Here is a 61,210-nt window from a genome sequence, read left to right as displayed (position 1 = left end):
TATATATATATATATATATATATATATATATATATATATATATATTACGATGCATTATTTGGACCCCTCCTTACCATCTATAGAGCATACATTTTAAATTTCAAGTCTCTTACTTCAAAACATAGGACTTTGATACAAACTTCCAACCCCCGTTTTATCCCTTTAAGGGTCGAGTTTTGTAAAATACGTACTTAGCGGATGTCTACGCCCTATAAAGAACCTACCTGCCAAAGTTCAATTTTGTAGCTATTATAATTTCGGAGATTTCCTGATGAGTGAGTCAACCTACTATCCCCCGTTTTAACCCCAAAAGGGAGTTGATTTCTTAAGATGCATCATTTGGACACCTTCTCACCATCTATAGAGCATACATTTTAAATATCAAGCATCTTACTTCAAAAACATAGAACTTTCATACAAACTTCCAACCCCGTTTTACCCCCTTAGGGGTCGAGTTTCGTAAAATCCGCTCTTAGCGGATGTCTACGCTCTATAAGAAAACTACCTGCCAAATTTCAAGTTTGTAGGTGTTATAGTTTCGGAGATTTCGTGATGAGTGACCTTTCGCGTTTATATATATTATAGATTTTATATATTATAGATAGATAGATTATAGATCTATAATATAAAAAGGAGTCGCTGAATGTGTTGCTAAGCGCAAAACTCGAGAATGGTTGGACCGATTTCGCTAATTCTTTTTTTAAAATATTCCTTGAAGTACGAGGATGGTTCTTACGGAGAGAAAAATTCTAAAAAAAAAAAAAAAATTTAAATTTTCTGAAAAAGTCTAAAAACAACACTTTTCTATACTCCCATACAAAAGATTTGTGATAATGTTGTGATAAGACTTAAAAGTCACTGTTAGGCGATACGAAGTTCGCCGGGTCAGCTAGTTATAGATAAAGATAGATATAGATATATATTTTCTAATTTTTCTGTTTTTGTCTATATATTATGATGCTAGGTGTAATAAATAAGACTGATTGACTGGATACGTACGACTTTATTATTTTAGACCTTAGACTCAAAGACATGACTCGACATTACATTATTACACACGAACAAGACAAAGAGAAGACATAGACAATAGATATAATCATAGAGTACTTAACATAGACATAATATAACAGATAATAAATTAAGGATATACAACATCTCCCTTTTTATAAAGTAAAGTTTACATTTAAACTTTTAACTTATACTGAAAACAATAGTTACTACATAACATATTAACACCATTACAAATTTACAAATTCAACTTAACTGGTTTCTTAATTACTCTACCTGATCTACTTTTATTACAGTTCTCCTGGAAATTAATATTCTTATCTAATTCTTTATTATTAGTATCCATCTGCCTGTTCCTCTGCTGACTATCCCTTTCCTCAGAATTGTTGGATTGCATCTCATCAAACTTATGACAACTATCATTACAATTAAATTTAATTAAAAATCTATTCCTTCTATATCTTTTACCTTCAGCGTCTTCTATTATATATGAACGTTGACAATCTAATCTTTTAATGACTTTTCCAGGAAGCCAATCTGAGTTAGGCATTTTTTTAAAAGTTATATAATCTCCTGGCTGTAATAATGGTAATTGTTTCTTATTTCTATCATAGTAAATTTTACTCCGAGCACGATTTTTCTCAAAATTATTTTTATATTCATTGAAAGTAACAATTTTTGGTTTAAGTTTCTTATTAGTAATTGGTATATGCATTCTTAAATTTCTAGACATTAATAATTGAGCTGGCGATGGAAAATTAGCTTTAGGTGTGTTCCTATATTGTAACAATGCCATGTAAGGATCTGTATTTGACTCTAAACATTTTTTTAATAAATTTTTCATAATTTTAACAGAACTTTCAGCTTGACCATTAGACTTCGGGTGATATGGACTAGTCATAATATGTTCAATATCCCAAGAATATAGAAAAGATTTAAATTCAGCAGAATTAAACGGAGGTCCACCGTCAGACACTAATTTCATGGGTATACCGTGACGAGCAAAGATAGACTTTAATTGTATTATTATATTAGATGCTGTGTATTGACTGTTTAAAATTGCTAACTCTATAAATTTGGAATAATAATCAGTAACTACTAAGTAATTTTTGTTATTAAAATACATTAAATCAATACCGACTTGCTGCCATGGGAATTTTGTAATATCATAGCTTTGAAGAGGTTCTTGTTGATTATTTGGTTTGAATTTAGCACAAATAAGACATTGATCAACTAAATTTTTTATATCTGCGTTCATATTTGGCCAAAAAATAATACTTCTAGCTAAATTTAAAGATTTGTTAATACCCTGATGACCTTCATGCACTTTTCTTAACATTTCACTTTGCATTGACTTTGGAATAATTAACTTATCACCCTTAAACAATAAATCATTAATAATGTGTATTTCACCTTGAATATTCCAATAATACTTTAATAAAGGATCCATTTTATTTTTACTGACAGGCCATCCCTCTAGACAATATTTTTTTAATTTTTGCAAGTCTTTATCTGAATTAGTAGCTATTAAAATTTTATTTTTATATTCCTGACTAATAGCTAAATTAGAATATAAAGAATTAACATGAAAAGATAAATCTGACTCATATTTAGGAATAAAATTTTCTTTTAAAGCTGCTCTAGAAAGTGTGTCTGAAATATACATCTCTTTACCAGGTACATAAATAACATTTAAATCATAAGCTTGCAATGAAAGCATCATTCTTTGTAACCTTGCTGGTACATCATTTAATGGTTTTTTAAACAAATAGACTAGCGGTTTATGATCAGTATGTACGGTTACCTTATTACCATATACATATTGATGAAATTTTTCACAACCAAATTGAATAGCCAATAACTCTTTTTCAATTTGAGCATATCTTTCTTGTGTAGCTGTTAAAGTTTTAGAACTATAAGCAATAGGTTGTTTATTTTGCATGAGAACTGCGCCTAATGCTGACTTTGATGAATCTACTGACAAAATAAGTGGTATATTCGGATTGTAATGTACTAAGATAGGAGATTTCGTTATTTCCTCCTTTAATGACTGAAGACATTGACTACAATTTTCATCCCATAACCATATAGTATTCTTTTTTAACAGATTTCTGAGAATTTTTGTTTTATCTGACAAATTTTCAATAAAAGGTCCTAAGTAATTAATCATTCCTAATATTCTCTGTAATTCTTTGACATTAGTTGGATCTGGCATATCAAGAATAGCTTTAACTTTATTTTGATCAACTTTTGCACCTTCTTTACTAAATATATAACCTAAAAAACATATTTCATTGACTGAAAATTTGCATTTATTTTTATTGAACTTTAAATTAACCTCTCTAGCCCTTTGCATGACTTTTAATAATCTTTGATTATGAATTTGTTCTGTTTCACCAAATACTAAAATATCATCTACAAAAATCAAAACACCTTCTATATCAGAAAAAATATCTGACATAACTCTTTGAAAAATTTCTGAGGAAGCATTAATACCATAAGGTAATCTTAAGTATCGATAACGACCAAAAGGAGTTTGAAAAGTGCAAAGATCTGAACTAGCATCATCAAGTTTTAACATCCAAAACCCTGAATAAGCATCAAGATGAGAAAAATATGAAGCACCATTTAATATTGACCTAATTTCATCTATGCTTTTAAGAGGATAGCGTTCTCTGACTATATATCTATTAAGATTTCTCGGATCTAGACAAATTCTTAACTGACCTGATTTCTTGACAGTGATGACTACAGAATTTACTCATTCGGTTGGATATGTGACTTTTTCTATAACTTTTAATTTTGACATGCGATCCAATTCTTCTTTTAATTTATTTTTTAAACCAAATGGAACTTTTCTGGGATGATCAATGCATGGAATTGCATTTTGTTGCAACTTGAGGTGACAGACAGGTGGTAGACATCCTAATCCATGAAAAACATCATTAAAATATTCTAAAATTTGATTACTAGACAGATATTTATCATTACTGTTGACTGCAAAAACTTTTTTTAATATTCCTATATCCACACATGTCGGAAGACCTAATACAGTAGCACAATCAATATTTACTATTAAAAATAATATGTATCTTTGACAATTATTGAAAAAACATTTTAAATTACACTGACCAAATACTTGTATAGACGAACCATCAAAACCTTTGACATTTGCACTACAACTTTTGATAATAGACTGTGATAAATTTAATTTGTTAAAAGTATTAAGAGACATTATATTGGTATCAGCACCTGAATCAAGTATACATTTTACTTCAACATTACTAATTAGAACTGATAAATACCATGACTTGTCGTTGTTGACACTCTTCACCATACCGATGAAAAATTGTTCTGAATCATTGTTTGATTTCTCGTTGACATCTCGGACTGGATAAGACGATTCTACAGATCTAATGTTAGATCGATTGGAAAAACAATATTTTGCAAAATGTCCAATCTTGTGACATATTTTACACCTTACTCCTGATGCAGGACATTTGAAACGATGATAACATTGACCACAATGAGTACATTTATTGTTGTTACTTGTCTTTGGTACTGGACTTTGACTGCGTCGACTAGCAAAATTTTGATTGTGAAGATTTTTATTATTTGACTTATTTCTGTTATTACTCGTAGACTGTTTCTTTGACTGTGACTTTGTATACGACTGTGATAAATGTAAAACATTATCTGAATATTGAGAATTTTCCATTGTTTGAGCATTTTGTTGTGCCATGATGACATTATTAGCAATAGATATAGCCTTTTCGAGTGTTAGGTCCGTTTCTTGCAACAATCTTTGACGAACATGTGTTAATCTCGAACTCATGTTAGCTATAAAAATATCTTTAATTAAGGAGTGTTTCAATGTACCAAATTCACATTTATTTCCAATATTTTGTAAGTCCGTAAGAAATGTGTCAATTCCCTCTTCAGGTTTCTGCATTCTCGTGAAAAAAGAATGTCTGACAATAGTTAAGTTTTTCTGTGGCTCAAAATAATTGTCGAATTTAATTTTAATATCTTTTAAAGTTGTTCTGGTTATGTCTATATTGAAAGAATTGTAAATCTCAATACCTTTTTCTCCGATTGTATGTAACATGATGGCTATTTTCCTTTTCTCGGATGCATCTTCCAGATCCGAAGCAAGTAGAAAAAGCTCAAAACATTGCCACCATTTCTTCCAATTAGAATTGTTATTTTGATTTGTTGCAATTATTAATTTTGGTACATTGTTGAAGTTGTGACTTTGTGAACATGCTTCCACGTTTTGTATTGTAGACGTCGACATTTTGAATTTTCAATTTTATTACCATTGACTTTCAGATGACGTAAAATATATATATTCTTCACTTTGTTGCGAATTCTGACACCATATATTATGATGCTAGGTGTAATAAATAAGACTGATTGACTGGATACGTACGACTTTATTATTTTAGACCTTAGACTCAAAGACATGACTCGACATTACATTATTACACACGAACAAGACAAAGAGAAGACATAGACAATAGATATAATCATAGAGTACTTAACATAGACATAATATAACAGATAATAAATTAAGGATATACAACAGTCTACTAACACCATTTATTTTTTTGTTGTTTTTTTTATTTTTGATTTTATTTTTACCGTATTTCTTTTTATTTTTACTTATTGATATTTTAATTTTGTTTTGTTGTACTAACCCAATATGGACTTAAAATTCGTCTGAAACAAAGAATTATTATTATCGATTTTTTAAAGATTGCTCATATTCCATATTTTGAAAATAACATTATTATATTTAAACAGGTTTTTTCAGGCCCAAAAACTTAAATGGAAATGGGCTGGCCACTTCGCCAGACTGCAGGACGAGAGGTGGTCATCCCAAGTAACCACATGGAAAGGTCCAGAGGGCAAAAGGAGGAGAGGTCGGCCACTAGCACGCTGGGCAGATGACGTCGTGGAGCAGGGCCTAACTGGGGATGGCTCAAGATATAATTAAATGGCAATCTCTGGAAGAGGCCTCATAGAGGGTTCTGGTGTACAAACACCTACTTCTTAATTGTTATAATTTTTTACGAATAGCAAATTTGTTTATCTTTATCGATTTTTTATAATCAATTTTTGTACAAAAATCAGAAATAAAAGGCTTTTTATTTATTTATTTAAACAGGTCAAAAAACCGATTTTTTTTTATGTGAATAGGCACGCATTTGACCACAATCTCACCTGATGTTAAGTGACGATGCGGTCGAAGGTGGAGCATGCCTGCCTAATAACAGCCTATTCACTCTGGCCTTGAAGGCACCCAGATTGTATCGTTCGGGAAACACAGACGCGGGCAATGAGTTCCATTCCTTAGCTGTGCGCATCAGAAAAGTAGTCCCAAAGCGTTTTGTGCGCGTAGGTGGCATATCAATGACATAAGGATGGAACGATCGACCGCGCCTAGTGTCCCGATGGCGGAAGGTTGTTGGGGGAATTAGATCGTGTAATTCCTTCGCACACTCACCGAAATATATTTTGTAGAACACCGACAGACGAGCTACCCTACGCCGATGATCGAGACTCTGCAACTTGGTGTCTGTCAGAGTAGGGTCACCTATGAGTCTCTTAGCTCGTTTTTCCACCGAGTCCAAAGTTGCCAGTTGGTATTTGGCGGATCCATCCCAAAGATGGCAGCAATACTCCATACAAGACCGAACTTGTGCTCGATATAGTTGAAGCAGCTGTTCTGGAGTGAAGTATCGCCTGACCTTAGAGAGAATACCTAGTTTTTTTGCTGCAGTTTTTTCTTTGGACTCGATGTGTTGCCCAAAATTCAGATTGGACGATAGCTCTACACCGAGGAGCTGTAGGGAGTCGGTAATTTCCACAGAAACATCCCGGAAAGTCGGAGCCAGGTGTAAAGGGCTCCGTTTAGAGGAGAACACACACGCCTGTGTTTTTGTAGCGTTGAACGTGACCAGATTGGCATCACTCCATTCGGAGACTGCCTGGAGTGCGACGTTCAAGCGGCTGACAATATCCTCTCGACAAGACTGGATAACATCCTTACTAGCCCTTGCACTCGAAAAGTATCTGTCCGTCACTGTGCAGTCGTCAGCATACCCAAAGGTACCGGGGACGAGCAGATCGTTAAGATGCAGCAGGAAGAGGGTAGCGGACAAGACTGATCTCTGAGGAACACCGGCGTCGATAGCCTTTTGGTCCGTCGAGTACCCGTCAAGGACAGCTTGTATTGAACGTTCGCTCAGGAAGTCAGAAATCCAAGTGCAAAGGCCAGGAGGAATACCATATGAAGGAAGCTTGCTTATAAGGCTCGCGTGCCAAACCCTGTCAAAGGCCTTCGAGATATCGAGAGACACGGCAAGTGCTCTGTTTGTGCCGTGTTTGTCAATGGCCTCACTCCATATATGTGTGGCATACACTAGAAGGTCCCCAGTAGAACGGTGCTGGCGGAAACCGTACTGCCGGTCGCTGAGGAGATCGTTACCTTCCAAGTGGGCGAAGAGTTTGTTGTTTAGTGCACGTTCCATAGTCTTACAGAGTATGGACGTGAGAGAGATGGGACGGTAATTGACAGGGTCCGCACGACTACCTTTTTTGGGCACAGGCTGCACGTTGGCAAGCTTCCAAGACTTCGGCACTTTGCCAGTCTTAAGTGACAGGCAATACAGGCGTGTAAGAGGTGGAGACAACTCAGGGGCACAGGTACGCAGGACTATCGCTGGTATACCGTCCGGTCCGCTGGCCTTGTTCACGTCTAGAGTTTGCAGGATTTTAAGGATCTCTTTTTGGCGTATGCGTACTTCTGCCATAATGCAGTCAGCACGAGTTGAGATTGGTGGAGCTTTTCCTGCAACAAAAAGATGACAAAAGAGATGCAAACAAATCCGCTTTCTCTTTTGCAGAATGGGCCAGTGATCCATCAGTCCTCAGCAAGGGTGGAAGTGACGGCCGACAAAAGTTAGATTCAACGGCTTTTGCCAGGGACCAAAACGCTTTGCTCCCAGAAGGGTAAGAAGCTAGTTTGGCCCCAATGCGGCTGATATGGTTGAATCTAGCCCTGCGTAACGTCCTTTTACATGCCTTGGCGGCTTGGTTAAAAGCTTTCTTCAAATTCCGAGAATTTGGAGACTTGCGCGCTCGAGCTTCAGCCCATGCAATATATGCCGACCGCTTTTTGGCTTCTGCACGATAGCATTCCGCATCAAACCATGGGCGAGCTTTTCCATTCGTCGCTACGTCAGAGTATGGTATAAAATATTCCATACCCTGGCGTATAACCGCGGTAATGGCTTCAGCGCAGCTCGACGGAACGACCGATCTATGAATGACATTATATATTTTTTTTTAAATCGAAATATTTCAAATCCATGGCATCAGATACATATGTCTTGTTCTTGGCCACGTGCGAGTGATTTGAAATCTTTATTAAAAAAGAAATTTTAATTAACAAATAGGTAGTTACTCAAATAAATTATCAGTACCTTAAGAGTACATCATTCATTCATTCATTTCAGTCTATTGCAGTACACTGCTGGACATAGGCCTCCACAAATTCGCGCCAAAAATGGCGGGAACTCATTTGTGTTGCCCATAGTCACCACGCTGATCGGCAGGCGGGTTGGTGACCGCAGGGCTGGCTTCGTCGCACCGAAGACGCTGCTGTCGCTGCCCGTCTTCGGCCTGTCTATTTCAAAACCAGCAGTTGCATGGTTATCCCGCCATTAGTCGGGTTTTTAAGTTCCAAGGTGGTAGTGGAACTTTGTTATCCCTTAGTCGCCTTTTACGACACCCACGGGAAGAGAGGGGGTGGCTATATTCTTTACTGCCGTAGCCACAGCCAAGGCTTACACATATAGGTTTTAAGAAAGATAAAAATGTGTACTTTAAGTTATATTCCTATCAGTACTATGAATACATATAGAAAAAAAATCTTTAGTACGAGGACTGAGGACAAAAGAAATTGATAATTTATTTCTTTATAGAAAGAGAAAATGTTTGAACTTAATATCTTTTTATTGCTTAAACATATTATTATAAAATAATATGAGAAAAAATTATATATTACAAGTCAATTTTATACTGTGTTATACTTGACTTTTCTGGAAATTTTGTTCTTAATATAAATATATTGTTAGCTTCAGGAGTTGAGTCCAATGTTTCCAAGTATCCAAACCAATATATGACTAGTCCAGGACCAAATCTATTCCAATAACACATAAGTTGGTCCTTCATGTAACCCAAATGATTCTCCTCATCGCCAAATAGTGCTTTGCTTTCAATCCAGTTTACAATAAATCCATCAATTGCAATCGGAACATCCAGTTTAAAATCAGGTGTCTTATCGTAACCACGCAATCGTAGAACATTCTCATCAGAAAAAGATATATTCATCATTCTTAATTCACTTTCCAGCCGCAATTCATACTCCAATCCTATAGACCTGCAAATTGATAATCAACCAAATTAATAAACCATAAAATTACATGAATATTACTTAATTTAAGGTCAGTTTATAATAGCCAATGAACAATTTTAATGCCAAATAAACTTTATCAGTAGCTCACTTATAGTATATTTATGGCAATATAAATAAATAAATAAATAAAATAAAACTTACTGTTTGATTATATCTGCATAGGGACCATACTGGTTGTCGTTCATGATGCCCTGTAGAAAAGTTATAAATATTAAAACACTCATTACAATATATCTGTACTGTCTTAAATAATAAATTATTTGCTATACCAAAAAGACTTGATAAGCCAAATCCTTGTTTTCAATTAAAGTTGTGTCTTTTAGATATTTCTTTACAATGGTGGAATCTGACGATACATTTTGAAGCAGAGACCTTACAAACAGAGCTGGACTGATACCTTGACTTTCTGCTAATCTGTAAAAACATTAATAAATCAATAAAAATATTTTAGTTTATATGAATTTTATATTAAAATGAATCTAATTTTTTTCTATGAGACCTGTACTGAAATTACATTGAATTTTAAAAAAAGTAAATAAAACAAACAATCAATTTCATACTTTCTTGACAATATGATACTGTTTATATATTTGACAAAGCCACTTATATACAGATGCCATATATTACATATTCATGAGTAACTAATACTCACTGGTTAAAATATTAAATATACTATTCGTAAATGTAGGTTATCTTACTTTAAGATGACATCTCCTTTCTGTTTGTCCCTCATTAACTCTTCATATAGTTCATAATATCTACTTGATATAACAGGTGACTTCCGATAACTTTGCTTCATGGATCTCTGCACAAGCGATGATATAATACTACCGATTGTAAAAGGTGGTATGCTGAAAGTTTTAACAATAATTATTGATATTATAATCAATAATATTAGGCTTTTAATTTTTATAAATGCTTAAATAACTGAAAGTTACTTGATGAAATTAAGATGAATTTTAATACAACTTAATACATAAAACATTTTTATTTAATTTGATAATGATCACAATTCAGCCTATATCATGCCACTGCTGAACATAGGCCTCTTTCTCCATGTAGAAGTAGGAAAATATAACAGGTTGTATAGTTTTTTTTTTTTTTATTATTTGTTCAAATCCAATATTTTGCACAAAAGTAATATTTAGTATTAGAATGGACAAAGATAGTTTAAGGTGTAATTATCTTTGAATGGTTTATGGTTATTGATTTTACTGAAAACAAAGGAACTAAGATAATTATTGTAAATAATAAATAAACTTAGTTTTATTAAAACGATAAAATTAATAATATATTTAATCAGAACAGTAATAAAACAGCATGGTGTAGATACTTGTAACTACAAATATACTCACTCTTTATGTTTCTTTTTCAATTCATTTTCAGTTCTTCTGGTGAAGGATGTCATTTTATTGAAATCTTTTACAATTGCATTGTAAACTTTTAACTGCATTGGTTTAATTTCAGTCATGGTTATTTACTACCTTATCTTAAAATATAGTATTAAAAACGAAAACGTTACGTTGCAAATTTTCTTTTATTCATTAAACCATAATCAAAGAGTATTTGTGAGTTGGCCGACTATTGAACAAAGAGTTATATAAGGTACAAACACTTTATTATTATACTCTTTGTACGAACAACTATAATTTACAATATGCTCCATGTTTACAATTTAGTTGATCAACTTTATTTTACCATTTATTGGTTACCAGCCGCCACAGAGCACATTGTAATCAAATTGTAATAGTAGAGAATAGGGCTTGGAATACCGTTAAAAATTCGGTATCGTTAATTTGTCAAGGTCGGTATAACCTCCATGCTCCATGGGTATAACGTTATTTTTGGAGTAACGATACTTTAGATAACGTTATTTTTCACACATTTTACCGTTATATTTTTTACCGGTAAAAACTCATTTAACGTTATTTTTAACGTTACTTATCTATACCGTTACTGTTAATTGCTACTGTTAACGGTAACGGTTACTCGGTAACGAAATTATTACGCTCCTATAATGTATGAAAGAGACAGATTAGATTTGTAATTTTCTTTATTGGTTTTTGAATTATTACAGAATACGTCATATAATGTTTGTTTAGTGTGCACATATTATATGATCTATTTTTAAAACAATGATCAAAACAATGATGGAATATGAAATAAGCTGTTGGTTGTGTATTATTATTTTTAACAAACTTGAGAAAAATAATATATTCTCAATTCGATTGAATTTTTTGTAATGTGTGCTACTTCATAAATTATTTTTATTGGGTAGACCGATTTCGATAATTCTTTTTATAATCAAAAGGTGGTGCTTGTTACACAGTCCCATTTAGGTTTGATCAAGTACTTTTCGAGTTATATCTAATAATGCGCATTTACATGACAATTTTTTCGTTTATAATCGTTATTTTACTTGTCAATGTAATTGAAGTTGATTTTTTCTTTCGTTAGCGAGTAAACACAATTTTATTTATTATATTTCAATATCTCTGAATAAGTTGTTTTTATTAGCAACTGAATTCCAGTACAATAATAATAATCTATTGATGAAAAAATTATACAGGTATTTTTTCATTGATGGTCGTGCCTACTTTTATTTATATTTGTTCTGCACGGAGCGGCAACGTCGTAGAGGTATCGATAAAAATTTCGTTAATTCGTGATATTAGAGGTAACGTTATCAGTATCGTTAAAATCCTATTTAACGGTAAAATTTAACGTTAAAAAACGTTTTCGTTACCAAATTACCGTTAAAAGTTTAACGGTAAAAAAGGTATCTGTTAAAATTAACGCTATTTACCGGTACTTTATAATGGTAATTTAAAGAGCAACACGGAGGGGAGTAGCCATGTACAGGCGTTCCCCTCTGTCAAGGTATAAGGCCAAATGGCCATATGCAAACAATAAAACTAGTTGCCGCCGCACTGATCACTAGACTAAATCTAGTTGCGCGATTGAATCAACGTCCTTCAAAAAATGCCAAATTGTTCTGTTTTTTACTGCAAAAAAAGATCTGCCACGTCAAATTTACTAAAACATGGCGTTACCTTTCATACGTAAGTATTTTTTAATCACATTATTACTTGTGTACTTCTTTTAAACCTTTTTTAAACTTAAAAATTACAAATATTATCGTTCGTGTTGACTCGATTTGCTTACCAACACAGGCCGCTCGTCCGCATACAATATGCGGATCAGTCGAGCGACTGATCGGAGTCTATTTCCGAGAAGTCACTGTCGCCGAGCGTTAGTGTTGTTACCGGTTTGTTTGTAGATGGTTATCGATAAAAATGGCAAAGCTTCCAGGCTATTTCAACTTATAAAATTATTGTTCAATTCGATTTGCTTTGGGAAAAAAAAAAAAAAACATTACTGTAAAAAAAAAAAAAAATATGATATTAGTCCCGCTGAGTTTCTTCCGCCAGTTCTTCTCAGGTCAGAGGCTTCTTCTTTCCGAACTGGTAGTAGACTCATGACGTTCAGTAAGAAATTGTAATAATTTTATGCTGAATAAAATATTTTGAATTTTGAATTTTGAAAGGCAAAAAAGGAGACAGACATTTTTGAGATTTTGATTTATTTAAAATATTATATTGCTAGCTTTTTTAAATAAACATAGTTATATAATAAAATTGCATTAAATTAAATATAATACACGTATTATGAGTATTAATACATTTTACTACAATTACTTAATGTGAACTTCCACCATAATGTTTTATATAAAAATTTGGCAGGTTTTCAAAAAACCCAAATTTAAGGGATACATGGAAAAAAATGGTAATAACAGATTAACCTGGACGCCCACAAAAAAAAGTGTAATTTGTTCAGATCATATCAATACTACTAACTTTTAAGTGTTGGCGAACAATAGCAGGATTAGTCGAGGGCACCAAACCAACACTAACGCCACACTGTTTTTGTCCCGTAAGTTTTTTTTTGTCTCATGTACAAGGTAATCAAGATATGGTTCACCTTAGTCATAGTAGTGAAATGAAGCTTAGATTTATCATCTTTGAAAATGAACAATGTCCATCCTTTCAGAGTCATCAACAAATCATTAAATCTAGCAGATGACAAGCTATCATCTTATGATGCCATTAGTGTTACGCTCCCTACTCCCGATTCGTTGACATCACCGTGTACATCATCAACTCCTCAAAATGTACGTTAACTTTAAATCATTTATTGTAGACTAGCATTGTTTGGCACAACAACGTTGCACCAAACGTATTGTGACATAATTATAATAGTTAGACATAGGCTGTCGCGACACTTTTTAACCGACTTCCAAAAAGGTTAGGTTCTCAATTCGACTGTATTTTTTTATGTACGTTACTTCAGAACTTTTGACTGGGTGAACCGATTTTGATGATTTTTAATTGAATAGAAAGCTGATGTTTATCATGTGGGCGAGTTTAAATTTCATCGAGATCTGATAACAACTTTTTGAGTAACCTTTGATAACGCGTATATATTATGTATATTGTATTACTTGTCGATGTAATTGAAGTCAGTTTTGTTTTCGTTTGCGAGCAAATACAATTATTGTAGATAATGATGTGTTGTACAAAGTCTTACTACATTATATATTTCTATTATCATTAGTTTTTGCAGCGTACGCAATGTAAGGAATTTTTTAGGTTATTTTTTATCCCTTGGGTTACATTATTGGAGTTTTAGTAAGGATCGCCTGTTTCTCTAGTTACCGTTACCAATTAGCACATAGAGCAACACGGAGGGGAGTAGCCATTGCGTCTGCTACCGATACAAAATTGTCTGTCATTTTTTACGGGGGGAAATTACACACATGCACACTTTATCTAATTCCCACACAAAAATAATCGTCTGTCACTACGAAACTCACACATACTAAATTAAAGTCACACTTACATTTTTCACACACAAATAGATACATTCTGTGTCATTACAGTATAATGACACGCCGCAACTACACTGACAAGTTGCTTACAGCCGTGGTTGTAACAACTGTCGATATGCATTATCGATAAATTCAAGTACTGGGTTCGGTAAATAAGGTTTTTAAAGTGATACAAAGGTAAGATGTTATTATAAAAATAGGCTTAATTTATTATACACTACAAATCAAACATCTTCATCTAAAATAAACGTATATCCTCCTGCGGCCCAGTTTAATAGAGGAGACTTCCGAGGATGACCCAATGTCCTAATATTAGAACTAATTAATAAAGTACTGAACGCCCAGACCAAAAATTGTTTGTATCTGGTTAATCCCAATATTTACAGGTGTCATGTTTTAGGGCTATTATAGTATTGATTTAAGCTTGTCAGACAAAAAGAAAAAATACCAAAATCTTTTGTTCTTTATTTATCACCTTGGGTTGTTACATTAACTTTAAAGCCAACTGAACAGTCTTAGAAATCTTATGAAAACTTAGTATTTAAACACTTAAAACTAGTACAGATCAACAAAATAAACCTTTAGCTGCATAGAAGTTGCAATAATTATTTTTCTTTCACAAAAATAAGTCAATAATCACATTTAAAAAAGAAAAAAAAATGAAATTTAAATTAACTTAACAATGTTATTTAGACCATTTATGTTTCATTATTAGCCTTCTTTTGCAAGAAAAAATATCAAAAACCCCACAGCAAATAAGAATCTAAACAAAAAATAAAAAAAAATGCACAATAACAATACTAAACATAATTAGTCTATTTTTATAATAGGAACTCAAAAATCACATAAAAACCTATTTGTCTAAAATAATATTTGTAACTATAATTTTCCCCCCAGACTTGTCTGGAAAGGTCTCCCTCAAGGCTCCGTCCTTAATCCTTTACTTTATAGCATCTACACCTCTGATCTCGAATTATCTGTCAACAGTTTTTGCAACATTTTACAATACGCTGATGACATTGCCATATATTATCGATCAAATTCAGTCGATGATATCACATTTAGGGTTAACTCTGCTTTGCATTATCTAGGCTAGTGGCTGTCTGAGCATGGCTTATCTTTAACGATAACCAAAAGCCAGGCAGTTGCTTTCTCTAGAAAAAGAATCGTCCCTATCTTCGATTTTCATTATGGAGGTCAGCGCATTGACCTCGTAGATAAGGCTAAATTGAGAGTTATTCTCGATAACCGACTAAATGGACTTTCTCATACAGAGCATATTCTTAAAAAATGTGAGAAAGGTATCAATGCCCTTCGGGCAGTTTTAGGCGTTTGGTGGGGAGCTCCCTTATATTCTCAAAAACTCCTCTACAATGCCATAGTTCATAGCCACATGGACTATGGTTTATTCGTTTTAGACCCTATTATTAAATCAGCTTCACAAAAACTAAATAAAATACAATACAAATGCCTTAGAATCATTCTGGGTGCTATGAAATCTACACCTACGAATGCTCTGCAGGTTGAATGCGTTGACCCTCCGTTGCAAATAAGGAGACAATTGCTTTGTCATCGGTTTTTCAGCAAAATGTTACAGCTATCTTCACATCCTCTTTGGAGTCGTTTAAAGCGAACTATCACAAATTCAGAATCCCAACAAACCCGAATCATGTCTTTTGAATAGCTTCCTGTACGTTACTAAACTTCCAAATCCATATATTCAACTGCCTCTAAATCCTCTTTTTTCTATTCCCTATAAAGCCCTTGTATATCGCCCTGTCATCGTTACGAACCTTGGTCTTACCAAAGGTTCCCCGAACACTAAGTCTCTCTTTAATTATGAAGTTCATCAAAATTGGTCCGACCATCTACTTATTTATACCGATGCGTCTAAACTTTCAGCAGATAGCTGCGTTGGTGCAGCCTATTGGATCCCAAAATTCAAAAGTATTTTACAGTTTAAGTGCCCGCCTGAATCATCGGTTTTCACCGGTGAAGCAGTCGCTATTTTGGAAGCTATTTTATATGCCCACTCCCATGATTTAAGACAAATCGTAATTTTGACTGACTCCTTAAGTTGCCTATTAGCAATTATGGAAAACCCGTTTCGTAGCAGAAAAAGATTTGTCATTATTTTAAAGAGCAGGGAATTTTTGTTTTTATGTCATTAGAAAGGATTGCAGATCACTCTTGTTTGGATTCCCAGTCACTCTGATATTCCCAGCAACGAGACTGCGGATTCATGTGCCAAATCTGCCGTCCAAATCGGCTCCCATGCTCACTTTAAAAATTCCTTTTATGATCTTGGTGTTGCAGCGAATACTCGGTTGGCCAATTCGTGGACATCATCTTGGATATCATCTAAAATGGTAAAAGGTATTTACCTTATACTTATGCGAGCCTGCAACCAGAAATCCCTAGACGACCATGGTTTTTCCGTTTTAGACATGCCGACCGCTGGGTCACTTCGACCATTTGCAGGTTGCGTTTAGATCACGCGTGCACACCTAGACATCTCGCAAAAATTAGAGTACGGGACCATTCACTCTGTGAATGCGGTTTAGATGAAGGATCCCCATCCCATATCCTGATTAATTGCCCCAAACTCCTTCATCCTTTGTATGACGTACTCTCTCCCGAAGTTCCCCGCCCTATAAATGTTGAATCTTTATTAATGTTTGTGTTTAGTCCTCTGTGTTCGTTTTTATGTAAATATATTAAATGTAATAAAATTAAATTGTAAATATTACAATGTATATATATATATATATATATATATATATATTTAGTACAAAGTTATATACTTATAAATATTTTTATATTTTTGTACATTTCCAGGTTGAGAGTATTGTAAATAAATACATGCTATTTTCGTGTATTTTCAAAATTTAACTAAATTTTTAAGCTTGTATTCTCAAATCCACCGAACAAATAACAATCTCCTTCGTGTGTTCTCCATCCCACGTGACATTCAACTGAGGTAGGGCACAGCAGGAATATCCTGCTCAAAATATGGAGCAGCCCGACTGGGGTAGTACCTCGACCTTACAGAAGATCACACCAAAATAATACTGTTTTCAAGCAGTATTGCGTTCCTGTTGGTGAGTAAGGTGACCCAGAGCTCATGGGGGGAATTGGGGATTGGGTCGGAAACGCGCTTGCAATGCTTCTGGTGTTGCAGGTGTCTATAAGCTACGGTAATCGCTTACCATCGGTGAGCCGTAGTACGGCTCACCGATGGTAATTCTTTGCTTAATGGCTTTTAGTTGTGTCAGTTTGACATATATCATTTCGCCAATGTTTTTTTTTTTATGTCACTAGGTCGGCAAACAAGCGTACGGCTTAGACGTGGGTTATAACAGGTGAAATATGTTACCTGTTATATCTGTTACTGTTATGGAAAAATAACAGATATCAATACCTGTTATAAAATAACAGCCTGTTATTTAAGTTTATGCGGATAACGAACTTTGTTCTTGTAAGTTGTAAACTGAACAACTCCCTTCATCAACCGACTGCCAAAAAAGGAGGAGGTTCTCAATTCGATTATATTTTTTTTTAGGTATTACCTCAGAACTTTTCACTAGGTAGACCGATTTCGATGATTTACTCAATTAAGAGACATTTTTATGCCTAAATAGTTAAAAATTGTACACCTAAACCTAAGTCCTAACAAATAATAAGAAACTATTTTTAATCGAAATCTAAACTATATATACAATGAATATAATCACTAACACTCTATTACTAACTAACAACACTGACTAACTAACTATTATACTAATTTAAAAAACAAGAAATACAAGAATCTTAAAATTTCTTCTATCACTTCCAAAATTCAAAACGCTTTGTAATTTGTTCGATTATGAAATTTTAATAAAGAGGGGATTTCAAAATTTAAACATTATCAATCGTAATCACAACTGAATATCATTCTTATTTTTTATGTCGTAAAGTTGAATTTACAAGGTTAATTTATTGACCAATCAAAACGGGATGAGCCAACGTTTGGATACACAGCATAATTTCAAACGAGTGACACATATTTTATGTAACAATATTTAGATATTAAAATACTTATATTTAAATAATAAAATTGATTTTACAGTACTTGATTCATAAAATATTATTTATTAGTAACACATAATATGGCACTACAATTCTTATAATGTATCCGAATAAGAAGACAATACATAACATGACCACATTTAGGAGTTAATTTTCCAATGAGATTTGTTCTTAGAAACTATCAACTATAATTTTGGGGTAATAAATACTAGGTGCTTCTCTTTTTGGCATGGTATAGGCATTGTAGTGCAACTGAGAGGTAAACATGTGTATTGTGTAATAAAATACTAGGTGTTTCTCTATTTTGCAAGGCGCGATACTTATGAGCTAGAGTGAGATAAGAAATGTTATTCGAGAAATAACAGACTGTTAATAACAGTTGCGGTAACAAGTAACAATAGTATTTGGTATAAGTATTTGATATTTACGTATCTGTTATGTTATTTTAGATAACAGTTATTTCAAATTCAGAATAACAGTTGGTATTTGTTACTTTCAAATACCTGTTATTTTTATCTGTTCCAATAAATACGCCTCACGTCTAGCTTGTTTGCCGACCTTGTGACATAAAAAAAAAAAACATTGGCGAAATGATATGTGTCAAACTGACACAACTAAAAGCCATTAAGCAAAGAACTTAACTGAACTGAATGGTTAAATTATAATTGATAATAAGAATTATGTTTGACGAAAGTTCAGTTATATCTGGTAAAACTTTTAAAAGAACTGTCGAAAGCATTAACAAGGTATCTCTAACATAAACAGTAAACTAAATAAGTTCAAATTTTATTTATTATTTTTGTTGTACAAAATAATTTAAAAATTATCTAAATACATGTATGTACAACAAATTATGAACAACTTTAATAATGTTTAGGTTGGATACTCAGACGGAGTTGTAGATGGACAATCTTCTTCATTTCAACATAGTTTTGATGTGGGTTATGAACAGGGCTTAAACTTTGGATTACAATTAGGATATAAAGCAGCAACGTAAGTAACGAAAATTGGTATTTATCATGTATCAGTTATTATTAAAGTTTATTATTTCCCCCTATAAAGTTCCCCTTGTAACGAAATTTATAAAACAGTAAAATTTTATAATTTGCTACAGTAATAGAAGCAGCATTTTACTATACTTACACTTATACTATATACTACATGTATACACTATAATTATGTATGTATCTCAATACCCATTCTTACACACACCTCAACCATGTAATTACATACCTAATTCATAAATAAAGTACCTAATTATTTCGATAATTACCCACAAAAATAGTCATGTATCAAGTCACAAAGAGTATCCAAGTCAAAATAATAAAACATAATAATAAGTAATTTATGAAATTCAATAATAGTAAGCCGAGTCACAGCAATACGATGCAGAACAAATTCAATAAAACAAGCCAAATTCAGAAAAATAACGCTGCGCTATTAGTCAATCACAAAAGAAACATGCCAATACTAAAATATCATCAACAATTAATAGCTGAATAGCTGGCGCACGCACACTAACAACACGACAGTCACACATATATAAAACAGAGCAGAGAGCGTGCGGGGCGCGGTAGCGGAATGCAGCAAGACAGAAACATTTTATTTAAATACCTATTTTTGAAAAGTCTCTTCGGTACCCTTTCCTCTTAATAGTCATATCTTAATAAATATGCGGACGTAGTTGCGGCAACAGTTAGTGTATTATAAAACAAAGTCCCCAAAAGTGTATGTGATCGATTCCCTCAAAATCTACTGAACGGAGTCTCATGCGGTTTCACCAATGGAGAGAAAGCTTCAAGAGGAAGGTTTACAGAACGGCTAAGCTGATTTTGAAGAGAGTTTCTCTGGAAATTTGCCTGGAAAACTTTGTGAAACACTGATTTCAATGCGGGCGAAGCCGCGGGCACAGCTAGTATATATATATATATATATATATATATATATATATATATATATATATATATATATATATATATATATATATACATCCAGATACATTTTTGGCGTCAAGCACAAACTGCGTTATTACGACGTCCCTCAGTTATGCTTACATTTTATATGTTTTTTCTGCGAATGTTGCTTATTTTTTTCATTTTGAGTTCCGTGGGTTATATCAATTTCTTTAAATTTCTTTTTTGAGAATATTCTGCTTACAGTTGTGCCCAACCATTTATGAACCCCTTTCATGATACTTATGTTATTGCTTCCTCCATATATCCATATAGCCTCACTTAATGCACCGATTATTTAGCGTCCTATATAAGTAATGATGAAATGAGTGAGAAGTAAGCTGAAATGCGACGTTGCCAGTTTTCTAGTAGGTGTGATCATCTATCGTTAACTTAAGAAATAATTCTATTACGCTCGTTGAAATTTTAACATGTAACGGTCATAGGAACACCTCCAATTTTTCATCTTATAATAGCTCTCTTAATGAGTTGCAACATATATTTTATTTAGGCTTTTAACATTTTAATTATTGACGACGTAGCACATCATCAGAATAATAATATAATAAATAATTATTTATCGTTGTGTCCATTTGTTATAAGTATTCTTTGACGGTTCGCAGGTTATGTCCACTTTCTTGCGAACCGTCAAAGAATAATAATAAATAATGTTCCCTTATCCTGCCACGGATATTTTCTGTACATTGAAGATATTTAAAAAAAGTGATACGGTCTATGAATACAGGTTACTGAATCGAACATTTTTTTTATATGTTTGTATGTGTCGTTGTGTCTTCATCACGCCAAAACAGCTAAACGGATTTCAAGTAATTTTAGAACATGGGTAACTGGGCATCCAAGAATACCAGGATATTATTTTTTCTTCTTCGCTGACGAATCTTATAGGTTAATTAAGTTTTATAGCCACAAATAGTTGTGCTGCCTGCTTTTACAAACAACATATTATTATCATTTTCAATATAAAAATGTCTCACGGCTAAAATATTTTTTATACAGACTAAATAGTCTAACTACTTAACTCTAATTCACTAGAATGATTTACCTAAGTCGTCGTCTGGCAAATTTAAACGTCGTCAAACAATATTTACTTATAAAATATAAAGTATATCTTTTAAGTAGGTTTCTAATTTTTTTAAAGTGGATAACAATAGTTTATTAAACATTATACATATTTACAATTCACAACTTAAGAACTAAATATTTACAGATAGTTTTGGTATAAATCATGTCTGCGTGGAATCGTGTCAAGAATGCTGACAGCATTTTCTCGTTGAATCGCTATGCCGATTCTCTGGGCAAAAAAATGCACCAGCCCTCTTGTCACCAGTGGAGGCAATAAGGCGAGGAGTTATCTCATTTAAAAAAAATTTAGCACTGCTACTCCAAGGTCCAAGTGTTTCGACTGCAAATGGCACAAAGATGTAATTTGAAATTAATGACGAATACTTGTGCCGTTTAGTCGTTTTAGCTTTTTCCACTGTGGCTCCCGCTTTTAAGGCTGTTTCCCTGACATGAGAAGGAGCAAGTGTGTCAACGCAGGTTGCGTCCCACAAAAGCGCCCGTCCCCTTTCCCAGGGAACCAACGTCAATCCATCAGGTCTCTTGCCATCATTGCGACTAATTCCAGTAGGCTCGATAAGAGCAGGAACGTCGATGGTAGCAAGAGCTTTTTTATAGTATCGTTTAGGGAACCGTGGCGGGAAAACCTACCCGAACTCTTGTTACAGGAAAGGCCGTGTAGTCCGAAAGAATCGACCTCTTTTCCGCACGGAGATCTGTGTTCAAAGCACAGTGGAGCTCCCAACCGGAGACCGAGAGTAATTCTAAAACTTTCATTGTCTAAAAGTGTCCCAAATTTTTTTGACGGCATTGCGTGTAGCCTGGATTGGGTCAAAAGCCAGAACAGCTGCAAAAAAACTTTGTATCCTTAATAACGGTATGCGTCAAACTAACGTCCGTATATGTGTTACGTATTGCGTAGCCCTTACCTTATATACGGACGTCGTAAATCTGTATACCTACCAGGGCTTGTTACCGTTACCAATTACCATTATAAAGTACCGGTAAATAGCGTTAATTTTAACAGATACCTGTTTTACTGTTAAAACTTTTAACGGTAATTCGGTAACGAAAACGTTTTTTAACGTTAAATTTTACCGTTAAATAGAATTTTAACGATACTGATAACGTTACCTCTAATATCAAGAATTAACGAAATTTTTATCGATACTTCTACGACGTTGCCGCTCCGTGCAAGTGACCTTCAACTCGACGCGCTAGGATTGATAAAAGCGGCAACAGCGCGTGCCATTGGATTATAACGCTGTAGGTACGAACATCAATGTATTTCAACCGTTTACGTATCCTTAATTCGAACATTATGTAGGTATAATGTATTCCGAAATTATAATGGCGAACTCAAAAGAGTACTGTCCTAATGACTGATTTATATCTCTCTCATTTTATTATTTAATTTTATTTCATTATTGTTGAAATTCATAAAATAATATTTAAGTACTTATGTTATACATATAAGAAATAAAATAACATATGCGCCTATATATCAAACAAAATTTATGTTTCACGTATTATATGTGCTTCTAGATATTCATTTTGTATTTAGGTACGTAAGGATTCGTGGTTTTCTTTTTAGAACTTGCAATTGTTTTTATTTTTAAAATAAACTGTATGAGACTACATAAACTAAACAAAATTTTGTTTTATTATCTAATTATATAGTAGGTGCCTGGATGAACGAGGTTTGCTCGATATGTTAGATAAAGATAAAAAATTAAAAGTAATCTGACTGGACACATCTGAACTCGAACCTGGGTCATCTAAATTCTGGATAGCCCGATTTCCCACCTGAGCAATTATAACCTTATAAGGAATGGCGAAATTTACCTTAGTATTGTAATAATGTAGGTAGCAGTTTTTCATTGCAAGAAAACAATGATAAAACGACATTTTCTAAACATGAATCCTAGCTAGCTAGTTGGAACCGTTAGCCAAGAATGAGATTATATATATATATATACAAAAATTGCTCGTTTAAAGATATTATTCTCTCGTTTAAAGGATTTATTTTGTATATATTTTTTAATCATTCATTAATACATTGTATCGGATGTTATTTGTTAAAACACGTATAAAATATAGTTACTGCCTATAGTTAATAATTTTATTCTTCTGCGATATATCTAAATTACATTGCAAATACATATAATTAATCCGGGCTAGCGAATCAGTTTCTAAATGTAATAATTATTATCTAATACTGTATTTAATACTGGATTAATTATTTTATACGGGAAATATTGTGTTAATCATGTACCGTGTCATATTTTTGTGTACAGTACACAATAAATAACACAATATTTCTCCATAAAGCTTTGAATTTTTTATAATACAATTATTGAATAAGTTTTTGTTTATTTCATTTAGGTTTTCAAAATACATATATTATGACTAACCCGTTGGCGCAGTTTGTAGTGGCCTTGCTTTCTGTCCTGCGGGTTGCGGGTTCGATTCCCGCCTGGGTCTGGGTGTAATATAATATTTGTATCTATATATTTATATATGTATTATTTCTATGTATGTTTATAAAAAAAATAGTTATAACAGTCGGCTGTTATCTGTAACACAAGCATTATGTTGCTTACCATAGAAACCGACGACCGTGTGTGTATGTTATATGATATTTATTTATTATGTTTTATAATTTTTTACCCAAGGAATGAGGATACTTCGATTACAATTATAATTTAACTGGAGTTATTTGCTGTGTCCTACCTCAATTTAGCTATTTGTGCTTAATAGAGGTACTTACTTACTATTTTTTAATGTGACATATTACACACATAGACATCCATCTTTCTATTTCATACCTTAGCTTATAGTTTCTATTAAACAATATTTATTTCATGTAAAGAAATAAGATAAAAACGTAACAAAATTTATTGAAAAATAACCTTTCGAATCATTACTTTAAAAAAATATTCTAATAAACTTGTAACTCATAGAAAAATAGTCCGAACGTACACAAAATTACATTCGCATTTGTATTAATTAGCACGTAGATATACGTCAGCTTAATGTGTGTAGACATAAGCACAGCTTATGTCTTGTTTTTTTTTTTTTGTCGGGAAATTGTGGTACTACCTAAAAGCAACGTTTTCAATAAATTATCACTCCAATAATAAATTTCAATTATAGTAAATTTGTCATTAATTGCTAAGTATTTTTTCAATGATTAATATTTTTGTAAAAATTCATTCTTTTTCTGTTCTTGTTAGTGTATGTCTTGTTGGTGTTAATGTTAAATAAATAAATGATTAATTAATACATAATTATAATAAAAATGTAATCGCTGGACTGTGGATCGCTGTCTGGACATTTTATTTATATGAGAAAAAAATATTATTGGGATCTTTATCAACGCAAATAGCACCCAAAAAAATCATTTTCAGAACTTTTGTCTGTTTGTCTGTGCGTTTGTGCACGCTAATCTCAGAAACGGCTTATCCGATTTAGATACGGTTTTTACTAATATATTGTGGTAAGCTTAGCTTAACATTTAGTGTTTGTTTCATGTCAGTAGGTTCATAAATAAAAAAGTTATACTAATTTAAAGAAACACGTTGAAAATGACAGTCACTATTCCACGCGGACGAAGTCGCAAGCGCAGCTAGTTTAGTAATAAGTATTTTTATTCTTGTTCCACTCTGAATTTAAACGCTCTCGCCTTTAAAATATGTATTTTTTTTTTTGTTCTCTTGACAATTTTTTACTGCTACTTTTTTTCAATAGTCAAAAATTAATGTGGGTTTTAATCATAAAATATGATGCTTAGTGTATGACTCTTCTCTTGCAAGTAATTTATTTATTAAGAATTAATAGCAGTTTTTACATGTTATAATACATAGAAAATTTAATGTTATTTTATTAGACTACATTTCTAAATGAATAACCATATTGAAGCAAACGCGACACGTAGAGTTATGCTGTACATCTATACTCTTTACAAATAAATAAAACTGGAGTGTCCGTTTGTAATATTAAAATAACCGCTTTTTACTAAGTTCATATGGATGTATACTAAATATATAAATATATATATATATATATATAATACATATACCAAAATTACATTTTTTACAATTTTTGTCGGTCTGTCTGTCTGTCTGTTTATCTATCTATTTGTTACGGTTAATCTTTGGAACGGCTGGACCAATTTTGACGGGACTTTCAATGGCAGATAGCTGATGTAATAAGGAGTAACTTAGGCTACTTTTATTTTAGAAATCTATTTATTTTGTAACTCTGCGAACTATAAATATTTTTTTTTAATTCCACGCGGATGAAGTCGCGGCACAGGTAGTGTAACAATACTTATAAGAAATCTTGATTATACAATAGCAAATACTCAAAATAAAATAAAGCATAAAACTGAAAAATATATATATTTTTCTTAATAATAATATATAGATAGAGAATAGATAATATGGTGTTTAAATACTAAAGTGAATTCTTTTTTAAAGACAAAACGTGCTTTTCAGCGCAATAAGTTTTCTCGGAATTGTATGACGTTAATTTTTAAACCTCAGTTATAGTACATCTAATACTATTAAATGAGCAATTCTTGTATATATATATACTAGCTTAGAACAGAGGCGCGCGCAATACTTGATCATTATTTTGCTGTGATGTTATTTTAAAACTGCGATATCTCCTGAGATACTCATTGAAATCGAATTATGTAAAAGGCTATTTTGTTTTAAATTAAATACTTGTGATGAATAACGTATTTATTTAGATAAGGATTAATATCATATTTATAAAAATATCTTCGCAAATAATGCATTATTTTAGAACAAACTTGGTTAGCATAAAAAACATTATAGTGAGCCAACCTTAAAAGATTGATATATGCTGTTGCGGACTTTTTTTTGGATCAATTCTGTCATACATGATTTTTGCGAAACTTTAACTGTTTTCACAGCGCACGCAGCGGAAGCTCTCAAAAGGAAAATAACCCCCGATTTTGAAACATTCTTCATTAGTGCTCCGCTCCTTTTGGTCTTAGCGTATATATAGCCTATAACCTTCCTCGATAAATGGGCTATCTAAGACTAAAAGAATTTTTCAAATCGGACCAGTAGTTTCTGAGATTAGCGCGTTCAAATAAACAAACAAACAAGGTCTTCAATTTTATAATTTTAGTATAGATAGAATCTAATTCTCGTAAACGGCTCCAACGATTTTCATGAAATGTATGCAGGGGATTTCGGGAGCGATAAATCGATATTATATACTTTATTTCACTAAAAATAATGTACAGAAAAATTATACATAAAGTTGATGGCAAAGGCGGACTTATCTCTAGAAGAGATCTCTTCCAGTCAACCAATGGTCATGAGAGAGAGTGTCATATAGCGGGGAACACAGTGCAAGAATTAATAACGTAATAGCTAAAGAAGTGTAATATATTACATACTTACAGGTATAAATACATACACTTACATAGATACATATACATACACACTACTTACATACATACATTTATATACGTACACACATAAATACATGATATAATATTATAGGTAATTATATACTTACATATTTATCAAGTAGATGATTGTAAATTGAGATGAGAAATAAAGTGCTCCTTATGTGTTAAAGTGCGATATAGGTAGGTAGCTAAGATCCATTTTTAGAAAATGTCGTTTTATCCCGGTTTTTAGGCACTGAAAAAAATAGCTACAATATCGTTATAATATGAAGGTAAATTTCGAAGTTGTTAATAAAGTTGTAATAAAGCTCGGTGGGAAGTCGGCCGGTCGGAAGTAATCTAGAAGACCAGAGTTCAAATCCCCACGTCTCCAGAATTGTTTGTTTTTTCTTTTTATTTCTAATTTCACTCATGATTTTTTATTTAAATAACCAGTTCATATTTGTATTATTATTACGGTAAAATCGGAAAATATTATTCATATTTTATTAATATGTAATCCGTATTTAAATATGATTTCAAAAAAACACGATTTACTAAAAATACCAAGCTAAGATCGGTCACCCAGGTTGGATAGGATTAGATTAAAATCATAATTTATCAATTGTATTTCTTCTGGTTTGAAGCACTTTATCATTAGGGCAAGTATTTTTAACTATCGAAAATCAAACTTTAAGGTTAAGTATTTCAGTTCAAAAAAAGAACTCAATAGAATAGGTACATATCTTTTTTTGTTGATAATTGTTGTTTATCTTTTGTTTTGATCGAAGCCAGGGCGGGTCGCCAGTAATTCATAAAATGAACTCAAATTAAACTAAACTAAGCCCAGACGAGATACATCAATTTTAATTAATTAGTAAAACCAACAAGTTGTTATGAATCTAACAAAACAAATTAAATGACATCAATTTACATTACATTTAATAATACTAAAAACCTATTATATTGTATAAAATCCAATCAAGTTAAATTAAGCTAATCAAAATTTAGTCAGTAAATACATATAATTTTCATAAATTGAAACACAAATATCAAACAAAATAATTAAAATTAAAATAGAATAGATTAAATAACATAAAATTAAAATCAGACTTAAACATCAAAACAAACAAAAACAAATTTAATCAAAATTAAGACAAATAAAAAAGACCGAATTAAATCAATTTGCTGTTAAAAAAAAAGCATTACTAAGCAAAATAATATTTACAGGTAAATTTATTTGTTATTTACTATATTTACTTGCATTCGCATGTCGCATTCAGTCTGTATCATCCCACTGCCGGGCATAGGCCTCTTTCTACACGTACGACAAGGATTGGAGCTTAATCCACCAAGCTGCTCCACTTATATCATCCTCTACAAATTATATCATCAATCATCATCATCATCAGACATAGATAAAATATATCCAAATTATACATTAAGATATATTTATAATAAATATTTTAGATTTAGCTTGTTAATTTCTTTATGTATATGTATGTATATATATAATATTAACATATTTGTATGTTTATTAAAAAATAAAACAACGAAAATCTAACTGTTTTATTTATTTTTTCATAGCTGTTACATATACTCATAATTATAAGGGGTTTTTTATAGATCAATGCATATAAGATTCAATTACTGTCATTTAGAAATTTTGATAAGCTGTTTTACGGGATACCTTCTAAAATATTTCCTCCTTTTGCAAGTGCATGGTTAAATACAAGCCACAAGGGCGGATCCAGATATTTTTACGGGTTATTTTAATTTTTTTTTTAGGATTTATTTTAATTTTTAAGTGCAGTACTTACATACCTACATTAATAAAATATCTACTTTTTATGTGTATATATTATTATTAAAATTAATAATTAAATTTTAACTTCTTGTGACTCGACTACGACTATATGACACCCCCCCCCCCTCCCCTGGCGCCAAAGCTGGATCCGCTCTTGGTTACATATTATTAATTTCTGCTTCGGTTCGAGTACCTACAGTCACCTCGTAAATTTTATCTTTGTAGTATTATACCCTTTACTAGATATACCCGTGCAAATAATTCGCACTAAATAAGTATAATAATTATCACTTTACAAAATTACAAAAAAGTATTATTATAGGTACGTGAATTGATTTGAAATTGAACAATAAAAAAATTACGGACCGTCAATCATGTTGACCTTGTTTCAAAATTAAAGCAGTCATATACCTATATAATTTTAATAATTAATTAATTTACAAAACAAAAGCAATCATAAATTTTTAGTTGTTGATGTCAGTAGAGCAAGCAATTATCTATAATAAAATGATACATAATTTATGTTGAGAAATTACCTATGAGGTTTTTTCCCAAAAGGGAGGCAAACATCTTAAACCTTAGCGTAGGTATTAATATATATGATATTCAATAAGAGACGATCAGACTTTATAAGTTTATACAAAAAATAATCATTGAACTTTTAAAAGCAATCATTGGAATTATTAGATCTATTATTTAAGAAAAAGTTTATAACGTTTAGTTTCTGCATAACAATTTTTAATTATACTTACTATCTAATTCACATATTGATTTCTAATGTTTACGCAAGTTTTATATTATCTGACCTTGACTGGATTTGTTTTGCGAACTTTTAAATGCATAAATTATGCAATAGACATATGGTAAACAAAACGCTTGTGATGCTGCTGGTGTTGCAGGGCTGTAATCTACGGAAATCGCTAGCCTGGTTTCAATATTTGTTGAAAAAATCTTAAAAAATCTTCATGTCTTAATAAGACTTTTAAAAGTATAAGTCCGAAAATCTGAAATTTTAGAGAATATTTGATCTTTTCAGTTTTACAGAGTTATAAAGACTTATTATCTTAAAAGTCTTATTAAGTGGTATGATGGTTTCTTAAGATATTTTAATACTTTTTCCAAATAAATATATCCAACAGGGTCACCATCGGGTGAGCCGTACGCTTATTTGAAGATTAGTACATACGTAACTACTGCTAGTTTGCCGACCTAGTTGTATAAAAAAAAAGTTTTATCGAAAACACTGCATAAACACTTTGACATGTAACAAATAATGTATGGTAGAATTGTTCTTCTTTCATTGGTCTACAAAAACAGTCCGTGTTGACTTTTAAGAAAGCTACTCATACTTAACTTCTAAATAATGCATGTGTAATTACGTAATTGTAATTAAGTACTTCCAATTTATATTGCACTAATTCTAAAGCTATATGGATACAGTATTACACATAAATAATACACAATGAACGGCTTATTTCATATTCCATCACTGTTTTAAAAATAGATCACATATGTGCACACTAAACAAACGGCGTATTCTGTAATAATTCAAAAACCAATTAAGAAAATTACAAATCTAATCTGTCTCTTTCTTACATTGTACGAGCGTAATAATTTCGTTACCTATAACGTTAACAGTAGCAATTAACAGTAACGGTATAGATAAGTAACGTTAAAAATAACGTTAACTAAGTTTTTACCGGTAAAAAATATAACGGTAAAATGGGTGAAAAATACCGGTATCTAAAGTATCGTTACTCCAAAAATAACGTTATGCCGACCTTGACAAATTAACGTTACCGAATTTTTAACGGTATTCCAAGCCCTAATACCTACTATTCGAACCACTACATATTCGACGTCCATGACCAAACCGTCACTAAACAAAAAACACAAATTTTCAGTAGGGGCGCTCAGTAACCAAATAAAAAATCATTGCAAAAATGTATTAAATGTAACAGAACCTTTGTTTTTTCAGATTCAAAGACTGCTACCCAGCCTGGCTTCCATATTCATGCAAAAAAGTATAGATAATGTATATCTAATATATAAAATTCTCGTGTCGCGGTGTTTGTAGTTAAACTCCTCCGAAACGGCTTGACCGATTCTCATGAAATTTTTTGTGCATATTGGGTAGGTATGAGAATCGAACAACATCTATTTTTCATCCCCCTAAATGTTAAGGGTAGTCCACCCCTAAATTTAATTTTTAATTTTTAGATAAATTATTTTATTTTTTATTTTATTATGATTTGGCGTTGAAAATACATACAACCCTATGTTTTCACCCTTCTACCACCAACCCCTATTTTAAAATAGCGTTTAGCGGCAAGACAACGTTTGCCGGGTCAGCTAGTTAACTTATAGAAATATTTTTATTTTTATGACAAAATAGTGTCACTTTTCCGTTTAATATGTAAATTCAATTCGTAAATTCGTTAAAGCCTCAGTTTTTCCTTTTAAGTGTACTTTTATTTTATTTTACTACTTAAGCAGTATTTTGCAACCGAGCGTCAAATAAGCAGCGACACGTGCGTAGCAACTTCGGCAAACTGTTTTTAAATGATTTGTTTTGACTTAATTGAATATTTCAAAACCTTCAAATACAGTCAGTTTGGCAACGTCGCAATAGGACGTCAAATAATCGGTTGTATCGGAAGAGTTTTAGCAGAGTATACGCTCTGTCGATATACGCGCTAGACTAGCGCTGCACCGTTGGTGCGGAATTTCGCGGAAGTTTTAGTTATACAAATGCAAATGTCTCAACGATTTTTTGCCTTCCGGCGATTTTTGTTGTACAGGTAGCTAGAGCCAAAAGGACTAATGGGACATCGATTAAAAAAGTGGCGTCCGATATGCGGACGTCTAAAGGAGGTGGACGCCAGTTTAGATGCATTTCGGCCCATGTGGGACGCCTAATTATTAGCAGGATGTATATATATATATATATATATATATATATAAATATATATACCGACTGACCGAACCGATTTTGATAATTCTTTTTTTATTGGAAAAGAGATTTTCCTAGTTTGGTACCATGATAAAAAAACTAGGATCTGATGATGGGGTCCTAAAGAAATCGAGGGAAACTCATAAATACGCCTAACTTTTTACTGGGTGTACCAATTTTCATGATTTTTAATTTAATCGAAAGCCGATGCTTATCATGTGGTCACATTTAAATTTCATCGAGATCTGATTACAACTTTTGGAGTAATCTTTGATAGTGCGTATTTACTCGACAATTTTTTCGTCTACCTATGTTGTACTACTTGTCGATATAATTGAAGTCGGTTTTTCTCCATTTGCCTGCAACACACAATTATAATACGTAATACTCGTGCAAAAGACTTAACACAAAATCAAGAGACTTTCAGCCCGTGTCCATCTCCAGAGTATTAATTTTTTATGAAGAAATAACAATCAAGACTGATTAAGCATGTTTAAAGACTGATTAATGTATGTTTGAAGATTAATTAATGTGCAGTACTATACTTCATAAAGAAATTAAACCTTTGATTACAATTTTGTAATTAAATTTAATTTATTAAATTATTTCATTAATTTCATTACTTTGTTTATCGATAACTATACAACACTATGAAAATTGTACCTAAAGGTTGCTGGCGCTACAGGCATTTCACGCGAATTATTGCACGGCGGTTAAAGGGTTAAACATAGTTGATTTAAGTTATATTTATTTTTTGTAATGCACGTTTAGTTTCTTAATGTTTATATGATTAAGAAGTTTAAGTGTGAAGAATAATTTTGCTTTTGAATGACTTTTTTACTACTATTAACATATTATGAACTAAATTTTGTGTACTTCACATTTATATCACATTAATTTTTTTGCAAGAATCTCAGGATATTTCATAAGATTTAAGTTTTAAATTACTTAGAAATATGTAAGTTTTCGACTAGGAAATTCATTATGTTGAGTCTATTAGTAAAAATTAATTGAACCTATTCATACTTGACTTATCTTAATCATCTCAGCATAAATATATGAGGCTTTGGAATTTTGGATTAGCACACTTTTAATTCACTTATTAAAAAGATCTATATCTATTTATTATAAATTAATTCTCTACACAAAACAATTTGTTTGTCTACAAATTGGAATCAAATGATCTCAATGTCAGATGGGTGCCAATTCAAAGTTAAATATCCGTATGTTGTTTGTGTTTGTGTATTTAAGTTTAGTATTGAAAACTTTACTACCAAATGACATAATTTTTTTTTTTACATTCAAAAAGAAAGAAAGAAGAAGAAATTGTGTCTTGTAACATATTTTCAGAAAGCAGCAGATAATTGAGAGACCAGCAAGTGACCCATGTAAGATTAACTGTCAAATCTGCATAAATGGAAACTCAACAAAGGAGAATATTTTCAATTTATACAACACACAAAAGGAGAAAAATGAAGAGTATTTAAACACATCTGTAAATGAAACGTAAAAAAATATATTTCATAAAAATATTTTATTTATAAAACATATTCGTTTTCATTTTGTGTTAATCCCAATAGTTTTAATTTTGAGAAACTATAGCAAAGTATTAAATCAATACTTATAATAAAAATGTAACAGGTCGCTGTCTGTACATGTGAGACATGTATATAAGAAAAAATAATATTGGGACCTTTATCATCACAACTAGCACCCAAAACTATGATTGTTAAAATATTTGTCTGTTTGTCTGTGAGTTTTTGCATGCTAATCTTAGAAAAGGCTTATCTGATTTAAACGTGATTTTCACTAATATATTGCAGTATGTTTCACTTAACATGTATTGTTTGTTTCATATCAATTGGTTGATAAATAAAAAATTTATGCCAATTTAAAGAATCATGTTGAACACATAAAGACCCAAAATAAAGATAAAACAAACGTGCCAGACAAAGTGGCAGGCACAGCTAGTTTTGAAATAAAATTAAAATGTATAATTTTACTTTCACAAAAAAAAAAACAAAATTGGTTTTATACTTTTTTGTGATTTCCAATATCATTTGATTTTTTTCAATATCATTTAAACAAAAGTTTATATTCTTGGTTTCTTTTCTGGTGGAGGTTTCATATTTTCTTGTTTAATTTCAGTTTTAATTTCCATATGTCCTTGCATATTACCGTTAGTCATATCTGAGCTAATAGGATCCATGGGTTCTTGCTTGATTTGTATATTGTTTAAGTTACCCTCTCCACCCTTTTCTGAACTCTTATCATTAGAATTTTCTGTTTTCACTGTAACACCATTCTGTGAATAATGAAAATAATTTTAATAAATGAAACATTTTTCATAATACAATTAAGGATACTTAATAATCTGAGAACAGTAAATGATGACCCTCCCTTGACCACCTAATAAATGTGAGCTACTCACTTTTATTTATTAATAGCTTGGGATTTGGAGCTCTGCTTCTCTGATTTTCTATAAAGTTAGCTAACAAGTTCCCTATCAGTGATGATGATTGTTATCAGATAGTGATGAAAATCAGGAGCATCTGTTTTACATTCTGTCATAGGAAGGTGGTTCAAACACATAGGGAACAGACCAGAAACTAATATTTCTATTCTATAAACATGTGCTTTATGGCAATTGCACTCTATAAGTAAAACTTACATGGAATTTACCTGATTTATTGCTGTTTGCGTAACCGGTAAAGGAAATTGTCGCACTAATTCTGCTAACAACATATCCACTCTCTGTCTTTGGAACAATGTTGAAGGTTCCTCTTTAGGTGTACTGGCAACTTCTTTTGGAGCAGATTGTCCCATATTAAAAGGGCCTGTAAAGGTTATATGTAATGGAAAATTTACATTAAACATGTCCATCTATTAATAGAAAAATGTCTAAAATAAAAAATTAACATAACTATTACATTATCCATTACAGTTGCAGGTAATAGTTACTTTATTCATTTTACCTGATTTATTTGGTTTGAAATCCCACCAATATCCTTTACTTGGGTGATATTTAGAGTATGTCATAGTTTCTTCAAACGAACACTGTAGATGGTGAACTGCAGATAACTGTTAAACACAACAACATTTAAATCAAATATCAGTCAGTCAGTTCAGCCTATTGCAATCCAGTGCTGGACATAGGTTTGCACGAGTTCGTGCCTGACCTCCCAGTTTTCCGCAATCCTAATATATTCTTTTTTAATCTATATTTTGTGCACAATAGCACAAAATTAACATAATTTAGGAGTTATAATTACTATATCACACGAGTTTACAAGCTTGGCTTGTTGATAAAAATAATAAAAATGGCCATTAAATGCCATGCTCTGCAAAGTTAGGATACAAGAATAATTATGGCAAGTGTAGAATAAAATGAAAATAAAATGAAATATATAATATAATCGTCATCATCGCACCGTCATGGACGTATTTTTTTTATATCTTGTTTGTAGTATGTATATATATAAGTATATCTCTGTATTTATATGCGTATGTTTATTTTGCTTGTACTGTTTTATAGTCCTACCTTAACACTTACCTTTTACTATTTTTACCATTTTACGCCTTAAGGTTGACTGGTAGATAAATAAGGCTGTATGGCCTTAAGTCTGCCTTTTGTGCAACCTGTTGTCTCGATGTGTTGTTATGTTTTTTTTTTTTTGAGTTGTGTAATAAAGTTTAAATAAATAAATAAATAATATATATAAAAAAGCATGTTTCAGTATAGATCTTAAACTTTTACAAATATACTTACTAATCGCGAGTTCAAAACACTAGCCAAATCAGGAGCTTGGTAAACTATACCAGCAATAATGTAGTAGTCTGCTAGTGGAATGGTTTGAACTGGACTATGTCGATGTTGCTTACGAATTACATAAAGAATAGGTTCCTGTACATGTAGCAAGATGTATTCAAGTCCTGTCATATTTCTGAAAGAACATTATACATAATTAAAATTAAAAAATTCTATATTTATACTTAAATCTAAATTTCAAAAGTACTCTTGAATTGTCATTTTAGATATAAAATTTATATTAATCGATAAAAACAAAATTATGGTTAATATGATGATACCACCGATACGGAAACTTTAGATACTACAGAGAAGAATCGGTAAGAACAGTTACTCTTGACATTGGGGTATTTTCTATTTGTTTACTTACTGTAATTGATCCATGCTAAGCCGTTGCATTTTAACGACTTCGTTATTACACGTGCGATCGAAAAAAGGGTTTGATCTTTCAGAAAAATAGTCCATTATATTTGATGGATTTAAAGACGGTATCCAAGCAGAATCATGCCAAGAAAGACCCAAAGGGTTCTCAGCTGCTATAGGCAGATGTCCAATCCGTCCTGGCATCATCTTTGTAAAATTATAATTAACTCAAATCTAGAAACTGTACCGTAAAACCTTATGAAAAAATAATACACATTGTATATGAGGCAATTATTAACATAATGTGAACACGATTATCAAATAAATGACTTATATACTCTTTGATAAATGATTATTTATGAAGTCTTTTACTCTTTGGAAGTCTTCATTCAGTACCACAGATTAGTATAAACTTTCTGTAAGTATTACTATACTCTGTGGTATAAACGTAGCTGTACACATTTCTTGTGTTACCAAACAATAAAATCACAGATTAAGTATTAGTTACTCCAATAAAATTATTGATATCGTTAAAAAAATGTCATTAGAATGTTTTTTTTTTTTTTTTTATAAATATGTAGTGTGAAGAAAAGGGAGGTTCCTCCGACCAGACGGGAGTTGTGTCTGGCGGGCTACTGCGCCCCCGACGTTTGTTGTCGGGTTCTTGTATATATACTTAATTACTTTGAAAACTCTGATAGCGCGATGTAGCATACGTCAGTTTTTCTCTAATTACGTAGTTTCGTAGTCGTTTTGTATTTCGCGTGATAGATGTCACCACATCACTCCCCTCCGAGACAGGAGGTCGATAGCAGGTTTGACATCTTGTGATGCTTGCCGGGCCATTGGAATGTTTCAAGGCGTCGAAACCAGGTACCGCATAGTTCATGCTGTGTCGGAACTGTCTGCGGTAATGCGTAGTGGCTGACTGCTGTGTTGACAAGTCGGAACCAGGTGCCGCGTAGTTCATGCTGCGTCGGAACTGTCTGCGGTGATGCGTAGTGGCTGACTGACACGTCGACAGGGAGAGAAGAGCGTCTCTGCTTTGTGACCGGCCGAAGTGCAGTGTGCGGTGCCAAAGTCGCTGAGAAGGCTGTGGGTGATGACCAGGAATGCGCGTCCGCTGCATGCTAGTGGTCAAGATACCCGTAGTAGCCGTAGATGCTGGATGCTTCTTGCTGCTCGAAAGCTTGAGGAAGTGATGATGACGATGAAGGTTGCGCTGCTGTTCATGCTTTGGGGTCACCAATTTGTAGCGTGCGGAAAAGGGAGGATCCTCCGACCAGACGGGAGTTGTGTCTGGCGGGCTACTGCGCCCCCGACGTTTGTTGTCGGGTTCTTGTATATATACTTAATTACTTTGAAAACTCTGATAGCGCGATGTAGCATACGTCAGTTTTTCTCTAATTACGTAGTTTCGTAGTCGTTTTGTATTTCGCGTGATAGATGTCGCCACAAATATATTAATGTTTTGTGTAAAATACTTACAGAACACCAAGGAAAAAATTATTATAAATAGTTGAGTAGGCTATCAATATAGTCTGTTATACAAAGTAAAATACTATATAGGTGTATTAAAATTTTATTAAATATATAATTTTATATTCTTTATTGCACTTTAATATCATAATTATACGTCATGTTTATAAAAAAATGTTTCGCAATAGGTTATCGGTGTGCTACAGTACAAGACAGGAGGTATTGTTTCCCAGGCAATACGGTTTCTCAAACGGCTGATACCGATAATTATTATAAGTCCAAACAATTCGGCCAGTAGATAGATTGCAGCAAGGTCTTTGTAAAGGTGGTTCACTGTCTCATTCAATTCAGTCAGCCCAAAATAACGGTACCTATATTTGTGAATCGTCTGCATACTGCAAAGAGCAACACGGAGGGGGGTAGCCATTTACAGGCGTTCCCCTCTGTCAAGGTATAAGGCCAAATGGCCATATGCGTACAATAAAACTTAGTCTAGTGATCAGTGCAGCCGCACTGATCACTAGACTAAATCTAGTTGCGCGATTGAATCAACGTCCTTCAAAAAATGCCAAATTGTTCTGTTTTTTTTCTGCAAAAAGAGATCTGCCACGTCAAATTTACTAAAACATGGCGTTACCTTTGTCGAGGTGAAATATAGATTCCAGGACTTTAGGTAAAATAGGGAGGATAGATATAGAATGATTGAATTAAGTTTTAGACTAATCCATGCGCGGGCTTTTAGTGGAACACGGCCAATAAGTTTCTCAATTACAGATTTCTGATGATTAAAAAAAATTAAGAATCTATTTGTTTTTACTTTTTATGATCGAACAATCATCAATAGTGATCGAACAAACGATAATTAATCAAAATTAATTAATATGAGCTACAAAAATAAAGATATAAGTAAGCCAACTTTAGGGTGAACATTTGTGTAATGAATTGTAAATAAAGAAAAGACGAACAAATATTTTTTACAATCGAACAATAACGAACAAACGACGAACAAACAATTAAAATAAAATAAAAATTCAAAAATTCAAAAAAGTGGGGCCAAATTCAGTGAGCCGGTCTGTGGGACTTCTCTATTAAGAAGAAATTACTTTTATCTTACAATTAATAGGTACTGTTTATTACTTTTTTATTTTATCATTGGTTTATTACACGGTCGTATACACCATGTAATAATAATATAAGTACATGTATACTTCTTCTTCTTCTTCTTTTTTTACCTTGGCTCCCTGAAGGATTTGCCAATATCTGAGTGAATCTACTAAGTGCCGAGTTAGTATCTGAAACAAAAGACAAACAAACATGTATAAACATTGGTTAGTAGGGTTAATCAAGACAAACAGTGCTACAATCTAATGTTATTTTCATTATTATATGTACATAAAATATCAAGAATCTGAGAGTGAACTAATGATAAAAGAGACCTCAGGTTAGTTCAGCGAGGTATTTCAGGGGGAAGAACATCATAGAGGGAAAAGTGGAGTTTTGGACAGTTAAAAAATATGTGTTCAAGAGTGCCTTCCTCAAGACCACATTCGCAAAGTGAAGAGTTCTTTACTCTAATTTTGTGAAGAAAGACAGGGGTGCAAGAATCACCTAAAATTATGCGGCAGACAGTTGAGGTAATCCACTTACTAGCCTTTCTATAGTTGATAAACCATGATTTGACAAGAATGGATCCCTGTACACTAGCATAGAACTTCCCTTTTGTAACACTTGAGTGAGACCAGAATTCAGACCAATCACGCATCATTCGTGTCTTTGCTAATGAGATCAAGTCATGTCTATAGACTTTGTAGTGGTTGAGATCACCTGATGTTGTCGCTTCTTTTGCTAAAAAATCTACTTTCTCATTCCCTATAATACCACTGTGAGCCGGAATCCAAGCCATCTCGACACGGATGTTTTGTGCCAGACACTTAAGGAGGAGATGTCCAATTTTTAGGATAAAAGGGAACTTAAATTTACTTGAAATGATTAATTGACTTAAATGGATTATATAAAATACTCTGCAGGCAGCTTCTGGAGTCCGAGAATTTATTTATATTTATTATTATATATATTATTATAATTTTGGAGTTGTTTAATTAGTGTGACTCAATAAACAAAAGAGCCTCTAAGATAGCCACAGCTTCCCCAGTAAAAACTGAAGAGGCAGGGGGCATTTTGCAGTTCAGAAGTACATTAACTCTCGGAATCCAGACAGCTGATCCTATACATCCCTGTTCAGAGAGTTTAGAAGATTCTGAGAATAAATGATACCAATCTTTGTAATGTATGTTCATGGAGTAGTTAAATTGCTGATTTGCTGAATGAGATCCTTTATCTATACCAAGATTGAAAGAAATATGGGGAAGTAGAACTAAAGCATCGAATGGAACCTGATGGACAGGGGAAGGAAGGCCAATAAATTTATAAATTTATTATAGCTTTTAAATAAACATGGGGGAGATTTGTGAGACCAGTAGGATGAAGAAAGAACTAATTGAGAGGGTAGGTGTAGTCTAGTTGAAAAAGGATGGGAAGAGAGTTGGAGTGTTTTAAAGAGAAATCAGTCTGAGAGGTATTGGCGTCGCAACTGTATAGGTAGGTAGAGCGATCTATATCTAATAGATATAATAGGAGAGGTCTTTACGGCACCTTCTATTATGCGGAGCGCTTTTGATTGAATTTTGTCTAGTTCGCGTATAATAGTTTTATGACATGGCTCGAGGATAAAAGATCCGTAGTCAAGATGGCTACGCATCAGAGCGTTATATATAAGTTCTTCTGTATAGGAATAGCCCCACCAGACTCCAGAAAGACATCTCATAACGTTTAAGTTTTTTTTCACACTTTCTTAGGACATGATTTATATGGTGGACTCCTGTCATTTTGGAATCCAAAAGACATCCAAGAACTTAACTTTATCTGAAACCGGAAAAACCTGATTATTGATGGTTATAGTTAAATAAGGGATGGTTCTTGAGCGGGGAAAAACGACAATACTACTTTTTTCCACAGAAATATTCAAGCCATGTTCTGTGAGCCACTCATTTAGGTAATGGATAGCAGAGTTAAGACGAGCAGCGGCAACAGAGAGATCACTGGTGGACACATACAAAGCTATGGTCTGCATATTGAAGTACATTGCAAAATGAGTTAACGGATATATCTAAGTTGTAGGTGTATAAACTATAAAGCAGGGGGCTTAAGACTGATCCTTGGGGAAGTTCTTTCCAGACCATCCTTGAAGAAACGGGTGATTTTTATGAGAGATAAGAAGGGAACGGGAGCAAAGGAAGTTGCAGATGTAGTTGACAATCTTCACTGGGATACTCAGATGTAGCATAGTCTGTCTGAGTATTTGAAGACACACGTTATCATAAGCAGACGAAATATCAAGGAACATCCCCGACAGCGATTCATTCTTCGAAAGGGCAATATGGATGTCTGTGATCAAAGTACCAAGACTGTCCATGGTACTGAAGCCCTTACAGGATCCAAATTAGCTCCTTGAGAGGATGTCTCTGCTTTCTAGCAGCCACTCAAGTCTATTTTTTAAAAAGTGTTCCATAATTTTAGATAGTGTGGTGGAAAAAGCGATAGGACGATAGCTTGCAGGATTTTCTTCAGGCTTTTTCGGTTTAAGAATTGGGATGATGATGTGAGTCTTCCACTCATCAAGGAGTATTTCTGACTGAAAAATAGAGTTGAGGAAATTCAAAATGACTCTTTGAGAACCAATATTACACTTAATATTAAAAGAATACGGGACACCATCAACTCCTGGCAAAGAGCAACACGGAGGGGAGTAGCCATGTACTGGCGTTCCCCTCTGTCAAGGTATAAGGCCAAATGGCCATATGCAAACAATAAAACTAGTTGCAGCCGCACTGACCACTAGACTAAATCTAGTTGCGCGATTGAATCAACGTCCTTCAAAAAATGCCAAATTGTTCTGTTTTTTGCTGCAAAAAAAGATCTGCCACGTCAAATTTACTAAAACATGGCGTTACCTTTCATACGAAAGTATTTTTTAATCACAATATTACTTGTATACTTCTTTTAAACCTTTTTTTAACTTAAAAATTACAAATATTATCGTTCGTGTTGACTCGATTTGTTTACAAACACAGGCCGCTCGCCCGCATACAATATGCGGATCGGTCGAGCGACTGATCGGAGTCTATTTCCGAGAAGTCACTGTCGCCGAGCGATAGTGTTGTTACCGGTTTGTTTGTAGATGGTTATCGATAAAAACGGCAAAGGCAAAAGAGGAGACAGACATTTTTGAGATTTTGATTTATTTAAAATATTATATTGCTATTTTTTTTTAATAAACATAGTTATATAATAAAATTGCATTAAATTAAATATAATACACGTATTATGAGTATTAATACATTTAACTAGAATTACTTAATGTGAACTTCCACCATAATATTTTATATAAAAATTTGGCAGGTTTTCTAAAAATCCCAATTAAGGGATACATGGAAAAAAATGGTAATAACAGATTAACCTGGACGCCCACAAAAAATAGTGTAATTTGTTCAGATCATATCAATACCACTAACTTTCAAGTGTTGGCGAACAATAGAAGGATTAGTCGAGGGCACCAAACCAACACTAACGCCACACTGTTTTTGTCTCGTAAGTTTTTTTTGTCTCATGTACAAGGTAATCAAAAATTAACAATGTCCATCCTTTCAGAGTCATCAACAAATCATTCAATCTAGCAGATGACAGGCTATCATCTTATGATGCCATTAGTGCTACGCTCCCTATTCCTGATTCGTTGACATCACAGTGTACATCATCAACTCCTCAAAATGTGGGTTAATTTTAAATCGTTTATTGTAGACTGGCATTGTTTGGCACAACAACGTTGCACCAAACGTATTGTGACATAATTATAATAGTTAGACATATGCTGTCGCGACACTTTTTAACCGTCTTCCAAAAAGGGAGGAGGGTCTCAATTCGAGTGTATTTTTTATGTGTGTTACTTCAGAACTTTTGACTGGGTAGACCAATTTTGATGATTTTTAATTTAATAGAAAGCTGATGTTTATCATGTGGTTGCGCTTACATTTTATCGAGATCTGATAACAACTTTTTGAGTAACCTTTGATAACGCGTATATATTACATATATTGTATTACTTGTCGATGTAATTGAAGTCAGTTTTTTTTTTCGTTTGCGAGTAAATACAATTATTGTAGATAATGATGTGTTCTACAAAGTCTTACTACATTATATATTTCTATTATCATTAGTTTTTGCAGCCCACGCAATGTAAGGAATTTTTTAGGATATTTTTTTATCCCTTGGGTTACATTATTGGAGTTTTAGTAAAGATCCCTAATATTTTTAAAAATATAGTATAACCTATGTCGCTCAAGGATAGTGTAGCTTCTCAACGATGAAATAATTTTTTGAATCGGTCCAATAGTTTCGGAGCCTATTCAATGCTAACAAACAAACAATCAAATCTTTACTCTTTATAATCGTTTATTTTACATGAAGATGTTTGATTTGTAGTATATAATAAATTAAGTCTATTTTTATAATAATATCTTACCTTTGTATCACTTTAAAAACATTATTTCCCTAACCGAGTAGTTGAATTTATCGATAATGCATATCGACAGTTGTTACAACCACGGCTGTTAGCAACTTTTCAGTGTAGTTGCGGCGTGTCATTATACTGTAATAACACAGAATGTATCTATGTGTGTGTGAAAAATGTAAGTGTGATTTTAATTTAGTATGTGTGAGTTTCGTAGTGACAGACGATTATTTTTGTGTGGGATTTAGATAAAGTGTGCATGTGTGTAATTTCCCCCCGCAAAAAATGACAGAAAGTTTTGTATTGGTAACAAACGCAATGGCCACTCCCCTCCGTGTTGCTCTATGACTCCTGGAGATGAGTCCGAGAGAGACCCCAACACAAGCTGAAGCTCCGCCATGGAGAATGGAACCTCAAACTCGCTCACAGCAACAGAGACTGATGAGAGCACTGGACATTCATCAAAAGGGGAACCCAAGATGGGGCTAATGTCAGGGAAAAACGCTCAAGCCATGGGTTAGGGTCATTAGAAAATGGGTTATTGGAAGCAGAAAACGATCCGCGGAATTTTTTTAAGTTCTTTCAAACTAAGGAGGGTTGAGAGAGAGGTGATAAGCTTTCACAGAAACTGCTTCATCCTTGTCTCTTTTTCTGTGAAAAAAGTCTTTTAGTTTTTGCTGCTATTCTCTGATAATTTATATAATTTTCCCTATTCATTGAAGCGGAAAATAAACGCTCAGCCTCTTTACGCCGCTTGCAAGACAAGGTACATTCCGAGTCCCACCAAGGAGGGAAGACAATTCGGAAGGTGGACCCCCATGAGGTGTGATGGATGTTAAAATCTCCTAGAACCACCATAGGAGAAGGAATTGTAGAAATGATGGAATAAAGTACAGAAAACATGTATACGACCGTGGTTTATTAACACCGTAGACAGAGTAAACTATAGTCTATAGCACATATCTGTCTAGTGTCAAAGGAATGTCAAATGTGACAGTGATAAAATATATCATTCTCTTTTTGACACTTGCCAATTGCCATGAATAAAGAAATCGTATACACAGCTAAAAATTTAACAACAAAATGTTACAAGTTTGAATCAATCAGTTAAGTGCTTGCAGTTTTATGTGAAATTAATTATTATGTGACTCAGTTTATTATGGATTTGATTAGGTATAATGAACGGAACGAGTAGCACTATCGTACCCAATACGGTGCATAACACTTCGCAAAGCAGTGTAACACCAGATGCGGCAGCCATGAAGGTCGAAAATGTTAGCAAAGCTGCCACATCAAGAGATAATACACGTGACAGTTCAGAAGATCTACTCGATCTCAAGGGGAAAGTAGAGTCACGTTTAATGTCCATGTGGAACAATGTAAAATTCGGCTGGACGGTGAAGCTAAAAACTAGCTTTTCCAAAGAGTCTCCTGTATGGCTTTTAGGCCGTTGCTATCATCGAAAATTAAGTCCAAGCGGATCATTAGAATCTTCTACTGAGATTGGTATGGAGGCTGGTGCTCACGATCCTATGGAACAAATATATGGTGAGGGAATAGAAGGTTTTAAGTCTGATTTCATTAGTAAAGTTTGGATGACGTATAGACGAGAGTTCCCAACGATGTCTGGATCCACATTTACGACAGATTGTGGGTGGGGATGTATGCTTCGCAGTGGACAAATGATGCTTGCACAAGCTTTGGTGTGTCACTTTCTTGGCCGATCATGGAGATGGTCACCAGATAAAGCCATACAGAATGCAAGAGAGTTTCAGGAAGACTGTCTACATCGAATGATTATAAAGTGGTTTGGTGATAAATCATCTGTGAATAGCCCTCTCTCAATTCATCAAATGGTAGCTTTAGGAGAGTCACTTGGGAAGAAACCTGGCGATTGGTATGGTCCTGCTTCAGTAGCTCATTGCCTAAGAGCAATCATGATTGCTGCATCAAAAGAAAATTATGAATTTGATAAATTAGAAGTTTATGTTGCTCAAGATTCGACTATATACATTCAAGATGTGTATTCACAATGTAGATTAGCAAATGGTTCCTGGAAATCTCTCATTTTATTGGTACCTGTAAAACTAGGAACTGATAAGTTAAACCCTATTTATGGTCCTTGTCTCACTTCTTTGTTAACTTTAGACTTTTGCATAGGAATTATTGGTGGTAGACCTAAGCATTCTTTATATTTTGTTGGATATCAAGATGACAGACTTATTCACCTAGATCCGCATTACTGCCAGGAGATGGTTGATGTCTGGCAACCGAATTTTTCTTTACAGACTTTTCACTGCCGTTCCCCTAGAAAAATGCCCATTAATAAAATGGATCCATCTTGTTGTATTGGATTTTATCTTGCCACAAATCACGATTTCGAAACATTTGTTAATATAATTACATCATTTGTGGTCCCCCAGGGAGTATCTTCTGCCAATGAGTACCCAATTTTTACATTACACAATGGATCTCGCAGTTTAGTAATGAATCCCCCTAATGTTAGATACTCTATATATGAAACAGAACATCACTGGATAGCTCCTAGCATACAGGATAGTGATACTGATATGGAGTCAGAAGAATTTGTTTTGCTTTAAATATGTTAAACTATAATATTCAAAAACTGCCCAGCTGTGAAAATGCTTATATTTTATAATTTTGTTTAAGCTTACTAGAATAAAGCATTAGTGCTTTTTGGCCTAACCCTTTTTTATTAATGTATAACTTGACAAAAAACCTGCATTTCATTTAGTGGATTTTGAATGTATGTTATAATAGATAAGTTTAGATAGTAAATTGTAATTATTTAAATTATGTTAAAATTTGACTTTGAGTTCAAGATACTTATTAATTCAAAATATTCTTATTGATTAGTAGTTAGAATGTGAAAACATGATTTTAAATATTAAATTACTAAGAAATAAAATGACAAATTACCTTTGTAGAAAATAGTTTATTATTTTTAGTCACAAACTAATAATATAATAATTTAATACTACAATAATGAGGTAAAATATTTATACAGAACAAGTAGAATCTTGGACAATATTCCGACTGGATGTTTTTCTTATATGACCTGAACTGTAAAATGTTTTGACTAAGAAATATTTAGTTAAAATACAACGAAAGAAATGTTTTTTAACTATGTTACCAATACCACATAATATATCTAGTCAAATAGTAATAAAGGAGAATTGACTAATAAAACCTATACAACTGATAAATTATAATAGTTAAAGAGAATTATTCCTATTTTAGCATGCAAGATAAATCTCAGAAATTGCTTTTTGTTGTATTTTTTAAAACAATGTATGTAATGAGTCATTAAAATGTTTTAGTACGAAGGCATTATATTATTAATTATTATCCTTCACGGGTGGAGGATGTCTAATGAAGTAATGTAAAGCATTGTATGCAAGATGAGGAGCAATGTTATGCAAAGGATGTATTGTGTTCAGTTCATTTCTGGATGATCCTATAACATAAGGATCTAGAGCCCCTGTTCCATGTTGTGCCACTGAAAGTCCACTCAGTGTGTAACAAGTGTGGTACAAGTCTCGAGGCCTGTAACAAAAAAAAAAAAAAATTGTATTAATTAAAGTAATAATGTAAAATCTATACATAATATAATAATATGGTAGGAAAGTCGAAACTGTACATTGAATATTTTTTTAAAAGAATACGTGGGGTGTGATCTACAATCGATTCCGAAGCCAAAAATATAGTTTTTAGAATTTTTGTTGATAAAGTAAAAAAGTACAGCATGGATTTGGCACGAATATTATTAAGAAGTCGGGTCAAGATATAGGCTACATATTATCACGCTATCACCTACGGAGAACGAGCAGTGAACCTTTATTTATTCAACGCATTTTGTAACAACGTGTAATCTAACGACGCATATTTGAATGTTGTTGTTGTTATTATGTTAATAACCATGCTATAAGCTAAAAGTAAAAAACTTGGGTATAATGTTTGACAAATTTATGTCGAGGTATCCACAGATTTGTGAAGTTAGCAAAAAATTTTTTGCATCTATCAGTTCATTAAGAAGGTTGCGTAATTTTCTTCCTACTCTTACTAAAGTTGCTCTTGCCCAATCTCTTCTTCATCCTATCCTTGATTACGCTGACACTTGCTATCTAGACTTAAGGGAGGATCAACTAAATAAAATTGAGCGTCTCCAAAACCTCTGTATTCGGTTCATATTTAGTCTCCGCAAGTACGACCACGTCTCTTGAGTTCCGTGCGAAACTCAAGTAGCTTCATACGTCTGCGCAGGCATACTCATGTGCTATCTCTCCTATATTCTACACTACTTAATCTCATCCTTTGTGTGAGAAATTCAAAGAACGCTTTGAATTTCTCTGTGGCTCACACAATAGATCACTTCGTTCTAGTGAAAATCTCACTATGAAAATCGGTAAACACTCTACTACTTTCTACAGCAAGTCTTTCTGCATTGAGGCTGCACGGTTATGGAATACTTTACCATTACACATTAGATGTGCAACATCACTGGAATCTTACAAAAAGAAGGTTATGAAACACTACTTAAGACTTTGAAATTACTGTCGTCCACTTCGTCATTAGACACTGATATTTGTATAATATATACTTATTTCTTCTACTAGTGTTTCATAATAATATATGGTTATATATAATATTATGTGTATATGTGTATGTATGTGCATGTTTATATGTATTTATGTGTGTAGTATATTTATATATTTTTATATAATACGTTCTGTAATGTTTAGTATAGTTAATATCGTTTGTAGTATGTGTATATATGTATGCATGTATGTGTGTATATTTGATTTTCTTCCTGTTTTATTTTAAGTCTCTACACCCTTTCCGCTTTTTTCACATTATCTCTTCCAAGCTGGTTGTCTTGAAGAGATCGCTGTTTAGCGATAAGACCGCCTGCTGTAATTTTTTTTTGTGAATAGTTTAATAAATTGTAAACTTCTCTTAATGTGTGCAATAAAGAGTAAATTATTATTATTATTAAGCTATCTTTAAACTATAAAAATCACGTAATATAAGTAACTTGGGCCGATTAACATAATTAAATGAATATAAGTAGTATCAAGAAATTTGAAAGCAGCGCCATCTATGAGATTTTAAAAACATCATCATCAATCCCTTTTTGGATATAAATAATTTAAATTTGATCATGTTGGCGAGTAATTTAGGCTACTTTTAATTTACAAATTTATTTATTTTATAACTCTGTGAACTGAACAATAACTTTTTTGTTCAATTCCACGCGAACGAAGTCGCGGGCATCAGCATCTCACCGCAGGATCTCACCTTACATCTAACTGCCACAGGAAAGAACGCTCTGATAAAGTTAAATGCGTGCTCTGTGAAGGAAATCATCCAGCCAATTATAAGGGCTGTATATAAAGAGTTACAAAAGATTACGCAATATTAACTCCACACCCCAAAAGAGAGTTTTCGACCAATCGAGAATTTCTGAAAAGGAAAACTACTCAAGAAAGTGCAAACAAATCCAACTGTGCTAAAGACTCGGAAAAATCTTACGCAGAAGTAACAAAATCAGGGTCAAAACCGCAATTATATAATGATAATTCCACAAGTAATGAACGGAGTAACTTTAAACGCATCAATGCATACTCTTATGAACCATATGATAAAGATGATCCAAATCCTAGTAGACCTCATGTCCAGAATGCCAATAAATTCGCTGCCCTAAAGCTATGCGTATGGAATGCTAATGGACTAACCAAACGATGACTATAAGTTAAAAACTTTCCTTAAATTGAATAAAGTTGACATAATGCTAATTTCGGCAACTCAATTCACATCCAAGAGTTATATCAATATTCCCGATTATAAACTGTATCATACTATGCATCCTGACGGTAAAGAATATGGAGGGTCAACTATCCTTATCAAAGCTAATATCAGACATTACCAGTGTCAATCATACTGCAAGAACTACATCCAGGCAACCAACGCAGTAGTGTATGATTGGATTAGAAACATTACTGTGTCAGCTTTGTACTGCCCCCCAAGACACAATTAAAGAAAGTCAATTTTGCGACTTCTTCAATATCTTAGGCCCGCTATACTCAAACTGCGGCCCGCCGGGCTTTTGTTGTTGGCCCACCTGAAGTTACCAATTTATTGTAAACCAATTTAAATTTTGCGTCCATTAGAAAACGGGCATTTGGATCAAAAATGTGAGACGATCCAAATTATAATTACTATGAGTTGTTTGATGAGTTCATTGATTTTAAAAACGACACCAATCTTGAAGTTTTGTTTAAAGAAGAAAGGGGAAAACAGAGAATGTGTAGAATTTTGAAGTATTGTTCTCCAAAGTAAAAAAAAAACGTCTAAAGATGTGCCCAAATCGTATTAACATTTTTTGGGTCTACCTAGGTGTGCGAATCGTCTTTTTCAAAAGTGAAATACACAAAGAACGTTTATAGAAACAAACTTACAGATTCTCATCTGGAAGATGTAATAAGGATAGCATGTAGCGCTAAGTCAGATCTTGAAAAAGTTTTTAAAAGTGTTCACAAATACAAAAATCGCATTAAAATACGTAAAATCTATATATTGTTGTCAAAACTTATTTTTTCATTAATAAAGTAATACATTATTAACTTATAATTACGTTTAAAATGGTTTTTGCTTGCGGCCCGCGACACCATGACTGAAACGTGTTCGTGGCTCCTGTAGAAAAAAGTTTGAGTATGGCTGTTTTAGGCCAACGCTTTATAGCAGCAGGTGATTACAACGCCAAACATACGTTTTGGGAGTTCAGGCTCGTCCAATCAAGGGGCCGGGGACTGTTAAAATGTATTTCAAGCAAATAGTATGAATGTTATGTCTACGGGTCAGCCGACATACTGGCCTTCGGACAGAAGTAAAATACCAGATCTTATTAACTTCGGTGTCACTAAAGGGATTGCGAAAAGTAAAATGTCGTGTAATAGCTGCTGGGATTTATCATCAGATCACTCACCCATTATTATCAATGTTGAGTCTGAGGTAAGAGCGACCATAAGAAAATGTTCATTTTAAATTCTTTAACACAAACGTCGTTCGTAACAAAAACGTCCACTATGTCGCCCCAAACATATTGGACATACTTAGAGAAAAAAGAAAAACGAGAAAATTATCGCAACAAAATAGATGTTATATATATAGTTTTCTTAGGGATACATTTGGAATCAAACCTTCAGTGGAATTCCCATTTGTCATCCTTGAATTGTAGACTCAACTCCGCAGCATTCGCAATTAGATAAGTACGACAACTGACCAACGTTGCAATTGCACGCTTAATATATTTTAGCTATTTCCATAGTGTTATGTCTTACGGCCTGTTACTGTGGGGTAATGCTGCAGATATTGAGACTATATTTATCTTGCAAAAAAGGGCTATTCGCGGTATTTACGATCTTGGAGCTCGAGTCTCTCTACGGGATGTTTTCAAAAAGGTAGACATATAAACAAAAGCGTCGCAGTATATTTAAAACAATATTATGTATATTCAACAAAAAAGGCGGATACATTTGCAGAGCACCTCAATAAAGTTTTTCAACCCCATCCATACGGGGTCCACCCGAGCATGAAAAAGAAATTATTAAATTTATTGATTCCCCTAACAAGGACGACATCGATCCTGACCTGTTTACTAAAAGCAAAGTAAAAAAGTAATTAAAATATTAAAGTCCAAGAAAGCTCCTGGATATGACCTAATTACCAACAAAGTCTTACAGGAATTATCAAAGTCTGGGATAACATTTCTCACAGCAATCTATAATGTTATCACAAAACAATAATTCATCCCACTTTAATGGAAGGTCGCACAAATATTAAATGAAGCGAAACCAACAACCCGAGGACCCGAGATCATATAGGTCGATTGGCTTATTACCCATAACTGCGAAAATATATGAATCACTATTATGACTCCGACTGACACCATTCATAGAACAGCACAATTTCATTCCCAAACACCAATTTGGATTTCGTCGAAATCATGCTACCGTTGAACAGGTTACACAGGCTAATTAGCGAAATTAACAAGGCCTTTGAATCTAAAAAGTACTGTGCAAGTGCTTTTTTTGATATATCGTAAGCCTTTGATAGGGTGTGGCATGAGGGCCTGTTGTATAAACTAAAATCATTGCTCCCTAACTACATGTCCAAAATCCTGAAATCGTTTTTGGAAAACAGACATTTCCTGGTTTAAAAAGGCGAGGTGCTCTCAAGCCTCTGCCCTGTTAAAGCAGGAGTTCCACAGACTAGCTTGTTGAGCCTAACGTTGTACCTTATCTACGAGCCCCGATGCAAAATAGTTCGTCTAGTATGGAAAGTAGCGCAAAGCGTAAAATATAGAAAGTAAATATTAGCAAAATAATTTAGAACGTTTAATAAAAAGTAAACAACAATTATTTATCGTTGTGTCCATTTGTTATAAGTATTCTTTGACGGTTCGCAGGAAAGTGAACATAAGGTGCCAATCAAACCACTAATTGCAAATTCATGCGACGTTTCGATCCTTTATTGGATCATCATCAGGCATCTTTACACGTAGCAGTCAATCGACATCTCTTTATTAAAGTTCTTTTATTATGTAAGATTCTAAATCCAAATGCATTATATATTATTTCTAAGTTATGTTTAAAGCTGTATTATATGAATTTTGAAAATTTATACTAAAACATTTAAATTTAAATAGGTAACAATATGCACAATTTTAAGAGAACTTGACTATTCAACTGCATCTTTATAAAAAAAACATATACATTATACATATATTTTTTTATTTATAATTTCTTTGTTCCTATTTTCATTTTTTCTACATGTATTTTTCTTCAATGTTATATATAATTTTTATTATTAATCATTACAATTGTTAAATTTTAAAAATTTGTCATTTCTTATAAAAATATGTCAGTTAAATTAGCTAGTTAAAAAATTTTACGTTACAATTTTTACAATTTGAGGAACATTTTTAAAGGTTATTTTAACATAACTGAAATTCTTTCATGACTACATAACATAAAAAATTTAAAAAAATATTCTAAAAAACATAACACAAAAGTATTCGTCTAACGTTGTTACTCACGCAAAATAGTTCGTCTACCACTTAGTTGTGTTGCCTTTGCTCGCAATGACAGCTTTAATGCGAAGAGGCATGATTGCAACCAACGCTGCACACTCCTCAGGCGTAATTGACTCCCAGACAGCCAAGAGTTTAGCCTTATTTGAATTCGTTTTTTCGAGATTTATACCATGTACCTTTTTATCTTTGAGGCTCCGATATTTCGGCGCAGTTGCATGCGCCATGGTCACGGAAGAACTGCTCGATTATTGCGGGTAGATGTTATAGGCAGACATATCGGTCTACCCTCCGTCTCAGTCTTCTATTACGCTCGATACCGGTACCACTGTCTGCAAACTCACTACTCACTCGAACCTGTTCTCGACACACGACACTCACTGTATCCATTCGCGAAACGGCACTTTTACGTTTTCCGTTGTCCCGACACAAATGAACCACTGGACTCCAGACACTCGACAGTTTAAACCCATCCTCACGATTGAAATTTTTGTGTTTGGTAATTTCAATCGCTTCCCTGACCATTCTCGGTATGTAGTGGCGTTCTGTTGAGATAATCTGAGGATTATGCAACTCGATCCAGTGATTTGTGCCCGATTGTATCAAGTGTTCAGCGATGGCCGATTTTTGCGTATCGTTGTTTTTGACCGCTTTTATGTGCTCCTTTATACGGCATGCTATTGTGCGCTTTGTTTGGCCGATATATGAACTACCACAACTGCAGTCGATTTTATAAACACCAGGTTTTTCCAACGGAAAACTATCTTTGGGCGATCGTAGACATTGTGATACCCTTTTCAAAGGAGTGAAGATAGTTTTAATTGCATACTTTTTTAAGATATTTGAGACCTTATCCGTCACTCCCTTATGTAAAACATACGGCAAAAATACTGGCTGTCTATCTACTACCTGCCTCCGTAACTGGTGCCTATTCATGTGTCTAGGTGGAAGTTTTCCTGAATATCCATTGCCCTGTAAGACCTGCCGCACGTGTTGTAACTCATTGTGTAGGTGTTCGTCATCACAAAGATCATATGCACGGTTTGTGAGTGATGCCACTACAGAGTTCAGATGTCCAGGATGGTGATGCGAAGTAGCTTTGAGGTAACGATCTGTATATGTGGGCTTTCTGTATACAGAGTGACTGAGTGTACCGTCACTACGCACCTGAATCTTTACATCAAGGAATGCTAAGCTTCTGTCTACCTCCATCTCACAGGTTAGTTTTATTTTAGGATGAATGTTGTTTAAATATGCCAGATAATCTTCAACGTCTCGTTTGTTTCCCTTCACTATGCAAAAAACATCATCAACGTACCTCTTCCATAGTTTGGTTTCGGCAGGTGTAGTCGCCAGGGCTTGTTCTTCCAAATGTTCCATCCAAAGGTTGGCCACCACTGGAGCTACTGGACTGCCCATAGCCACCCCATCTACCTGAAGGTAGTACTGACCTCTGTATATGAAGTAGTTTTTCGACAAACAGTGATGCAATAAAGTGGCATATTCCATCGGGATATCGTTGTTTATATTATTATTGTTGTAAAAGCGGTCAAAAACAACGATACGCAAAAATCGACCATCGCTGAACACTTGATACAATCGGGCACAAATCACTGGATCGAGTTGCATAATCCTCAGATTATCTCAACAGAACGCCACTACATACCGAGAATGGTCAGGGAAGCGATTGAAATTACCAAACACAAAAATTTCAATCGTGAGGATGGGTTTAAACTGTCGAGTGTCTGGAGTCCAGTGGTTCATTTGTGTCGGGACAGCGGAAAACGTAAAAGTGCCGTTTCGCGAATGGATACAGTGAGTGTCGTGTGTCGAGAACAGGTTCGAGTGAGTAGTGAGTTTGCAGACAGTGGTACCGGTATCGAGCGTAATAGAAGACTGAGACGGAGGGTAGACCGATATGTCTGCCCATAACATCTACCCGCAATAATCGAACAGTTCTTCCGTGACCATGGCGCATGCAACTGCGCCGAAATATCGGAGCCTCAAAGATAAAAAGGTACATGGTATAAATCCCGAAAAAACGAATTCAAATAAGAGTTTAGCCTTTAAGTCGCTCTTCGATCTTGATGGATTTTTACGGAGAACTTTTTTCATTTTCCAGCATAGGGTTTCGATCAGCGACAAGTCCGGGCTGTTAGATGGCTATTCGATTGTAGGGAAGCTTTTCACTAGTAGCCACGTCTTTGTTGTCCTTGCAGTATGGCAGGAAGCACCATCCTGTTGAAAAATTAAGAAATCTTGATGCTTGAGTGACGGAACAGAGGGCAGTAAATTCTCTTCCAAAAGGTTTTTATACCTTGCAGAATTGATAGAACCATCCACAAACTGCATACCACCAACGCCTTGTGCAGACATGCAGTCCCATATCATAAGAGACGCCAGAAACTTTGCGTTTGAGACAATCAGTATGAAATGCCTCATTTTTGTTCCGAATCACTTTTTTCCTTTCATCGCTGACTTTCACTTCAAATTTGGACTCGTCACTCCAAATGGTCTTACGCCACTGATCGGAAGTCCAATTTAAATGATCACGAGCAAACTTCAACCTCTTTTTCTTTTGTATAGCAGTCAACAGTGGTTTCTCCTTAGCGGTGTAAAATCCGTAACTCATTCTTTTTAGGACTCTTTTTATAAGTATCAACTGAGATGTCTTTGTGAATCGTGTCCCTCCATTGCACCGTGAGTTCTCCAGCTCGAGCACGACGATTATTTTATTGATAATTTTCTTCAGGATTCTGTTTTCTGCCTCACTTGTGATGCGTGGTCGACCAGTTTTCTTCAAACAAGAAGTCGTTCTATTCTTTTTATAGTGCTGAATGATAGATTGCACTATAGACCTGGGAAGTATGAAGTCTTTAGATATTTGCTAACTTGATTTTCCAGCATCGACCCCACAAACTGTTCGCTTATGAAGCTCTTCACCCACGGGTTTGCCACGACCCATTCTTATTTGAAAACTAATGAAAAAAACTGAAATTTTCAGAATTTATACTGTCTCACTTGACAAATGACACAGAATTACTTTTACAAATTTAAATTATGCAAAATAATTGTACAAAGAAGGAATAATCACCGATAGACAAACATCTTTTGCACCGATTAACAATTAGACGAACTATTTTGCTTATAACTTCTCCGAATTTAAAACAGAATATGTATAAATTTAAAAAGCTAAAATAGTTTTATGGTTTATAATTTAAAAATGGCATAAGTAACGCGACATGCGATAGTAGAACAGCTTAATATTTTATATGGATATACAAAAATAACGAAGTTACAAAAAATCTCACAGAGAAAATTTCACACTAGACGAAGTATTTTGCATCGAGGCTCGCATCGAGGGTATCTGACCTACCAACTTTAGAGTGTATCACCACAGGTACCTTTGCTGACGACACTGCAATTTTGGCATCTTACCCTGACCCAGCTACGGCGGCAGAACTTTTACAAGGTGAACTTAATGACATATCGATTTGGTTAAAAAAGTGGAAAATTAAGGCGAACGAAACAAAATCTAATGTTACCTTTACATTAAGAAGAGGCACTTGTCCACCCTTCAAACTCAATAACTTAGAGGTCCCACAAGAAAACCACGTCAGGTATTTGAGATTGTATCTTGATAAACAACTTACCTGGCAAAAACACATTTTCACAAAATGGAAACAATTAGGGCTACAACTACGTGGGCTCTATTGATTGATGGGTCGCCGATCACAACTGTTGTTAACCAGCAAGCTTCTTCTCTACAAAACGATCCTTAAACCAATTTGGACCTACGGAATACAACTCTGTTGGACAGCTTATCAATCCAACATTGAAATCTTGCAACAATTCCAAAACAAAATATTGCTAATGATAACTGGTGCCCCCTATTTCGTGACAAACGAGCAACTACATCACAACTTGCACATGACAACAATCAAACAGGAAATACTCTCCCATACAAATATGTACAAGAAAAGATTGAACACCATCGGAATAGCCTGGCCAATATTTTAATGGAGGAAAGCACTACAACTCGTAGATTGAAAGGGAAGATGCCCCAAGACACACATAAGTTGTAAAAATAAAGTAAAGTAGGATGTGTCACAGGTCCCATACCGAGCATGCCAAAAAGAATTCCAGCCTACCCACTGATAAATGTCCATGTGGCAACAGATTGCAATGTAATGGGAGATAAAAAAAAATCAATCCCTTTTGCATATACATAACTTAAATTTGATCATGTTGGTGAGGTTGTTTTTAATATGTAATAAGGAGTAACTTAGGCTACTTTTAATTTACAAATTTATTTATTTTATAACTCTGTGAACTGAACAATAACTTTTTTTTTAAATTCTACACGAAGTTGCGGGCACAGCTAGTGTGTTTATAAAAGTATTACCTGGTACATATGAAGTAAAATATTACATTAATATATTATTATTATAATAAGCACTCCATAATCGACAATGTCACAATTAAAATAACATCTGCTGTTTGATAATGTGATGATAAAAATATAATCTGCTCATTGGTATTTAATTCTTATCTAAACTCCACTTACTTTCCAGGTTTGTCAACAAGTCCTCCGTCATATGCTTGACAACAAACTATTATATACTCCTGTAAAGCAGATTGATCGAACAGAACTGTTTCCATCATTTCTTTTTGATCTAAAATAAAAATAATTTTATCAGAAACAAAAATAGTTTATGATTTTTGTAAGTTGCAAATCGACACCAACAATTTATAATAAGCTAACTCATAAAAGTGAACTTTACAATAGAGGCTTAAAATCAAAATCTATAACAGCTTTATTCAAATAGGTCTCAGGAGCTTCGTCATCGTCATTTTACAAATTAAAACTTTAAAAATAAATTATTATTTTTGTAAAGTATAGCTACCACTGATTCGGAATGTAGATTCTGCAGATAAGAATCGGCAAGATACTCCGCAGTTACTCTTTTGAAATGTAAGATATAAACTGTGTGTATTATAAAAGGTAAAAACGTGATATCATTTATATCAGTAAAGAAACTTATTTGAAATTTGGTATCTTTAATAGTTATTATATTCATTGCAATTTTACAATTTCTTTATGACATATAAAAACACATTTTATCAAGATCCTAATAAAAAAAACCCACTTCCAAACCAAACCAAAAATTCGAGTTGACGTATAAATTGTTGGTGTCAAAATAATATATAAAAGAGAAACCAGAAGTGTACACTGTTTTACTCTGAGGACATGGGCAATAAAACCCCAATATTAATAAAGGAAACAAATAAATATTTTTCATTTCTATTAGGTAATATTGTCCGTAAAAACAAACTTTATAAAACTGTAATGCATTTTGGTAGGTATTTCAGAACTTGCTAGTGTGGGCGATTTAAAAATCGAGCTTGGGGTTGAGCAATCTTGACTGAGACAATGACAAATATAAACACTGGCCAACACAAACACCTTTGAACCTAAAACTGCATTATCAGTTGCTGTGGCTACTGTAATTTCTATTATTTTGGACTTAAGTCCAAAGTATCACATGTCATAAGAATTAATAAATTAACAACACATGTTGTCTAAAAGGTCATTACCTTGTACAAAACTTAATGAAGATGTTTACCTTGAGACAGTATAGCACTAATAATAGGGAATATAGCGCCTTGCCAAAATGAATAGCAGCCATCTACCAGCTTATTTGTCCTTCCTTGAAACCCTCCTTCTAGAGCCATCTGGCGGTTAACGCACCACCTCAGTAAGGCATCAATGTCACACAGCTGGGTTCTTCCTAATAAAGCTAAACCTGCAATCCCACAATATGTATACCCTCCATGTGCCTCCATTCCTGGACAACCAGCGAAACCACCTTCATATGACTGACAACTAACAATCCATTCAGCTGTTTTGTCAAATAAAGCATCAGTATAAATATTGGTTAACTTAGCAACACTAATCGCACAGTATGCTCCCCTTATATCCTTTTCACCGCCCTTGTGTAGTGCAAATGATCCATCAACATCTCTTACTGTCCACAAGAATGTTTGTAAGGAGCTTCGATCAATTGAGTTGTATGCCTCTTCGGTACCAATGATGCTTAGAGCATTAACAGCTGCATAAGTTGTACCTAGATGTGACAGTTGCTCATTTCCTCCACCGTAACCACCTTCTGTGTGTTGGCATTTTGATAAATAATTCACAACTTTTGATAAGGTTTCTGCATCAGGCATGCTCTTCAATATCCAAAGAGAATGAAGAATCCAATAAATCAACCAGGGTCTACTCGCTTCCAAGCATGAATAACTCTGGGGTAATGACAACAAGGCTTCCTTTAAAAATTTTATGTGGGCATTCTTGTTAAGTTTTGGTAGATCCGGGTCCACTGAGGCTTTTTGTTCGAATTTGCTATAAGTTTTTAGAATCATTGCCTCAACGTCGATCTGAAATTAAATTTAGGAATGATAATTGAATTGAACCCTGAACACGAGGTTTTTTTATATACCATTAATGAATAAAATTGTAATTACCTGGTCTAATGAAGTACTCGTGACAACCCCCTCATCATTATGAATCAGCTTATAAATATCTTCGAAGAATCTGACGTTACTATTCATTTTTGTGTTTATGAAGATTTTACAGACGATTAATGAGTTGTGTGGGTTAATTTGCTCATCCCAATATATCGCTTGTGTAATTTAGTTTCGTGCCAACATCGAGCCCTACTTAAAATATACTGCAGGTGTTGCAGGCACTGAACTTTTGTTATTAATCGATTACTTTTTATATATAAATATATATAGATATATAAACATAACCTGTTAACTAAATTTTTGCATTACCAAACAAATACTACCCAAAGACGAATGTTATAACTTATAGTTTAAAATTGCATTCCTAATAACTAATAAAAATAAGTAATTTTAATGTTTCCTGCAAATGCGAATGAATGAGTAATTGTGCTTTATTCCGAACTCGATATTAGTTTTTAATTATTTGAAAGATGTTGTTTTAAAATTTATCCCCAATAGGGAAAGGCAAAGGACTATAATCCATACAGCCTAGTCTGAATTTGTAAGTTTCGTTCTGATATATCAAAAGGCCGGAGCCAAGTCTGAAGTAACTTTATTGTTCTTCTGATTCGATGACTGGTAGAGTAAGGCCGAAACCAAGTCTGAAATTTCATATTTTCGTCTACTCTTCTTTGTCTATAAGTGATAGGCGAGGTCGAAACCAAGTCTGTAATAGGCCGAAGCCTGAAATATCAAAATAAAATTTCACATCCGATGAATGAAGGTCCTGATCCTGTTTCAAATATCATTGATAGTATTGCAAATAAATTCAAATATACTAGTATAGTTATCCAAATTAGTCAATAAATCTTGTGTATTGCGCGGGACATTTTTTGGTCCAGAAGTTGATAACAAGTTGGCTATAAATAAGAGGCGTTCCAGATTAAAAGCGGAGCATTCAAAAAATATGTGATCTAAAGACTGTGTAGAGTTGTTGGTGCAATGTGGGCAAACGGGCGATGAGATGATACGCATACGATTCAAATGTGCATTAAATCTGCAATGTCCAAATCTCAAGCGGCATAGTATTGTATAATATTTTCTGCTTCTATGTTGATGCGATTTAGTAAACCAAGGACTTTTTCCAATATCTTGATTTATCTGAGCATACCAAGATCCTTTTCTTAACAAGGTTTGTCGCCAAAGATCACGCCAATCAGATAGGATTTTTGATTTAATAGCAACTAATAGATCAGTGTATGGTACGGCAACATTCTCATCAACAGGGCTGCCGCTGTCACTGTCAACAATTGAACGTGCCAGAAAGTCCACATGTTCATTTCCCCTTACTCCTATATGTGAAGGTGTCCACAATAATTTGATGTTGTAGTTTCTTCTGGATAGTTGATAAAGGAGATGTCTTATTTCTAAAATGATGAAGTTTGTATTAGCACTGAATTGATAATTATCTAAAGCCTTTAGAACGCTCATACTGTCAGTAATGATCAGCCAATATTGATTAGTTTGTTTTTTAATGAATTCTAGGGCAGCAGTAATTGCTAGAGCTTCAGCTGTAAATATTGATATCTCCTTTTTCAATCTGACGCCTTGGCCAAACTTCAGATGAGGTACATAATAGGCCATGGAAACATTTATATCATTTTTTGATCCATCTGTGTAAACTTGTTTGAACTTATCAGAGTATTGTGCTATGAGGTTGTAAACTTCCTGGCGCTCTTTTAGCTTATGGTCAATAATAATATCGATTTGATTAATAAGACAGTCAAACTCCTTTTCGTAACACATCCAATTGCTAGAACTGTGTATTTTGTGTTGGTTATTTAGATTTAACATGAATGAATATTCGAAGAGAATAAATGGGTTATTAGAAGTTAATGGAGCATTTACAGGATATTTACTATGTAAGTAATTAAGCTTTTTAATTAGAGGATGATTACTAATGGAAAACAGTTTTAGCAAAAAACAGTATTTCAAATATTTAAATCTAAGGTGTAAAGGGGAAATGTTGCACTCGACCTGTAACGAATTAATTGGGGTTGTTTTCATGGCGCCAGTGATAAGTCTCAGGCTGTGATTTTGAATAATATTTAATTTGTTAACCAACTTGTCATTAGCAGAAAAACATAGAAATCCATATTCAAAATGACTGCGTACAAGAGATTTATATAGGGTAAGAAGGATTTTTGGATCAGAACCCCAATATGTTTTTGCAAGAGACTTTAAAATATTAAGAGCCTTAAGAGCTCTATCAACTATGTGATCTACATATTTGTTCCATGATAAGTTATTCATGAATATAACACCTAAAAATTTAACTTCATTTGTGATAAGAAGAGATATATTATTATAGTTTATTTTAATTCTTTCAGACCCTACTTTATTAAAAACTATGACTTTAGACTTTTCAAAGCTAATGTCCAATGCAAGATAATTAAAATAAGAATTTAATTTAACTAAAGCTTCGTTTAACTTAAGATTTAGGGTAGTTATATTATTACTAGAACAATAGACTACCAAATCATCAGCAAACTGTAAATTGTATATATGAGAGCCTAGAATTAAGTTTAATCTATGTATATAAAGTGTGAAAATCAATGGACTCAAAATGCTACCTTGACATGTACCTTTATGAGAAAGCCTTGGACCAATAAGTCTATTATTATACTTAACAAATACCTT

At 33.5% G+C, this 61,210-nt stretch overlaps 6 protein-coding genes and 1 long non-coding RNA gene across 7 annotated transcripts; 2 read left to right on the top strand and 5 right to left on the bottom strand.

The window, feature by feature from the left end:
* Window positions 1–3,858: 3,858 nt before the first annotated feature.
* Window positions 3,859–5,591, bottom strand: LOC123662084. Its single transcript, XM_045596973.1, has 2 exons — window positions 4,314–5,591; window positions 3,859–3,933 (listed from the first exon to the last, which is right to left on the bottom strand). The coding sequence occupies exons 1-2, from the start codon at window positions 5,303–5,305 to the stop codon at window positions 3,876–3,878; spliced, it is 1,050 nt and encodes a 349-aa protein (XP_045452929.1). The 5' UTR covers window positions 5,306–5,591; the 3' UTR covers window positions 3,859–3,875.
* A 3,420-nt stretch (window positions 5,592–9,011) lies between these two features.
* On the bottom strand, window positions 9,012–11,269 carry LOC123662001 (CDAN1-interacting nuclease 1). The gene is made up of 5 exons (XM_045596900.1): window positions 10,849–11,269; window positions 10,192–10,344; window positions 9,763–9,907; window positions 9,635–9,684; window positions 9,012–9,457 (listed from the first exon to the last, which is right to left on the bottom strand). The coding sequence occupies exons 1-5, from the start codon at window positions 10,962–10,964 to the stop codon at window positions 9,079–9,081; spliced, it is 843 nt and encodes a 280-aa protein (XP_045452856.1). The 5' UTR covers window positions 10,965–11,269; the 3' UTR covers window positions 9,012–9,078.
* A 7,776-nt stretch (window positions 11,270–19,045) lies between these two features.
* LOC123662271 lies at window positions 19,046–33,218 on the top strand. The gene is made up of 3 exons (XM_045597136.1): window positions 19,046–19,195; window positions 19,327–19,442; window positions 33,023–33,218. Exons 1-3 carry the CDS (start codon window positions 19,130–19,132, stop codon window positions 33,180–33,182), a joined length of 342 nt encoding a protein of 113 aa, XP_045453092.1. The 5' UTR covers window positions 19,046–19,129; the 3' UTR covers window positions 33,183–33,218.
* On the bottom strand, window positions 22,296–30,806 carry LOC123662272. Its single transcript, XR_006744465.1, has 3 exons — window positions 30,552–30,806; window positions 22,411–22,440; window positions 22,296–22,328 (listed from the first exon to the last, which is right to left on the bottom strand). It is a non-coding gene; the product is annotated as an uncharacterized LOC123662272 (long non-coding RNA).
* Window positions 33,219–33,697: 479 nt separating the features above from the next.
* On the bottom strand, window positions 33,698–36,165 carry LOC123662269 (mediator of RNA polymerase II transcription subunit 6). The gene is made up of 5 exons (XM_045597135.1): window positions 35,851–36,165; window positions 35,442–35,616; window positions 34,648–34,753; window positions 34,355–34,509; window positions 33,698–33,977 (listed from the first exon to the last, which is right to left on the bottom strand). Exons 1-5 carry the CDS (start codon window positions 36,048–36,050, stop codon window positions 33,765–33,767), a joined length of 849 nt encoding a protein of 282 aa, XP_045453091.1. The 5' UTR covers window positions 36,051–36,165; the 3' UTR covers window positions 33,698–33,764.
* Window positions 36,166–44,051: 7,886 nt separating this feature from the next.
* On the top strand, window positions 44,052–45,835 carry LOC123662267 (cysteine protease ATG4D). The gene has a single exon (XM_045597133.1). It carries the CDS (start codon window positions 44,067–44,069, stop codon window positions 45,486–45,488), a length of 1,422 nt encoding a protein of 473 aa, XP_045453089.1. The 5' UTR covers window positions 44,052–44,066; the 3' UTR covers window positions 45,489–45,835.
* Window positions 45,836–46,238: 403 nt separating this feature from the next.
* On the bottom strand, window positions 46,239–58,730 carry LOC123662268 (protein farnesyltransferase subunit beta). The gene is made up of 4 exons (XM_045597134.1): window positions 58,529–58,730; window positions 57,628–58,441; window positions 56,568–56,676; window positions 46,239–46,455 (listed from the first exon to the last, which is right to left on the bottom strand). Exons 1-4 carry the CDS (start codon window positions 58,613–58,615, stop codon window positions 46,248–46,250), a joined length of 1,218 nt encoding a protein of 405 aa, XP_045453090.1. The 5' UTR covers window positions 58,616–58,730; the 3' UTR covers window positions 46,239–46,247.
* Between the last annotated feature and the right edge of the window lie 2,480 nt (window positions 58,731–61,210).

This window comes from Melitaea cinxia, chromosome 18, assembly GCF_905220565.1.
Source record: "Melitaea cinxia chromosome 18, ilMelCinx1.1, whole genome shotgun sequence".
Taxonomy (NCBI): domain Eukaryota; kingdom Metazoa; phylum Arthropoda; class Insecta; order Lepidoptera; family Nymphalidae; genus Melitaea; species Melitaea cinxia.
This window is presented reverse-complemented; position numbering and strand designations above follow the sequence as displayed.

Bases quoted from the DNA above. Each gene is read 5' to 3' on its own strand.
- LOC123662269 (XM_045597135.1), bottom strand. From the start codon at position 36,050: ATGATGCCAGGACGGATTGGACATCTGCCTATAGCAGCTGAGAACCCT. The intron at 35,617-35,850 runs GTAAGTAAACAA...ATGTTCTTTCAG, and splicing joins CTTAGCATGGATCAATTACA to AAATATGACAGGACTTGAAT. The intron at 34,510-34,647 runs GTAAAATGAATA...TAACCTTTACAG, and splicing joins TTTCAAACCAAATAAATCAG to GCCCTTTTAATATGGGACAA.
- LOC123662001 (XM_045596900.1), bottom strand. From the start codon at position 10,964: ATGACTGAAATTAAACCAATGCAGTTAAAAGTTTACAATGCAATTGTA. The intron at 10,345-10,848 runs GTGAGTATATTT...TAAAACTTTCAG, and splicing joins TTGAAAAAGAAACATAAAGA to CATACCACCTTTTACAATCG. The intron at 9,685-9,762 runs GTATAGCAAATA...ACTTTTCTACAG, and splicing joins TGGCTTATCAAGTCTTTTTG to GGCATCATGAACGACAACCA.
- LOC123662268 (XM_045597134.1), bottom strand. From the start codon at position 58,615: ATGAATAGTAACGTCAGATTCTTCGAAGATATTTATAAGCTGATTCAT. The intron at 56,677-57,627 runs GTAAACATCTTC...TTTTTATTTTAG, and splicing joins TAGTGCTATACTGTCTCAAG to ATCAAAAAGAAATGATGGAA. The intron at 46,456-56,567 runs GTAAGTGGAGTT...TTTTTGTTACAG, and splicing joins CTTGTTGACAAACCTGGAAA to GCCTCGAGACTTGTACCACA.
- LOC123662271 (XM_045597136.1), top strand. From the start codon at position 19,130: ATGTTTGACGAAAGTTCAGTTATATCTGGTAAAACTTTTAAAAGAACT. The intron at 19,196-19,326 runs GTATCTCTAACA...AATAATGTTTAG, and splicing joins CTGTCGAAAGCATTAACAAG to GTTGGATACTCAGACGGAGT. The intron at 19,443-33,022 runs GTAAGTAACGAA...ACATATTTTCAG, and splicing joins TTAGGATATAAAGCAGCAAC to AAAGCAGCAGATAATTGAGA.
- LOC123662267 (XM_045597133.1), top strand. From the start codon at position 44,067: ATGAACGGAACGAGTAGCACTATCGTACCCAATACGGTGCATAACACT.
- LOC123662084 (XM_045596973.1), bottom strand. From the start codon at position 5,305: ATGTCGACGTCTACAATACAAAACGTGGAAGCATGTTCACAAAGTCAC. The intron at 3,934-4,313 runs GTATTTATCAGT...TTCATGGATTAG, and splicing joins GTCAACAACGACAAGTCATG to GATGTCTACCACCTGTCTGT.